The sequence below is a fragment of the Mustela erminea genome, chromosome 4 (genome assembly GCF_009829155.1).
Source record: "Mustela erminea isolate mMusErm1 chromosome 4, mMusErm1.Pri, whole genome shotgun sequence".
NCBI lineage: Eukaryota > Metazoa > Chordata > Mammalia > Carnivora > Mustelidae > Mustela > Mustela erminea.
The window spans coordinates 150,450,954-150,523,042 of NC_045617.1; the positions used below are offsets into that span (position 1 = coordinate 150,450,954).

The 72,089-nt window shown below is 38.4% G+C and overlaps 4 protein-coding genes and 1 pseudogene across 4 annotated transcripts in view; 1 reads left to right on the forward strand and 4 right to left on the reverse strand.

Annotated features, from left to right (window-relative positions):
• LOC116589468 (olfactory receptor 2W1) overlaps positions 1-643 on the forward strand; it is a 990-nt gene extending 347 nt beyond the window's left edge. The window contains exon 1 of the mRNA XM_032341403.1: positions 1-643. This exon is cut by the window's left edge and continues 347 nt beyond it. Coding sequence (XP_032197294.1) covers positions 1-643 — 643 coding nt within the window.
• A 14,422-nt stretch (positions 644-15,065) lies between these two features.
• On the reverse strand, positions 15,066-16,014 carry LOC116589469 (olfactory receptor 2J3-like). Its single transcript, XM_032341404.1, is given in 2 exon segments — positions 15,066-15,996; positions 15,998-16,014. Coding segments are annotated over 2 exon segments (948 nt in total).
• A 4,466-nt stretch (positions 16,015-20,480) lies between these two features.
• Positions 20,481-22,462, reverse strand: LOC116587871 (annotated as a pseudogene).
• Positions 22,463-38,059: 15,597 nt separating this feature from the next.
• LOC116587872 (olfactory receptor 2J3-like) lies at positions 38,060-39,002 on the reverse strand. The gene is given in 2 exon segments (XM_032338387.1): positions 38,060-38,984; positions 38,986-39,002. Coding segments are annotated over 2 exon segments (942 nt in total).
• Positions 39,003-56,118: 17,116 nt separating this feature from the next.
• On the reverse strand, positions 56,119-57,048 carry LOC116587873 (olfactory receptor 2B6-like). Its single transcript, XM_032338389.1, has one exon. It carries the CDS (start codon positions 57,046-57,048, stop codon positions 56,119-56,121), a length of 930 nt encoding a protein of 309 aa, XP_032194280.1.
• Between the last annotated feature and the right edge of the window lie 15,041 nt (positions 57,049-72,089).

Sequence of the window (72,089 nt, forward strand, 5' to 3'; positions counted from 1 at the left end):
TGTTATGTCCTATGATCGTTTCATAGCTATATGTAAGCCCTTGCATTACTTGGTAATCATGAATCCACATTTCTGTCTCAAGATGGTAATCACAGTCTGGAGCATTAGTTTGGCCAACTCTGTAGTCTTATGTACACTCACCCTGAATTTACCTCGATGTGGAAACAATCTTCTGGATCATTTCTTGTGTGAGTTGCCAGCTATGGTCAAAATAGCTTGTATAGACACCACAGCAGTTGAAATGTCTGTTTTTGCTTTAGGCATTGTCATTGTCCTTACACCCCTCAGCCTTATTCTTATATCCTATGGCTACATTGCCAAAGCTGTGCTCAAAATAAAGTCAAAAGCAAGCCAACAAAAAGCAATTAACACCTGTGGATCTCATCTCACTGTTGTGTCCATCTTCTATGGAACTATTATCTACATGTACTTACAGCCAGGTAACAGTGCCTCCCAAGACCAGGGCAAGTTCCTCACCCTCTTTTACACAATTATCACTCCAAGTCTCAACCCTCTTGTTTATACCCTGCGGAATAAGGACATGAAGAATGCACTGAGGAAACTCGTGAGAGTTGACCATGAATCTACAAAATTGAAGAGGAACCAGATTCATGGCAAAATATTACCCTGGATAAGGCAATGAAATATATTTTCTAATTGTCTTTATTTTTTTTCATTGAAGTGTAATTGACACAGAGTGTTACAGTAGTTTTGGGTGTACACTATAATGATTCAACAATTCTGTACATTTATCAGTGTTCAACATGATAAGGGTACTCTATATCCCCTTTATCTGTATCACCCATCAATGACCCTCCTCCTCTGTGGCAAGGACTTGTTTGTTCTCCATGTTTAAGTGTCTATTTTTTTGTTTGTCTCTTTTTTTGTTTGTTCATTTGTTTTGTTTCCTAAATTCCACATATGAGTAAACTCATATGGTATTTGTCTTTCCTGCCTGACTTAGTTCACTTAGCATTGTTCCTTCTGGATACATCCATGTTGTTGCCAATGGCAAGGTTTTGTTCTTTTTATGGCTAAGTACTTTTCCACTGTGTGTATGCATACACTGTTTTATCTATTTACGTATGAGTGGTAACCGGGTTGTTTCCTTATCATGCCTATTATAAGTAAGGCTGCAATAAATATAAGGGTTCATATGGTTTCACTTACTTGTGGAGCATAAGGAATAATGTGGGGGACATTAGGAGAAGGAAAGGAAAAGTGAATTGGGGGAAAATCAGAGGGAGAGATGAAGCATGAGAGACTGTGGACTCTAGGAAACAAATTGAGGATTTTGGAGGAAAGGGGGTAGGAGGATGGGTGAACCTGATGGTGGATATTAAGGAGGGCATGTATTGCATGGAGCACTGGGTGTGGTGCATAAACAATGAATCTTGGAACACTGAAAAAATAAAATTAAATGAAAAATAAAAACAAAGAAACAAAAGTTAGTGTTTTGTTTTTGTTTTGTTTTGTTTTGTTTTGCTTCTTTGATTTCTTTGGGTAACTCAGCAGTGGAATTACTGAATCATATGGTAATTATATATTTAATCTTTTAAGGAATCTCCATACTCTTTTCATAGTGGTGCACCAATTTGTATCTCAACCAATAGTGCAAAAAATAGTAGTTTTTTTGACATCAGCCATAGATACATTTCTCTAAATATATTTTCTCTGACAAGGGAAACAAAGGAAAAATTAAACTATTAGGACTACACCAAAATAAAAATGTTTTGCACAGCAAGGAAACCATCCACAAAACAAAACTCAACCTACTTAATGGGAAAAGATGTTTTCAAATGATATATCCAATAAGGGACTCATATCCAAAGATGTAGTGAACTTGTACAACTCAACAACAACAAAAAAACCCCCCAAAAATCCAATTTTAAAAATGGGCCAAGGATCTCAATAGACATTTTTCCAAAGAAGATACAGATGGTCAATGAGTACGTGAAAGGATGCTCACAGTCACTAATCATCAGGGAAATGCAAATTAAAAGACCAATAAGATACCACTTTTCACCTGTCAGAACGGCTAAAATCAAAAACAGAAGTAACAGGTGTTGGCAAGGATGTGGAGGAAAAGAAATCCCTCTGCACTATTGGTGTGAATCTGTCTTTATTTTCTACTGAAGCAACCAATTGTGAGACCACCAACACAACTAATAGAAAAGTTCCTGTATATGAACATTCTGTGGATGCAACAATACTGTAACCATCTTACTTAGCTCTATTATGACTCTCATCATTAGCATACCTTCAGAGAAAATAGCTCACTAGGAATTTGTAATTTTGTTTGTACTATTACACAAAGAGGATGTAAACGTAAACCTGAATACATTTAATTCATTCTAAAGACCCACAGAAACTGTTTTGATGACCTATTTTTGTATTTTCTGTGCTAATGCTTGGATCTTCAGAAATATAGACTTGAGTGAATGGATACATATACAGTATGGTTTGCATATTAAGTAATAATATACAAATCATGATCTTGTATATTAAATCTCTTGTGATGCCATACAAACTTTTATCAATATCTTGAGTAAATGTCCTTTGTTATTTATTTCTTCATTAATGTGATACAAGGAAGTGAGAAGACACAAATTAGAGGGATTAAAATGTGATCAGACCATCTTACTCATTATGTATTCATTCATGAAACATTTATTCCATGACTGTCTCAACCTCATTGGAAAAAAAAACAGTATGATTCCTTGGATATTAGTTAGGATTTGGCTTTGATCTATCTATAGATCTTAGAGTTTTATTTATTTATTTTTATTTTATTTATTTTTTTTGCTGGGGACAAGCATATATTTTTTTATTTTTTTAAATTTCTTTTCAGTGTAACAGTATTCATTGTTTTTGCAAGAATTTATGGAAATATTGAGAAATGTAGATTTGTACATTTTTATGTAGTGTAATTTCTTAAAATGAATAAATGTTTTCATTTCCATTTATCATGCCATAATACCAAGTTTTTTATGGGGAAATTTGATGACTTTTGAATTAAACTTTGACATTTTCTGTGTTGGGATACCTCTCTAAAAAACCCATTACTTAATAATTGTAATCAATCAGACGTAAAATACTGTCTCCTCTGTGGACTCTGAGAAACAAACTGAGTGTTTTGGAGGGGAAGGGAGTTGGGGGTTGGGAGAGGCTGGTGGTAGGTATTAAGGAGGGCACATATTGCATGGAGCACTGGGTGTAGTGCATAAACAATGAGTCTTGGAACACTGAAAACATAAATAAAATTTAAAAAAAATTGTCTCCTCTGTCACTTCATAATTCTCGAGACATGAAGAGGGTGAGTCACTGGATAATTTTTACTTTCCCACTCAGAACGACACAGAAATGCCTCACATAATATGTATTGAATGTGATGTAGAGTATTGCCAGTGTTCTTTCATCCACACAATACCTCCTTCACAGTTGCCTTAAACAGGAAGAGGTAGAACATCTGAACAGACAAATAACCAGGAAGGAAATTGAAGCAGTAATCAAAACCTCCCCAAAGAACAAGAGTCCAAGCAAGATGGGAGAATTCTACCAAACATTTAAAGAAGAAATGATGCCTTTTCTATTGAAGATATTTCAAAAAATAGAAACAGGAAGAAATCTTCCAAACTCATCTTACCAGCATTACCCAGATCCCGAACTAAGCAGAGACCATATCACAAAGAAGAATTACAGACCAGTATCCCCGAGGAACATGGATGCCAAGATACTCAACAATGTCCTAGCCAATAGGATCCAACAGTACCTTAAAAGAATTATTAACCATGACCAGGTGGGATTTATACCTGGATGCAAGGGTGATTCAACTTTCACAAGTCAATCAACCTGATAGAGCACATTAATAAAAGAAGAGGCAGGAATCACATGATCATCTCAATTGACTCAGAGAAAGTGTTTGAAAAATACAACATCCTTTCCTGATCAAAACTCTTCAGAATGTAGAGATAGAGGGAACATTCCTGAATATCATAAAAGCCATCTATGAAAAGCCCACATGAATATCATTCTTAATGGGGAAAAGCTACAAGCCTTTCCCTTAAGTGCAGGAACATGACAGCGATGCCGACTCTCACCACTATCGTTCAGTATAATACTAGAAGTGCTAACCTCAGCAATCAGCCAATAGCAAGAAATAAAAGGCATTCAAATTGGCAAAGAAGAAGTCAAACTCTCTCTCTTGGCAGATGACTTTATGTGGAAAACCCAAAAGACTCCACCCCCCAATTACCAGAACTCATACAGCAATTCAGCAATGTGGCAGGATACAAAATCAATGGACAGAGTCAGTGGCATTTCTGTACCCTAACAACGTAACTGTAGGAAGAGAAATTAAGGAATCCGTTCCATTTACAGTAATACCAAGAACCATGAGATATCTTGGAATAAACCTAACCAACGTGGTAAAAAATCTATACTCTAGAAACTACAGAACACTTATGAAAGAAATTGTAGGGGTGCCTGGGTGGCTCAGTGGGTTGAGCCGCTGCCTTCAGCTCGGGTCGTGATCTCAGGGTCCTGGGATCGAGTCCCGCTTCGGGCTCTCTGCTCAGCAGGGAGCCTGCTTCCTCCTCTCTCTCTGCCTGCCTCTCTGCCTACTTGTGATCTCTCTCTGTCAAATAAATGGATAAAATCTGAAAAAAAAGAAAGAAATTGTAGAAGACACAAAGAGATGGAAAACAATTCCATACTCACAGTTTGGAAGAATAAAGATTGTGAAAATGTCTATGCTGCCTAGAGCAGTCTACACTTTCAAATGCCATCCCTATAAAAATACCAATGGAATTTTTCAAAGTGCTGGAACAAACAATCGTAAAATTTGTATGGAATGAGAAAAGACCCTGAATCACCAAGGTAATGTTGAAAAAGAAAAAGCTGGGGGTATCACGTTGCCTGATTTTGAGCTTTACTACAAAGCTGTGATCCCCAAGACAGCATGGTACTGGCACAAAAGCACACACATAAACCAATGGAACAGAATAGACCAGGAATGGACCCTCATCTCCATGGACAACTAATCTTTGACAAATCAAGAAAAAATATCCAATGGAAAACAGCAGTCTCTTCAATAAATGATGACGGAAAACTGGACAGCCACATGCAGAAGAATGAAACTTGACCATTCTCTTACACCATACACAAAGATAAACTCACAATTCATGAAAGATCTCAATGTGAGACAGGATTCTATCAAAATCCTAGAGGAGAACATAGGCAGTTACCACTTGGACATTAGTCCACAGCAACTTCTTTCAAGACACGGTCGCCAAACTGTGGAAAGAACCAAGATGCCCTTCAATGGATGAATGGATAAGGAAGATGTGGTCCATATACACGATGGAGTATTATGCCTCCATCAGAAAGGATGAATACCCAACTTTTGTAGCAACATGGACGGGACTGGAAGAGATTCTGCTGAGTGAAATAAGTCAAGCAGAGAGAGTCAATAATCATATTTGTGGAGCATAACAAAAAGCATGGAGGACATGGGGAGTTATAAGGGGGTTGGGGTAAATTGGAAGGGGAGGTGAACCATGAGAGACTATGGACTCTGAAAAACAATCTGAGGGGTTTGAAGTGGCAGGGGGGTGGGAGGTCACGGTACCAGGTGGTGGGTATTATAGAGGGCACGGATTGCATGGAGCACTGGGTGTGGTGAAAAAATAATGATACTATTATGCTGAAAATAAATTAAAAAAAATTAAAAAAAAAGACATGTCTCCAAAGACAAAGGAAACAAAAGCAAGAAGGAACTTTTCAGACTCCATCAAGACAAAAATCTTCTGTACAGCAAAGGATCAACAACAATCAACAAAACTAAGAGTCAACTCATGGAATGGGAGAAGATATTTATAAATGACATTGCAGACAAGGATTTGATATCCAAGATCTGTAAAGTACTTCTCAAAGGAACACCCAAAAATAAAGAATCCAGTCAAGAAATTGGAAGGGGAGGTGAACCATGAGAGACTATGGACTCTGAAAAACAACCTGAGGGTTTTGAAGGGGCGGGGGGTGGGGGGTTGGGGGAGCCAGGTGGTGGATATTAGGGAGGGCACTGGGTGTGGTGCAAAAACAATGAATACTGTTATGCTGAAAAGAAAAAAAAATGGGCAAAAGATATGAGCAGAAAATTCTCCAGAGAAGACATAGAAATAGCTAATAGACACATGAAACATTGTTCTACATTACTAGTCATCAGGGAAATAGAAATCAAAACCACATTGAGATACCACCTTACACCAGTTAGAATGGCAAAACTTAACAAGGCAGGAAACAACAGATGTTGACAAGGATGTGGAGAAAGGGGAACCCTCTTACACTGTTGGTGGGAATGCAACCTGGTGCAGCCATTCTGGAAAACAGTATGGAGGTTCCTCAAGATGTTAAGAATAGAGCTTCCCTACATCTCAGCGATTGTACTACTAGGTATTTGCCCCAAAGATACATGCACCCCATAGCTCATAGCAGCAATGTCCACAATAGCCAAACTGTGGAAAGAACCTAGATGTCCATCAACATATGAATGGATAGAGAAGATGTGATATATGGTGGAATACTATGTAGCCATCTGAAAAATAAAATTAAAGAAAAGAAATCTTGCCATTTGTAATGACGTGGATGGAAATAGAGGGTATTATGCTAAGCAAAATAAGTCAATTAGAGAAAGACAATTATCATATCTGATATGAGGAGTTTGAGAGGCAGGGAAGGGGGTCATGGGTGGTAGGGAGGGAAAAGATGAAACAAGATGGGACCGGGGACTCTTTTAAAAAAAAATTAAATTTAAATTTAAAAAAATTTGTATTTTTTTATTAACATATAATGTATTATTAGCCCCAAGATGTTTTTCAACATTCCTTTGGCTATTTGGGGGTCTTTTCTTGTGCTATATCAATTTTAGAATTTTTTTTCCAGCTCTGTGAAAGGTGATGATGATATTTTGATAGGGATTGCTTTGAATGTGTAGGTTGCTTTGAGCAGCAAAGGAAATAGTCAACAAAACTAAAAGGTAGCTTATGGAATAGGAGAAAATATTTGCAAATGACTTATCAGGTAAAAGGCTATGGAGGAGGCAAGATGGCAGAAGTATAGGGGACCTCATTTCATCTGGTCCCTTGAATTTAGTTAGATAACTATAAATCATTCTGAACAGCCATGAATTCAACCTGAGATGTAAGAAAAGAATACCCGCAGTGCTACAAGAAGAAAAGCGATCACTTTTTGTCAGGTAGAAGGTGCAGAGAAGTGATTCTGAGGGAATATATCAGAAGATAAAGATCGGTGGAAGGGAGTCTCAGTAAACACCACTACTGGAAAGCAATAGAGCCCTGGAAGGCGAAATTGGAACACTTAGAAATCTGCTCCAGTGAAAGCTATCCCTGCTTGAAAGGTGCTCAAGTGGTGAAACAGGGCAGAATTATAGCTGGGACAGTGTGATTTTAGGATCCCTAGACTCACAGAAATAATGGGGTGCCTGAGCTGGTAGAGTTCCCAAGCATTGGAGCAGGAAAACTTGTTATGGTCAGGGAACCCAGGAGGGGGCTCTCAGCTTGGTTCACCATAAACCGTGAGCTGTGGCACAATCAGGTGACCACTCTCCGTGTGGGAACCCTGCAAAGGACAGGAATGTGGGGACCCTCCGCCTTCCCCTGAGAGGGGTGAAGCAGGTGCACATACAACCTTCGGATATCTCTCAGTGTGTCCTGCAAAAGCCAGGAAAGCAGCAACCTTCCCCCAGGAGGGTTGGAGAGGGCACAGTTTTGGGCAACTGCTCTCCATGCCAGGGCCCTAAAACATGCAGAAGCCCAGGACCCTCTGCCTTCCCCTAGGAGCATAGGTGTGGGTGTTCACTGCAGGAATCTGAAGAGTTTAGCACACACAAAAGTGAAGACTTTTTTTTTTTTTAATCCCTGGAGGTTTACTGAAGAGAGGGGACTGCAATCTTTTGGCTCTGGGGAGGGAGATTGAGGTGTGGCCTTTTTTTTTTTTTTTTTTGGATCCTCTAAGGAAGGGTGGAAAGCCTTCAGGGAACAAGAGCCACACAGAGCAACCAAAAATTGTTTACACTGAGACTGGGCCCCCTTGCGAGGGGCGGTGCAACTCCACCCAGGCAGACACCTGAGAATCAGCACAGCAGACCCCTTCCCCAGAAGAACAACTGGAAGAACAGGTGAACAGCAAGTTTACCGACCACATAGGACTGTAAAACTCCAGGGTTACAGGGAAATAGTATCTAGAATTCAAGGTTTTTTCAGTTTTAAAATTTCCATTTCTTTTTTCCCTTTTCAAGTAGTTTCTTATTTTATCAGCTCTTTATTATTTTTTCTGCCCCACCCTCCTTGAGACATCCCCTGTTTTTTTTTAATTTAAATTAAATTAGCCAAGGTATAAGCTCTTTATTTTTAAGTCTTTTTTCAACTAATATCTTTTACATTTACATTTTATAGATATATTCTTCGTGTTTGGCTTCCTTTGACTCTATTCAATTTTACTTTATTTATTTTATTTTATTTTATTTAAAGATTTTATTTATTTATTTGAGAGAGAGAGACAGTGAAAGAGAGCATGAGCGAGGAGAAGGTCAGAGGGAGAAGCAGACTCCCCATGGAGCTGGGAGCCCGATGTGGGACTCGATCCCGGGACTCTGGGATATGACCTGTGTCCAACCAACTGAGCCACCCAGGCGTCCCTATTCAATTTTATTTTTGTACAAATATAACTTCTGCTTTCTTTACAATTTTGGGATTTAGTGTCTTCTAAAACACAGACCAAAAATACACTCAGCGCCAAGTGGATCACCCTGTTTTGTCCATCCTGTGAGATTATACTCTCTCTTCTCCTTGCCCCCCTCTTATTATTTCCCTTTTTTCTTTTTCTTCTTTTCTTTTCTAGTTTCTGACCTCTTTGACTTGTCTAGTGTGCATTTTGCTTGGGTTGTGGTTGATATTTTTGATAGTGCTCACTCATTCATCCACTCTTCTCTGGAAAAAATGACTAGAAGGAGGAATTCACAACAAAGGAAAGAACAAGAGGTAATAATCTCTGTCACAGATCTAATCTATATGAGTATAAGTAAAATTTCAGAGCTGGAATTTAGGATAACAATTACAAACATACTAGCTGGGCTTGAAAAAAGATAAAAGACACTGGAGAATCTCTTAGTGCAGGAATGAGATCTAATAAGGCCAAATTTAAAATGTTTTACCTGAGATGCAGGTTAAATTGGATGCTCTAAAGGCTAGGCTAAATGAGGCAGAGTAAGTGACACAGAACACAAGTTGATAAGAAAGAAGCTGAGGAAAAGAGACAAAAGCAACTTATGGACCATGAGGAGAGACTTTGAGAGATCATTGATGCCATGAAATGAAACAATATCAGAATTATTGGGGTCCCAGAGGTAGAGGAAAGAAGGTATATTTTAATAAATCGTAGCTGAGTATGTCCCTAATCTAGGAAAGAAAACAGGCATTCATGTCCAAGAGAGGACCCCTCCCAAAATCAATAAAAATAGATCAACACCCTGATGTATAGTCATGAACTTGCAAATTTCAGAGTTAAAGAGAAAATCCTGAGCAGCCTAAGACAAAAACTCCCTAACCTACATGAGCAAGAACATTAGACGGGTATTAGGCTTATGCACAGAGGCCTGACAAGCCAGGATGTGCTGGCATGATATGTTCATGACACTAAATGAGAAAAAAATGTAGCCAAGAATACTTTATTTATCAAGGCTGTGATTCTGAATGAAGGAGAGATAAGGACCTTGCAGGACAGACAAAAACTGAAAATATGTGACCACCAAGCCAGACCTGCAAAAAATATTAAGGGGGATTCTGTAAGTGAAGAGAGACCCCTAGAGAAATATAGAGCAGAAATGAGCAGAAACAATCTAAAGAAACAGGGACACTTTAATGGCATTAAATTCATATCTTTCAATAGTTACTCTGAATGGAAATGGGCCAAATGCTCCAATCAAAAGACATAGGGTATCAGATTGGCTAAAAAGCAAGACCCATCCATATTCTTTCTACAGGAGACTCACTTTACACCTAAAGATATATCCAGACTGAAAGTGAGGTGGTGGAGAACAATTATCAGGCAAATGGGCCTCAAAAGAGAGCTGGGGGAGCAATGCTCATATCAGACAAATTAGATTTTAAATCAAAGACTGTAGTAAGTGATGAAGAGGGATGCTATATCATACTTAAAGTGCCTACCCAACAAGAAGATCTAATAATTATAAATATGCTCCTAGTTTGGGAGCATCCAACTATATCAAATGATTAGTAACCAAAATGAAGAAATACATTGATAATAATACATTAATAGTAGGAGACTTCAACACTCACTCACAGCAGTGTACGGATCATCTAAGCAGAAGATCAACAAAGAAACAAGGTTTTTAATGACACACTGGACCAGATGGACTTCATCTCTTATATACAAAGCATTCCATCCTAAAGCAACAAAATACACATTCTTCTCTAGTGCATATGGAACATTCTCTGGAATAGATCATGTACTGTGTCACAAATCAGGTTTCAACCAATACCAAAAGATCGAGATTATTGCCTATGTATTTTCAGACCACAGTACTTTGAAACTTGAATTGAATCATAAGAGGAAATTTGGAAGGAACTCACACTTGGAGATTAAAGAGCATCCTACTAAAGAATGAATGGGTAAACCAGGAAATTAAAAAAGAATTTAAAAAATTCATGGAAACAAATGAAAATGAAAATACAACTGTGCAAAACCTTTGGGATCCAGCAAAGGCATTCCTAAGAGGGAAGTACATTGCAATACAATCCCTCAAAAAATTAGAAAAATCACAAGTACACAAGCTAATCTTACACCTAAAGGAGCTGGAGAAAGAACAGCAAATAAAGCCTAAGCAATAGGAGTGAGGAAATAAAGGAGCAGAAATAAACGAAATAGAAACCAAAGGAACAGTAGAAGAGATCAATGAAGCTATGAGCTGGTTTGTCTCCCCATCTGATTTCTCCCCCTTCGTTTCTCCCTTCCTTCTCCTAATGTCCTCCATGCTATTCCTTATGTTCACAAGTAAGTGAAATATGATAATTGACATTCTCTGCCTGACTTATTTCACTCAGCATAATCTCTAGTCCTGACCATGTTGATACAAAAGTTGGTTATTCATCCTTTCTGATAGAGGCATAATATTCCATTGTATATATGGACCACATCTTCTTTATCCATTTTTCTGTTGAAGGGTATCTCAGCTCTTTTCACAGTTTGGCTATTGTGGACATTGCTGCTATGAACATTGGGGTGCATAGAGCCCTTCTTTTCACTACATCTGTATCTTTGTGGTAAATACCCAGTATTGCAATTGCTGTGTCATAGGATAGCTTTATTTTTAATTTTTTGAGGAACCTCCACACTGTTTTTCAAAGTAGTTGCACCAACTTGCATTCCCACCAACAGTGTAAGAGGGCTCCCCTTTCTCCACATCCTCTCCCACACTTGTTGTTTCCTGACTTGTTAATTTTGGCTATTCTAACAGGTGTAAGGTGGTATCTCAATGTGGTTTTGCTTATTGTTGCAAAGTTATAATTGGAATAGGATGGCTGTGAATTTGAAATTTTTATTCTTTATTCTTTATTATTTTTATTTATTTTTAAATTTAATTTAATTTTTTCAGTGTTCCTGGACTCATTGTTTATGCACCACACACAGTGCTCCATGCAATACATGCCCTTCCTTAATACCCACCACTATGCTGACCCAAGCCCCCACCCCCTTCCCTTCCAAAACCCTCAGTTTGTTTTTTGGTGTCCACAGTTTCACATGGTTTGTCTTCCCCACCCTGATTCCCCCCAATTGACTTTTCCTTTTCTTCTCCTAATATCCTCCATGTTATTCCTTATGCTCCATAAGTAAGTGAAACCACACAGTAATTGATTTTCTGTGCTTGACTTATTCCACTCAGCATAATCTCCTTCAGACCCAGCCATGTTGATACAAAAGTTGGGTATTCATCCTTTCTGAGTTTATTATTTTTTAAATCAGTTGTCATAACATAACCAGTGACCTTCAGCCATATATTTGTCAAACAGATACACGACATGTGACCCGGAAGCCAACAGAAGAACAGAGAATGAGTGAACCTGCTGGAAACCAGAGCTGGTTTCTGTGATGGCCTGGATGACATATCTGTGCTAGTAATCCTGTACTGCCGAGACACAACAGGGAGAAATAACTGGGCATGTGAATAGGGAATATTCTGACAGGAGCAAGTATAAGATGAAGTGGGAAAAGACTGAAAGACACCTGTCTGGCTGAGTGGGAGAGATTTCCTGGGGCCCAGCAGCAGCTGGGGGGGTCAGTGTATTTGGGCATGGCTGGCAGCTGGGAGAAGGCCAGCTCCACTGCTTGCTCTTCAGTAAGGTTGCCTGTGGCCCAGATCCATGTGTGCTGTGTAAATGCCAATTTAACGAAAGTTGGTTAGAAGTTGAGAGTGGGCAGTGGGAGGATTCTAGGGATTCTAGTCTACCTTGGGTGTTAGTGACTCTAAAAGGGAGCTTCAGGGCTAAAAATCTGTTGTTAAAACCCTGTTTTTGTCACATGCAAGTCTAGCCTAGGCAAGTCATGTATCTTCTTCCCTGCAGTATCTTCATCTACAAAGAGAGAAAAAATATACCTACCGTCATGCCTGTGATCACATTGCACAAGGTGCACATAAGTGGTTTGAAAAGTACAAAACAATAATATCTGTGTTGTTGGAAAAAGCTTTGGTAACTGATCTTTCTTTTAGATCACAAATTAATTGGAACAGCATCCTAATGCAGCTAGAAATCAACATCACATATGCCACAATTTTGGCATTCCAAAAACAAGAGTCTACACATGTACAAGAGTATATGTTTTGGAAGCACAAAAACAAAAAAGAATGGGAATCTTAAACTTTCTTTCTTTTTTTTTTTTTAATTAGATGGTGAGAGACTACAGTACTACATAAGGTGTCTCAAACAGCAAGATTTCCATAGTGCAAGATGATTTGAAGAACCAAAATATGTTGCTTGTTTTTTAAAGTGGTTTTTTTTTCCTGTGATGGTTCACTCTATGTGGTCCCAGTTATTTACTAAAAGTTCTCTTATATGCATGATTCTTTGTTTCTTGGAAGTTAGAATAGGGCAACTGAATCTGCACTGTATTGTTTATGTCTAGCTGGACATAAAGAAAAATCATAGATACACAAAGGAGAAGAGAAAAGTCAACAGTGTCAGTGTAGTTTCAGTCACACAGGAAATGGAGGGGACATTTGGGGATGTGTTTTTCATCTTAATAATTTTGGAAATGGGGATTTGAATCACCATATATAAGCTTTAAAGGCCTCAAAAACTACAGCTGATTCTCTGATTACCAAACAAAGCTCAGGTTGCCAAATATTTTACATTATAGAATTGTTCTTCACCTGCTATTTCACTTACCTGTATATAGATGCCAGTTAAGTGTTATTTGGATAGCACACATATTTTAGACGGAGATGGTTGGCAATAATATAGGCAATGAAACTACTACTTTTATTTAAACATTTCTTTATTTAGAAAATATGTAAGTTGGTTTTCATTATGTACTTACTGACCTCAAACATTCAAATTAGATCAAGCTTAAGAAGAAAAAAAGTAACATTTCCCATGCAGCTTTAATCACAAAATTATTCTGATATATTTTCAGGTAATTTTTTCAAACACTGATTGGTTTCATGCACTCATTTTCAGGGCCCAGAACTCTGTCTGCTTCATGTATTTTTGCTCCTCAGTCTATGCAGGTACCCCAAGCACTTACTTCTTTTTTTAAAGATTTTATTTTTTTATTTGAGAAACAGAGAGCATGCACACAAGTGAGGGGAGGAGCACAGGGAGAGAGAGGAGGGAGAATCTCAAACAGAGATTCCCCACTGAAGGCAGAGCCTGATGGGACTCCATCTCAGGACCCTGAGATCATGAACTGAGCCGAAACCAAAAGCCAGACACTCAACTGACTGAGCCACCAGGTAGCCCACCGAGCACTTACTTTTTAAAAAAAATTCTAATTAAATTTTATTCCTTGCTTTTGAATATCACAATATATATTACAGAATTCTATTTATGTACAGTAAAATTATTGTAGCATATTTATATGATATTTTAAATGATGTTTTAAAAGTCTAACAAATATGACTATATGATTTTAGTTTCAGAGTTTTTTTATTACCTTTTTCTCAATATCTTTTTATTTAATTTTTTTTAAATTTATTTTCAACGTAACAGTATTGATTGTTTTTGCACCTCACCCAGTGCTCCATGCAAGCACTTACTTTTAATGATACCTGGCCTATAATGACTTTTAGATTATTGGCCATATCTCAGACCTGTCTAAGTGATTTCTGACTTTTATATACTTTCCACTGCCTCAAGAAAGAGAAAAATACAAGATACTTTTTTTTTTTAAAAGATACTTATGTTTGTTTATTATTTCAGGGACTTTCTTTCTATAATTTGTTCAATTTATTTTCTTACTATTGATAATGGGGTCTTAAAGAATACGGACCAAAATTCCTCTCTATATGAACTACTATTCAAAAAGGACTAACAGTGTGACAGGAAAGATTTAAGGTATTTAACTACATCTTTAGCTAAACCAAAAATGGAAAATATTTAATGGCAAATTCTGCCTTGAAAGTGAGAAATTAAAAACCACAGTCTAGGTTTTTAAAATTAAGTATATCATCTTCCTATTGGAATTTCATTTCTTACTGTTCAAGAAAGAAAAGGATACCTTTGTTTTATTTATTGTGGCACTAAAAATATTTAGTATTGATGTTTAATCTTGATTTTACATAGCTGTTTTCTCTGTTGAAGTGTAATTGGTATGTGGGCAAACTGTTTAATTCATATTTGTGGGCAAGAGCTCTGTGGCCTTACAAAACACATGCTCCACTGGTGCGGACACAGTGAGTAGGCAGGAGACTGGCTGACAGAAGGAGGCATACGAGCCCCCTGCTGAAGAGGGGCTCCACTGTCTCGTGAAGATCACGAGGTCATGGGCCTCTCCCAGCCCAGTAGTCTCCTTACTGCCCCTCTTACATCTTTGTTTCTCAGAGTATAGATTAGAGGGTTGAGGCTAGGCGTGACTACAGTATAAAAGAGGGCAATGAACTTGCCTTGATCTTGAGACTTTCCTGATGGTGGCTGCAGATATATGCAGATGACAGGAATGAAAAAGAGGGACACAACCATAAGATGGGCTCCACATGTCCTAAAAGCTCTCTGAAGTCCGGTGGTTGACTGCATCCTCAGCACAGCCCGGGCAATGGCACTATATGAACTGAGAATGAGGATGAGTGGTGTGAGAACAAAAATGGAGCTTGTGATCAGGAGGGTCAGTTCATTTGCATGGGTATCAGCACATGATAATCGCAGCAGTGCTGGAACTTCACAGAAGAAATGGTCCACTTGGCGATGTCCACATAAGGGCACCCAGACGGTAAAGGAAGAATGAAGTGCTGAGTTGGTAAAGCCACTGACCCAGGAAGCCACAGCCAACAGGTGGCAGAAACGAGGATTCATGAGGACAGCGTAATGCAAGGGTCTACAGACAGCTGCATAACGGTTATAGGACATCACCACCAGGAGGACACACTCTGTGGTTCCCAGTGCAAGGACAAAGTAAAGTTGAATCATGCAACCAGTGTAAGAGATAGTCTTTTCTGGGCCCCAGAGGTTGACCAGCAACTGAGGGATGGAGCTGGTGGTGTAGCAGAGATCCAGAAAAGAGAGGTTTGAGAGGAAGAAGTACATGGGCGTGTGGAGATGAGCGTCCAGGTATGACAAGATAATGATAAACAGGTTGCCCACCAATGTCATTAAGTAGAATATCAAGATGACCACAAAGAGCGCTACCTCCAGATCAGGCCAGTTGGAAAAACCCAGTAGAACAAAGTAGCCTTCAGAACTTGTGTTTTTTCCCATCATTATTCATTTCTTATTACCTGAGTAAAGAAATACATACATTCCAAAAAAGTAAAGTAATGCTCCAAGAATCACAGGGACATGTGAAAAAGAAAGAGAAGCCAGTTTGAAAGGCCTGCCACTCTTCAACTCTGGGACAATTTGGATATTAAAAAGGAACTGTGATACTAATGAATTAAAAAAAAAAGAATCCACAAGCTCATAGTGATATATAAAATATGTATAAATAAAAAATTAATTACTGAGGAGAAAAATTATTCCTGTCAGTAGGATCTTTTTTTAAAAATTTTTTATTTTTTATAAACATATGTTTTTATCCCCAGGGGTACAGGTCTGTGAATCGCCAGGTTTACACACTTCACAGCACTCACCAAAGCACATACCCTCCCCAATGTCCATAACCCCACCCCCCCTTCTCCCAAACCCCCTCCCCCCAGCATCCCTCAGTTTGTTTTGTGAGATTAAGAGTCACTTATGGTTTGTCTCCCTCCCAATCCCATCTTGTTTCATTGATTCTTTTCCTACCCACTTAAGCCCCCATGTTGCGTCACCACTTCCTCATATCAGGGAGATCATATGATAGCTGTCTTTCTCTGCTTCTGTCAGTAGGATATTAATAATATGTATGAAAAGAATGGTAGAGTTAAAAAGATTAATAAGTGTTAAAAACTATGAATGAAAATGTCTTGAGAAACAGAATATTTTCACAGTCTATAACACTAATTACTTGTTAATTACAAAATGAAAAATAGTAAACTTCACGGTAGAAAATGGCATTGGACATCACCAGAGTCAAGACTACTCAATGTTAATATCACCAGTGTTGAGACAAGCCAATGTCATGTGCCTAGCGACATGATGCTCTGAGCAGGACATAATTTCACTTCAATGACATTCCTGCCAAAAATGCACATCTTGATTCTAATCACAAACATGCATAAGACAAACTCAAATTGAGTCAGGTTGGACAAAGTAGCTCCCCTGTACTCTTCAAAACATTAAGTTAAATGAATACAAATAAAGGCTGAGGAACTGGTTCAGATGAAAGGAAACCAAAGAGACATGTTACTAATGTGGACCTGGACTGGAAAAACAGGCATTAACAACATTATTGAGAGCAATGGAGAAAAAAGACTATGAACTGTGAATTAGATAATAATATTGTATCCACACTATATTTTCTGTTTTCTCAACTCTAAAGTGATTATGTAAAATAAAGTCCCTGTTCTTAGGAAATAAACACTGACTAAACAGGACATCTCTTACTTGTTCTCAAATGGTCCAGAAAAAGCGATTATGATAGGTAGGTAGGTAGGTAGAAGGACAGAAAACATCTTTTTAGGTATAATACAGACTATTGTAGGAACTAGCTAACAGGTTAATGTTAGTTCTTTGTACCACTTTTGCAATTCTGCTGTAAATTTGAAATTTAACCATAATACAAAATTACAGAAAGCAAATATAAAGTAAAAATTTTCACTTTTATATTTTATCCAGATATTTACCATATTATGGAAAAATAACCTCTCAACTGTCAAATACTCATTCCCATCCCAGGGTGACATCTAAGTAAATAGTAACTTGAAAAATTCCTAACAGAGCAAACAGAAGGAAATTTCCATTGAACAAATAATCTATTTTTTTTATGAATAGCTTTAGTTTTCTTGTCAATATTTTCAGTCTATTTCTATTGATCTGATTATTAAAAAAACCAGAATAATTTTAATCCCAATAATTTCACATGGACAAAAAATCATGATAAATGATATCAGATTTATTACTGACTTCAAACTGTTTTCTGTAGACCCCCTTATCTGTAGGGGGTACATTACAAGGTTCCCAGTGGATTCCTAAAACCACAGATAATACCAAGACGTATATATACTACATTTTTCCCACATAAAGGAAATGATAAAGTTTAATTTTTAAATTAGGCACAATAGAGGTTAACAACGTCTAGTAATAGAACAATTATAACAAGGTACTGTTGAAAGAGTTTTGTGAGTGTGGGGTCTCTCTCTAATACCTTATGGTCCTCACCCTTCTTCTCCTTGTGATGTTAGGAGATGATGAAATGTCCACCTGAGCAGATGAAATGACATGACTGATGCATGTATGAGAAGTAGCTTTGGGCTGCTATTGACCTTCTGATGAAGCCTCATTAGGATCACCTGATTCTGTAGGCCATGGTTGATCACAGTATTACTGAAACTACAAAAAGTGAAGCCTCAGATGATGGGGCTACTGTACATAGGGTGAAAAGTCTAGAGCTTCAGTTAAATGTACTGGTAGAAAGAAACTTATCTTCTGATTGCTTGCTTGCACTAAGAGCTTACTTCTAAGCTGAAAACTAAGGTACCAATAGAGATACAAAGGAGACACATAGACACACATCAACTCATGATATTAACAAAGCTGGAATATTGAGTTCCTGTGAACAGATCTGTGACATGGAGTGGGGAGAAAGCTAGAATGCTTCACAGAGGACGTGTAAATGGAACTGAATTTGAAAAGGGATTTTTAGGAAAAGGAAGCTACAGAGTCTTTGAAAGAGCAAAGGAGGAAGAGCGTGAGGCTGGAGGGAAACAGGAAGTACCCTGACCATAGGGCTTAAAGCTGGATCTGTGTCTGTCACAGGCCTGAGGAAGGTGTCCACATTATTCCCTCCTGTCCAGGACAATAGCTGAGGCAGGATTTGAATTATGGCCATAATTTATAATTTCTACATATAATTTTATTCTCCAACTTCAAGAAGCACTCTGCACCACTCTGGAAAACAGCATGGAGGTTCCTCAAAATGTTGAAAATAGAACTGCCCTATGACCCAGCAATTGCACTATTGGGTATTTACCCTAAAGATACAAACGTAGTGATCCAAAGGGGCACATGCACCCGAATGTTTATAGCAGCAATGTCCACAATAGCCAAACTATGGAAAGAACCTAGATGTCCATCAACAGATGAATGGATCAAGAAGATGTGGTATATATACACAATGCAATACTATGCAGCCATCAAAAGAAATGAAATCTTGCCATTTGCGACAACATGGATGGAACTAGAGCGTATCATGCTTAGTGAAATAAGTCAAGCAGAGAAAGACAACTATCATATGATCTCCCTGATATGAGGAAGTGGTGATGCAACATGGGGGCTTAAGTGGGTAGGAGAAGAATAAATGAAACAAGATGGGATTGGGAGGGAGACAAACCATAAGTGACTCTTAATCTCACAAAACAAACTGAGGGATGCTGGGGGGAGGGGGTTTGGGAGAAGGGGGTGGGATTATGGACATTGGGGAGGGTATGTACTTTGGTGAGTGCTGTGAAGTGTGTAAACCTGGTGATTCACAGACCTGTACCCCTTGGGATAAAAATATATGTTTATAAAAAATTTAAAAAATTTAAAAAAAAAAAGAATTGCCACCATTATTAACCCACTAAAAAAAACCCAGACTTTTTTTTAAAGCAAGAGTTCCAGCTGTGATTTTATTTGCTAGTTGCTGTCCTGAAATTCCTGAAGACCTGTCTCAAATTTCAGAATTTCATTCATCCATAAAACAGGGGTTCAGAATGACTTGTCTCCTGAAATCAGTTACTAAACTAATATACTTTATTGACTTTCCTGTTCAAATTCCTCTTCCAATATCAGCATGTCCTGCTTTAGGGATTATCTGTATCCTACCCTCTTTGTTTTTAGGGACTTCTTAGAGCCTATTCACTCTTCCCCCATCTATTTATTGGGCTTGAGTACCTACAGGTTAGAGTCTGGGTAATTTACCTTGGAAATTGTAAGAATTTCATTTTTAAAAACTTCCTGTGCATATATTTTTTAATGTTACAAGACATGGCACAAGATCTACATTTTCATTCAGTTATTTCCCAGCAGGGGTAGGGTCATATGAAGAAAAAGATCATGATGCTGGGGAATTGTTAAATGTATATGGATAAGGGGCACCTGGGTGGCTCAGTCATTAAGCTTCTGCCTTTGGCTCAGGTCATGATACCAGGGTCCTGGGATCAAGGCCCACATTTCGCTCCCTGCTCTGCAAGAAGCCTGCTTCTCCCTCTCCCACTTCCCCTGCTTCTGCTCCCTCTCTCACTGTGTGTCTCTCTGTCAAATAAATAAATAAAATCTTAAAAAAAAAAAGAAGCACTCTGCATATTTGTTGAAAAATTATTGAAATATATACTGTGCCTAGTGAATCTTTATGTTTCCTTTTTGTCAAAAAAAATTAAGTACATTTTATGAGCAGTTCTTTTTTTTGAGCTTTTATATTTTGAGTTCATTCTTCATTTAACTTTTAAAACACTACTATAGTTGAATATTAAAACAAAAACAATAGCAAGTAGTGAGCTATGATTATAGTCCTTCACTCATTCACTACTGCACATAAAATGCCAGCGGTGTTACTCACTGGCCCCATCAGAGGACTGACACTGTGCACCACCCCTGGGACATCCTCATATGCTTCCCCATTGTAATGGTGCCATCTTTCCTGATTTGGATCAAAGTCCACCAGTTCTACCTGGTCCATTTCATCAGTCTCTTCTACTTACTGCCTCTCAGGTAGGAGTTTTTCCAGCAAAGAGAGTTTATCAGGAGAGAGAAAGCCATTCTCAGGAAAGTTTACCTTAAATTCGATGATGAGGTGACCCTTCTCATATGGTCTACAATAAATTGGCATGCCTTCATTTAGCACACACTTGATATCTCCATGCTTGACAATTTGACCTGGATGAGAGGTGATGGCAATGGTTCAGTTGTCAAAAGTAGACTCTGGCTTTTGAAAACCGCACAGTGCTTCAACCAGCTGTATGTCCACACACATGAAAAGGTCTTCTCCTTGCTGAGTAAAAATAGCATTGTCCTTCTGATCTAAAACAATGATAATATCTCCTGGTTCCAGTCCTGGTTCTTGGTCTCCTTCACCATGGAATGTTATCTTTATTAGGGTACGGAGTCCACCCCTCAGAGAACACTCTCAATAATGCAAGTCACACAGCAAGGTTTATTTCCAGCTAGCTGGGGTCCAAGTATCTGCCCCGCACAGCGGGTTTCAACAAGGACCCCGAGCACTCAAAGCCAAGGGTTTATATAGCATTTTCAAGGCACTTTTTTATAGCTACACACATCTCTTGTGCCCCACTTTGACAGTTTAACTTTGTTTAACCTTTTGTCATCCTGGCGTCACCCTGGTGGTTAAGTGAGATTTAGGTTTAGAAGAAATTTAACTTTATTTACATTTCCTTCTGCCTCAGCCTCCCTCAGTTTTATGGTGGGGAGGGCGGCCTTAGGCCTTGAGGAACTGAGCAGTTTGTCTCTGGAAGTTGGGCCATTGAAGAGATGGCTTTTCTGTTGTAAATCACCAGGACATTTGCAAACCAAGGGAGACTCCTGTCTTGCAGGATTGTGTTCTCTGCAAGTTAACTATGTTTTCTTTAACATCTGGTCCCTGTGGCGCCATCGCCTGACCGCCCTGGTGGTATATGATTAAGTTGTTTCTTAGGTTTTAGCTACTTTCTCTTATCTCAAGTTACTAGCCTGTGTGGGCTGGTTAGGGATGCTCAGTGAAATGGCTTCCCGCCCTTCAGGATGGCCATGCTTATGCTAACCCACTCTTTCAGTGCAAGGTGCTGGCTTTTGCTTTGCCAAGATGGCTGTAGTTACGTCAGGGCTAGACTCGAGGTTGGTACAGCCTTGTTTTTCTTGGCCTCCACCCCTGGAGCTGGTTTCTGGGACTTGTTTTTAAGTCCCCTGGGAGAAGGGGAGCAGGAACAGAAAAATAGGTCCTTACATCTTCTGGCCATCTTTCATGCCTTTGTCAATATGAACTTCTAGAATCTTCTTCTCTCTAACTATCTTCCTTCCATTGCAGCTTTTACATCTATCTTTAGGTCTGATCCGATCCCCATGGCCCTGGCACTCCATGCACACAGATTGAATGTGCTGAACCATTCCAGGTCCTATCTGATGAATTCTTATTTGCATTTCAGTACCTCTGCAATTGGGACAACATTCGACTGCTCCTTTCTTACTACCTCAACTTTCACATTTATCTCATATCACGTTCATTTGCAGAGCCAGCTTTCTTGTTGCACCATTATATAAATCTTCTAAGGTTACTGAGGGCTGATACAGGACATTTTTACCTCTCCTTTCACTCTGCATTCTTCCTCCTCCAGAAAACATATCAAAGATGTCCATGGGGGAGCCAAAGTCACCACTGGGTCTACCTTCTTTAACTGCCTGTTCACCTCCTTTGTCATGTAATTCCCTTTTCTTTGCATCAGATAGTAATTCCTAAGCCTGAGACGTCTGTTTAAACTTCTCTCCTTCATTTGGTTTCTTATCAGGGTGGTACTTCAAGGTCAGTTTCCTGTGGGCCTTTTTCAATTCTTCTTGGGTGGCATTGGGTTTGACTCCAAAACATCATAGTAAGTGGTTTCTTTCACCATTTCCTACAGCCAGTGAGAGGGCTGATACTGTGGGGGAGCGGGAAGGAGCATGTTGCTGAGCGAGTTGCTGGGCACAGCTTGGGCAGCCACCACTCCTCTGCTCCACCGAGCATTCTGGAAAGTTCCCTTTATGAACAGTTCTATCTCTTAGGTGATTCTTTTTTTCTTGTGGGCTTTCAGTCCTTCTTAGGAGAGACTTGATGTTCCCTTTGTTCTGTAGTTAGGATGACAAGGCTCTGCCTTACTCAGCTTTGCTGCGTCCCTTCCCTCCTTCCACAGCTGATTATCCCTCACACTTACTAATAAGCTACAGCAAAACTAAAAAAGAGGAAAACAGAGGAAGACAAACCATAGGAGACTCTTAATTCTAGGAAGCCAACTGAGGGTTGCTGCGCGGGGGGGTGGGGTGGGGAGGGGGTAACTGGGTGATGGGCATTAAACAGGGCACTTGATGTAGTGAGCACTGGGTGCTACATGCAACTGATGCATCACTAAACTCTACCTCTGAAACTAACAATACACTATACGTTAATTAATTGAATTTAAATAAAAATAAAAAATAACCATATACAAAAAAAGAAAGAGAAAGAAACCAAGGAAGAAAGAATAAAGAAAGGAAGGAAGGCAGGGAGAAACCACAGCAGAGCCACTTGTGGTTACCTCTCAGTGGCTTACCTTCCACAAATGTAATTCTTGAAAAAGATATTAGAAATAGCTCCTTGATTGAGTTTGAGCAGGAAAGTTTTGGACAGTTTGGCCCAAGGCTACAGGACTTACTCATGCCTTATCACTCTTAATCAGTTACTAGTGGTTACATGGACCTAGGCCATGTTCTATAACTCAGAATCCATCAGGATGGTCACACCAGTGGAGTGCTTAAAAAGAAATTCTCTTGTAATTCAACAGAAGCTTAATACAAAGAATTATTAAACCATAGAAGGAGAGTAGAACGATGTAAATAGAGCTATAAAGGATATCTGGGACCAAGGGGCAGTACCCAAGAAAAGCCAAACTTGGAAGGGGGGCTCCCTCTCCATGGCTGAGGGTCAGACCTCACCGGAAGCAGGAGCGACTGCAGCCTGCTGGGTGAAGAAGTCTGCTGTGGCTGAACCAAACAACAGCAGTAGACAGGAAATCATGAAGATTATTTCACTTAGAGGTCACTTCCACTTGAGGAATGATGGAAAAATCCCGAGATTCTCTTTTGCTTTCCTGAGAATGGGAGACAAAACATCATGAGAAACACGATCCCAACTGGATCCCCATTGCTCCTCCCAATGCAGACATAATTTTCTTCTTCTTTGCACAGATACCTGAATAACTTGGCACGTTGACTGAAAGTGCAGCTGTGAGGTGTCTTTATCTATTGCATGGCTCACCCTTAGCTTTCTGCAGAAGTTAGAAAGGGGTAGGAGATATGGGACAAAAGGACACCAGGTATAACTAGAGAAAAGGTAGGTACGTTATAGTTTAATTTTCTTCCTACTGGTAAAGGGAGAAATAAAGGTTTTTATGACTAGTTGCTTTTGTAGGCTATGGCGTGAAACATCTCCTCTCTTTTTTCGAAGTAAGGCACAATGAAGGAAAAATGGTGGACACAAATCTTTCTACATCTGCAAATCACGGGCCAGCCTACTTTTTTCTTATGTTAGTCCTTTTATGCCCTTACCTGTGCTTAAATAGCTCTTGTCCTTCCTGTGACTGTTGACATTCCCCGCATCTGTCTTCATGATCTATGCCCTCCTTCCTTGTGGACCTGTCTAACCTCCAGTTTTCATCTCCTTGAACTTGCCAACATAAATGGCTGACCACACCACAAATTCTAATCCGCTATATCATATTAGGAAAACAGAGTCTGAAAATTACTGTGATTATCATTGCTATAAAAGTAAGAGTCCTGAGTTTACCATAAGGATTCAGGTTTAGCTGAAAGGAGAAATTAGAGCCTTCATGGTATCGGGGGATGGACCATTTTCCAAGAGCAGCTGGAGCCTTTATGGGAACAAAAAGAATATGATTTGCTTCTCTTGACTGGGGCCATTGGGAGGGTAAGTCCCAGAGAGGCAATTAATGTTCTTCCAGGAGTTGTCCTGGTTAGAACAGCTTCTGAGGAATATCTTTAACATGATACCACACTCCTGTACTTAAGGTAACAAGGAACCTACAAACCAACCATCACTAATACAAATGCTTTAAACTGTGTTTGCAGGGAAGGAAATGGGTTGTCCTGAATTACCTGAAATATCTTCCCCAACACCTCATTATGCTAAGGGCCAAGTCTGAGGGATAATTTGTCAGAGGTAATCTAATTTGTGGAGGGAAGGGAAAGTGGAAATATTTTTTCTTACTTTTTATTTATTTTTTGTGCCGGTACCATGCTGTCTTGGGGATCACGGCTTTGTAGTAAAGCTTGAAATCAGGCAATGTGATGCCCCCAGCTTTGTTTTTCTTTTTTAATATTCCCTTAGCTATTCAGGGTCTTTTCTGGTTCCATACAAATCTTAGGATTGTATGTTCCATCACTTTGAAAAATGCCAGTGGAATTTTGATCAGGACTGCATTGAAGTATAGATTGCTCTCGGCAGATTAGACATTTTAACAATGTTTAGTCTTCTGATACATGAGCATGGAATGCTTTTCCATCTCTTTGTGTCTTCTTCAATTTCTTTCATTAGTGTACTGTAGTTCCTCAAGTAGAGATCCTTTACCTCTTTGGTTAGGTTTATTCCAAAGTCTCTTATGGTTTTTGGTGTTACAGTAAATGGAATTGATTCTCTAATTTCCCTTTCTATATTTTCATTGTTAGTGTATAAGAAAGCAACTTAACTTACTTGTGGAGCATAAGGAATAACGTGGAGGACATTAGGAGAAGGAAAGGAAAAGTGAATTGGGGGAAATCAGAGGGGGAGATGAACCCTGAGAGACTATGGGCTATGAGAAACAAACTGAGGGTTTTGGAGGAGAGGGGATGGGAGGTTAGGTGAGCCTGGTAGTGGGTATTAAAGAGGGTACATATTGTAGGGAGCATTGGGTGTGATGCATAAAGAATGAATCTTTGGAACACCAAAATAATAAAATTAAATTTAAAAAAAAGAAAGCAACTGATATCTGTGCATTGAATTTGTATCCTGCCACATTACTGAATTCCTGTATGAGTTCTAGTAGTTTAGGGGTGGAGTCTTTTGTGTTTTCCATATAAAGTATCATGTCATCTGTGAGGAGAGAGAGTTTGATTCTTCTTTGCCAATTTGAATACCTTTTATTTTTTTTGTCTGATTGCTGTTGCTAGGACTTCTAGTATCACATTGAACAAGAGTGGTGAGAGTTGGCATCCTTGTTGTGTTCCTGATCTCAAAGGGAAGGCTGTCAGCTTTTCCCCACTGAGAATAATATTTGCTGTGGGTTTTTCATAGATAGATTTTGTAAAGTTGAGGAATGTTCCCTTTATCCCTATTTTTATTTAAATTCAATTAATAACATGTAGCGTATTATTAGTTTCAGAAGTAGAGTTCAGTGATGCATCAGTTGCATATAACATCCATTGCTTATTACATCATGTGCCCTCCTTAATGCAGATCACCCAGTTACCCCATCCAACCATCCACGTCCCCTCCAGCAACCTTCAGTCTCTTTCCTAGAGTTAAGAGTCTCTTATGGTTTTTCTGTCTCTGATTTCATCATATTTTATTTTTCCCTTCCTTCTCCTATGTTCCTCTGTCTTGTCTCTTAAATCCCACATTTGAGTGAAATTGTATGATAATTGTCTTTCTCTGATTGACTTATTTCACTTAGCATAATACCCTCTAGTTCCATCCACATCATTGCAAAAGGCAAGAGTTCATTTTAAAAATTATTATTATGTTCAGTTAGCCACTGTATAGTACATGATGTTTTTAAAAAATATTTTAAAATTTCTTTACAATGTTCCAGAATTCATTGTTTATGCACCATACCCAGTGCTCCATGCAGTATGTGCCCTCCATAATACCCACCACCAGGACTTCATTTTTGATGGCTGCAAAGTATTCCATGTGTGTGTGTGTGTGTGTGTGTGTGTGTGTGTGTGTGTGTAATCCTCTTTATCCATTCATGTCTTGATGGACATATAGGTTCTTTCCATAGTTTGGCTATTGTGGACATTCCCGCTATAAGCTATGGGGTGCATGTACCCCTTCTTTTCACTACATCTGTATCTTTTGGATAAATACTTAGTAGTACAATTGCTGAGCTGTAGGGAAACTCTATGCTTTTTTTTTTTTAAATTAATATATCATGTATTAGCCTCACCAGTACAGGTGTGAATCACACTTCACAGGACTCACCATAGCACATATCTTCCCCGATGTCCATAACCCAACCACTCTCTCTCTACACTCCTCCCCCTGGCAACCTTCAGTTTGTTTTGTGAGATTAAGAGTCTCTTATGGTTTGTCTCCCTCCCGATCCCATCCTGTTTCCTTCCCTACCCGCTTTGTCCCCCACTTTGCCTCTCAACTTCCTCATATCAGGGAGATCCATGATAATTGTCTTTCTCTGATTGACTTTTTTCACTCAGCATGATACCCTCTAGTTCCATCCACATCATCATAAATGGCAAGATTTCCATTTCTTTTGATGGCTGCATAGTATTCCATTGTATATATACACCACATCTTCTTTATGCATTCATCTGTTGATGGACATCTAGGTTCTTTCCAAAGTTTGGCTATTATGGACATTGCTGCTATAGAAATTAAGGGGCACGTGCCCCTTTGGATCACTACATTGGTATATTTAGGGTAAATACCCAGTAGTGCAATTGCTGGGTCATAGGGTAGCTCTATTTTCAACTTTTTGAGGTACCTCCATGCTGTTTTCCAGAATGGTTGCACCAGTTTGCATTCCCACCAACAGTATAGGAAAGTTTCCCTTTCTCTGCATCCTTGCCAGCATCTGTCATTTCCTGACTTGTTGATTTTCGCCATTCTGCCTGGCATGAAGTGGTATCTCATTGTGGTTTTGCTCTATTTCCCTGATGCCGAGTGATATGAAGCAGTTTTTCCTGTGTCTGTTGGCCATCTGGATGTCTTCTTTGCAGAAATGTCTGTTCATGTCCTCTGCCCATTTCTTGATTGGATTATTTGTTCTGTGGGTGTTGAGTTTGGTAAGCTATTTATAGATTTTGGAAACTAGCCCTTTATCTAATATGTCGTTTGCAAATATCTACTCCCATCCTTTCAGTTATCTTTTGGTTTTGTTAACTGTTTCCTTTGCTGTGCAAAAGCTTTTGATTTTGACGAAGTCCCAATAGTTCATTTTTGCCCTTGCTTCCCTTGCTTTTGGTGATGTTACTAGAAAGAAGTTGCTGTGGCTGAGGTCAAAGAGGTTGTTGCCTGTGTTCTCCTCAAGGATTTTGATGGATTCCTTTCTCACACTGAGGTACTTCATCTATTTTGAGTCTATTTTTGTGTGTGGTGTAACGAAATGGTCCATTTTAATTTTTCTGCACGTGGCTGTCCAATTTTCCCAATACCACTTGTTGAAGAGACTGTCTTTTTTCCATTGGACATACTTTCCTGCTTTGTTGAAGATTAGTTGACCATAGAGTTGAAGGTCTATTTATGGACTTTCTATTCTGTTCCATTGATCTCTGTGTCTGTTTTTGTGCCAGTACCATACTGTCTTGATGATGACAGCTTTGTAATAGAGCTTGAAGTCCGGAATTGTGATGCCACCAACTTTGGCTTTCTTTTTCAACATTCCTCTGGCTACTTGAGGTCTTTTATGGTTCCATATAAATTTTAGGATTATTTGTTCCTTTTCTTTGAAAAAAATTGATGGGATTTCAATAGGGATTGCATTAAATGTGTAGATTGCTTTAGGTAGCATAGACATTTTGACAATGTTTATTCTTCCGATCCATAAGCATGGAACATTTTTCCATTTCTTTGTGTCTTCCTCAGCTTCTTTCATGAGTACTTTATAGTTTTCTGAGTATAGATTCTTTGCCTCTTTGGTTAGGTTTATTCCTAGGTATCTTATGGTTTGGGTGCAATTGTAAATGGAACTGACTCCTTAATTTCTCTTTCTGTTGTCTTGGTGTAAAGAAATGAAACTGATTGCTGTGCGTTGATTTTTATATCTTGACACTTTACTGAATTCCTGTACAAGTTCTAGCAGATTTTGGGGTGGAGTCTTTTGGGTTTTCCACATATAGTATCATATCATCTGCAAAGAGTGATTAGTTTGATTTCTTCTTTGATGATTTGGATGCCTTTAATTTCTTTTTGTTGTCTGATTTCTGAGGCTAGGACTTCTAGTACTATGTTGAATAGCAGTGGTGATAATGGACATCCCTGCTGTGTTCCTGACTTTAGTGGGAGCTCTCAGTTTTTCTCCATTGAGAATGGTATTTGTAATGGGTTTTTCATAGATGGCTTTGATAATGTTGAGGTATGTGCCCTTTATCCCTACACTTTGAATAGTTTTGATCAGGAAGGGATGCTGTACTTTGTCAGATGCTTTTTCAGCATCTATTGAGAGTATGATAAGGTTCTTGTTCTTTCTTTAATTAATGTATTGTATCACATTGATTGATTTGCAGATGTTGAACCAACCTTGCAGCCCTTGAAAAAGTCCCATTTGGTCGTGGTGAATACTCCTTTTAATGTTCTTTTGGATCATATTGACTAGTATTTAGGTGAGAATTTTTGCATCTGTGTTCATCAAGGATTCTGGTCTATAATTCTCTCTTTTGATGGGGTCTTTGTCTGGTTTTGAGATCAAGGTAAGGCTGGCCTCATAAAATGAGTTTGGAAGTTTTCCTTCCATTTCTATTTTTTGGAACAGTTTCAGGAGAAGAGGAATTAATTCTTCTTTAAAGGTTTGGTAGAATTCCCCTGGGAAGCTGTCTGGCCCTGGGCTTTTGTTTGGAGATTTTTTTAAATTTATTTTTTATTTTCAGCATAACAGTATTAATTATTTTTGCACCACACCAACTGCTCTATGCAATCCGTGCCTTCTATAATACCCAACACCTGGTACCCCGACCTCCCACCCCTTGCCCCTTCAAAACCTCAGATTGTTTTTCAGAGTCCATAGTCTCTCATGGTTCACCTCCTCTTCCAATTTCCCTCAACTCCCTTCTCCTCTCCATCTCCCCTTTTCCTCCATGTTATTTGTTATGCTCCACAAATAAGTGAAACCATATGATAATTGACTCTCTCTGCTTGACTGATTTCACTCAGCATAATCTCTTGCAGTCCCGTCCATGTTGCTACAAAAGTTGGGTATTCGTCCTTTCTGATGGAGGCATAATACTCCATAGTGTATATGGACCACATCTTCCTTATCCATTCGTCCGTTGAAGGGCATCTTGGTTCTTTCCACAGTTTGGCGACTGTGGCCATTGCTGCTATAAACATTGGGATACAGATGGCCCTTCTTTTCACTACATCTGTATCTTTGGGTTAAATACCCAGGAGTTGTTTGGAGATTTTTGATGACTGTTTCAATCTCCTTACTGGTTATGGGTCTGTTCAGGTTTTCTATTTCTTCCTGGTTCAGTTGTGGTAGTTTATATGTTTCTAGAAATGTGTCCATTTCTTCCAGATTGTTGAATTTGTTGGCTTAGAGTTGCTCATAGTATGTTCTTTTTTTAAAAAAATTTTAAATTTTTTATTTCTTTTCAGCATAACAGTATTCATTGTTTTTGCACCGCACCCAGTGCTCCATGCAATCCGTGCCCTCTCTAATACCCACCACCTGGTTCCCCCAACCTCCCACCCACTGCCCCTTCAAAACCCTCAGATTGTTTTTCAGAGTCCATAGTCTCTCATGGTTCACCTCCCCTTCCAATTTCCCTCAACTCCCTTCTCCTCTCCATCTCCCCATGTCCTCCATGCTATTTGTTATGCTCCACAAATAAGTGAAACCATATGATAATTGTTTGTATTTCTTTGGTGTTGGTTGTGATCTCTCCTCTTTCATTCATGATTTTATTTATTTGGGTTTTTTCTCTTTTATTTTTGATAAGTCTGGCCAGGGGTTTAATCAATCTTATTAATTCTTTTGAAGAACAAGCTCCTAGTTTCATTGATTTGTTCTATTGTTTTTTTAGTTTCTATTTCATTTATTTCTGCTCTGATCTTTATGATTTCTCTTCTCCTGCTGGGTTTAGGCTTTCTTTGTTGTTCTTTCTCCAGCTCCTTTAGGTGTAGGGTTAGGTTGTGTACTTGAGACCTTTCTTGTTTTTTGAGAAAGGCTTGTATTGCTATATATTTTCCCCTCAGGACTGCCTTTGCTGTGTCCCACAGATTTTGAACAGTTGTGTTTTCATTATCATTTGTTCCCATGAATTTTTTCAATTCATCTTTAATTTCTTGGTTGGTCCATTCATTCTTTAGAAGGGTGCTGTTTAGTATCCATGTATTTGGGTACTTTCCAAATTTCCTCTTGTGCTTGAGTTCTAGCTTCAGAGCATTGTGGTCTGAAAATATGCAGGGAATGATGCCAATCTTTTGGTACCGGTTGAGACCTGCTTTGTGGCCCAGGATGTTATCTATTCTGGAAAATGTTCCATGTACACTAGAGAATAATGTGTATTCTGAAATGTTATGAATATATTTGTGATGTACATCTGGTCCAGTGTGTCATTTAAGGTCCTTATTTCTTTGTTGATCTTTTGCTTGGATGATCTGTCCATTTCAGTGAGGGGAGTGTTAAAGTCCCCTACTCTTACTGTATTATTGTCTATGTGTTTCTTTGATTTTGTTATTAATTGGTTTATGTAGTTGGCTGCTCCCATGTTAGGGGCATAGATATTTAAAACTGTTAGATCTTCTTGTTGGATAGACTCTTTGAGTATGATATAGTGTCCTTCCTCATATCTTATTATAGTGTTTGGCTTAAAATCTAATTGATCTGATATAAGGATTGCCACCCCAGCTTTATTTTGATATCCATTAGCATGGTAAATTGTTTTCCACCCCCTCACTTTAAGTCTGGAGGTATCTTTGGGTCTAAAATGAGTTTCTTATAGACAGCATATTGATGGGTTTTGGTTTTTTATCCATTCTGATACCCTGTGTCTTTTGATTGGGGCATTGAACACATTTACATTCCAAAGTGGCTGAACCAACTTGCATCCCCACCAACAGTGTAAGAGGGTTCCCCTTTCTCCACACCCTTGTCAACATCTGTTGTTTCCTGCCTTGTTAAGTTTTGCCATTCTAACTGGTGTAAGGTGGTATCTCAGTGTGGTTTTGATTTTTATTTCTCTGATGGCTAGTAATGTAGAACAATGTTTCATGTGTCTGTTAGCCATTTCTTTGTCTTCTCTAGAGAATTTTCTTTTCATATCTTTTGCCCATTTCTTGACTGGATTCTTTATTTTTGGGTGTTCGTTTGAGAAGTACTTTATAGATATTGGATATCAGATCCTTATCTTTAATGTCATTTATAAATATCTTCTCCCATTCCGTGAGTTGCCTCTTAGTTTTGTTGATTGTTTCCTTTGCTGTACAGAAAATTTTTATCTTGATGAAGTCTGAAAAGTTCCTTTTTGCTTTTGTTTCCCTTGTCTTTGGGAACATGTCTTGAAAGGAGTTGCTGTGGACTAATGTACAAGAGGTAACTGCCTATGTTCTCGTCTAGGATTTTGATGGATTCCTGTCTCACATTGAGATCTTTCATGCATTGTGAGTTTAACTTTGTGTATGATGTAAGGGAATGGTCCACTTTCATTCTATATGTAGCAGTCCAATTTTCCAAGCACCATTCATTGAAGAGTCTTTTTTTCCATTGGATGCTTTTTCCTGATTTGTCACAGATTAATTGACAAGAAAGTTGAGAGTCCATTTCTGAGGTCTCTGTTCTGTTCCATTGGTCTATGTGTCTGTTTTTGTGCTAGTACCATGGTTCCAAACTCCTCTTATGAGGCCAGCATTGCCCTGCTCCGAAACCAGGCAAAGACCTCATCAAAAAGAATTACAGACCAATATCTCTGATGAACACGGATGCCAAAATACTAAGTAATAAGATCCTAGTCAATAGGATCCAACATTAAAAGGATTATTTACCATGACCAAGTGGGTTTTATGCCTGGGATGCAAGGGTGGCTCAACATTCACAAATCAGTCAATATGATAGAGCATTTAAACAAAACAAAACTCTAGAATCATATGATCCTCTCAACTGATGCAGAAAAAGCATTTGACAAAATACAGCACCCTTTTTAAAAATTTTTTATTTTATTTTTTCAGTGTTCTGAGATTCATTGTTTATGTACCACACCCAGTGCTCCATGCAATACGTGCCCTCCTTAATAATACCCACCTCCAGGCATATCCATCCCCCCACTTTCCTCCCCTCCAAGACCCTGTTTGTTTCTCAGAGTCCACAGTCTCTCATGCTTCATCTCCCCTTCCAGTTTTCCCCAATTCACTTTTCCTTTCCTTCTCCTAATGTCCTCCATGTTATTCCCTATGCTGCAAAAGTAAGTGAAACTATATGATAATTGATTTTCTCTGCTTGACTTATTTCAGTCAGCATAATTTCCTCCAGTCCCATCCATATTGATACAAAAGTTGGGTATTCATCCTTTCTGATGTATAGCACCCTTTCTTGATTAAAACTCTTCATATTGTAGGGATGGAGGGAACTTTCCTTAATTTCATAAAAACCATCTATGAAAAGTTCACAGCAAAGGAAGAATGAAACTGGATCACTTTCTTTCTTTCTTTTCTTTTTTTTTTTAAATTTTCTTTTCAGTGTAACAGTATTCATTGTTTTTGCACCACACCCAGTGCTCCATGCAATCTGTGCCCTCCTTAATACCCACCACCTGGTTCCCCCAACCTCCCACTCCCTGCCCCTTCAAAACTCTCAGGTTGTTTTTCAGAGTCCATAGTCTCTCATGGTTCACCTCCCCTTCCAATTTCCTTTAACTCCCTTCTCCTCTCCATTTCCCCATGTCCTCCATGTTATTTGTTATGCTCCACAAATAAGTGAAACCATATGATACTTGACTCTCTCTGCTTGACTTATTTCACTCAGCATAATCTCTTGAAACTGGATCACTTTCTTAAACCATACCCAAAGATAAACTCAAAATGGATCAAAGACCTTAGTTAGAGGCAGGAGTCCATCAAAATCCTAGAGGAGAAAACAGGCAGCAACCTCTTTGACCTCAACTGTAGCAACTTCTTACTAGACATGTCACCACAGGCAAGGGAAACAAAAGCAAAAATAAACTATTGGGACTTCATCTAGATAAAAAGCCTCTGCATAGTGAAGGAAACAATCAACAAAACTAAATGGCAGCCTGGGAATAGGAGAAGATATTTGCAAACGACATGTCTGTTAAAGAGTTAGTATCCAAAATCTATAAAGAACTTACTAAACTCAACCCAAAACCCCCAAATAATCTGGTCAAGAATTGGGCTGATAACATGAATGGATACTTTTCTAAAGAAGGCATCCATATGGCTAACAGAAACATGAAAAGATGCTCAATGCCACTCATCATCAGGGAAATACAAATCAAAACCAGGATGATACCACCTCACACCTGTCAGAATGGCTAAAATTAACAACACAAGACACAACAGGTTTAACTATATATTTGTGAAAACTCATTGAAATGTACATTTTAAGTGGATGGATTTTATCATATGTAAATTATACTTTGCTAGACTTGAAAAAAAGAGGACCATTTATATATTGAAAGATTGGATAGTATTCCATTGTGTATATATACCACATCTTCTTGATCCATTCATCTGTTGATGGACATCTAAGTTCTTTCCATAGTTTGGCTATTGTGGACATTGCTGCTATAAACATTCGGGTGCACGTGCCCCTTTGGATCACTACGTTTGTATCTTTAGGGTAAATGCCCAATAGTGCAATTGCTGGTTCATAGGGCAGTTCTATTTTCAACATTTTGAGGAACATGGGGGCTTAAGTGGGTAGAAGAAGAATCAATGAAACAAGATGGGATTGGGAGGGAGACAAACCATAAGTGACTCTTAATCTCACAAAACAAACTGAGGGTTGCTGGGGGGAGGGGGTTTGGGAGAAGGGGGTGGGATTATGGACATTGGGGAGGGTATGTGCTTTGGTGAGTGCTGTGAAGTGTGTAAACCTGGTGATTCACAGACCTGTACCCCTGGGGATAAAAATATATGTTTATAAAAAATAAAAAATTAATTAAAAAAAATAAAAAATAAAAATAAAAAAATAAAAACTAGATGAGAGAATAAAGCAAAATCTGCAGAGAGGGAATCCAAGTACAGCAGACCACATAATGGTAATGCACTCAGGAACCTAGGGGAAATCCAGCACATCTATTTTCTTAATTTTATGATCTATTTAAAAAGATCTAGGTTAATTACATCTAGATCTTAAAAGAGGCAAAAAACCACAACTAATATCTGAATTACAGCTACAAATGTAATGAGTTTCTAAGATACTGCTTAAAAAAAAATTGTCTGCAAACAGTGAATCATGGAGCACTATGTCAAAAACGAATGAAGTACTGTTTGGTGACTAACATAACAAAATAAAACAAAACAGAATCTATACTCAGAAAACTATAAAGTACTAATGAAAGAAATTGAGGAAGACACAAAGAAATGGAAAAATGTTCCATGCTCCTGGATTGGAAGAATAAATATTGTGAAAATGTCTATGCTACCTAAAGCAATCTACACATTTAATGCAATTCCTATCAAAGTACCATCCATCTTTTTCAAAGAAATGGAACAAATAATGCTAAAATTTATATGGAACCAGAAAAGACCTCGAATAGCCAAAGGGATATTGAAAAAGAAAGCCAACGTTGGTGGCATCACAATTCCGGACTTCAAGCTCTATTACAAAGCTGTCGTCATCAAGACAGCATGGTACTGGCACAAAAACAGACACATAGATCAATGGAACAGAATAGAGAGCCCAGAAATAGACCCTCAACTCTATGGTCAACTAATCTTCGACAAAGCAGGAAAGAATGTCCAATGGAAAAGAGACAGCCTCTTCAATAAATGGTGCTGGGAAAATTGGACAGCCACATGCAGAAAAATGAAATTGGACCATTTCCTTACACCACACACAAAAATAGACTCAAAATGGATGAAGGACCTCAATTTGAGAAGGAATCCATCAAAATCCTTGAGGAGAACACAGGCAGCAACCTCTTTGACCTCTGCCGCAAAACAAAATAAAATAAAATAAATTGTCCCTAGACCACTGTTCCTATCTATAAGCTGACTAGCTTCAACTGAACATGTCTTCCACTCTGAAGTAGAATATGCAAAGTAGATTTATTTCAAGTGGTTATGGGGGAGAATGATGTGTGTAATAAATTGGCCAAGTGATTACAAGAAAAATATGACATATTCATATTATTAAGTAGTTAAAAAAATCACACAGAAGTGTGTGATTCATCAATGTTATTAACTACCACTAGGAGTGATAAATTAAAGGATATGAATCAATTTTCTTTTAACATTAAAAATGAATTCTGCCTAGCAAAGAGTAACAATGTTTAAAAGAAAAGTTTTACTGTCTCTTCAGTATGTCATTAACTAAGTCAAAGCAAATTAAACACATACTGTGGTTTGGGTTTCTTTAATATTGTCATCTTCCTATAGGAATTACCAAATGATATTGATTTTTCAAGATTTATGGCCAGAGTACTGGTTTTATTTTAAATTTTAAAAAGGCAAACAATGAGTCATGGAACACTATATCATAAACTAATGATATGCTGTATCATGACTAACATAATAAAAAATAAAAAATAGAAAGGTACCCTATTTTTAAAATTGTGTTCAATTAACTAATATACAGTGTATCCTTAGTTTTGAAAGTTAGAGAAAAGGAGGTGGATGTGGGGATGGGGTAGTTGGGTGATGGGCATTAAGGGGAGCAAGTGATATGATGAACACTTGCTGTTCTTTGAAACTAATGAATCATTTAACATTATACCAAAAACAAACGATGTACTCTACAAAGGCTAATTGAATTTAAATTTTTTTTTAAAGATTTTATTTATTTATTTGACAGAGAGAAATCACAAGTAGTCGGAGAGGCAGGCAGAGAGAGAGAGGGAAGCAGGCTCCCTGCTGAGCAGAGAGCCCGATGCGGGACTCGATCCCAGGACCCTGAGATCATGACCTGAGCCGAAGGCAGTGGCTTAACCCACTGAGCCACCCAGGCACCCCGAATTTAAATTTTTTAAAAAGGAAATAAAATATGATGTGGCCTACTGGATATAGTGCTGCTAATTTTTCTTGTGCCCAGTACTCCACAGTAATTGAACTGCCTTTCTGAGGACTAAAATTAAAAAAAAAAAAGTAGTTTAACACGTGTGAAAAAAAAATAAATAAAAAGCTACCCTATAGCTGGATGATGGGTGAAGGAGGGCACTGAGGTAATGAGCACTGGGTGTTATATGAAACTGAGGAATCACTACGTTAACTCTGAAACTAGTAATGTGGTATATGTTAATTAAATTAAATTTCAATTTTAAAAAAGTTACCTTAATTTTTTTAAGAAATCATATTTTTATTTTTATTTTTTTCAATGTTCCAAGATTCATTGTTTATGCACCACACCCACTGCTCCATGCAATATGTGCCCTCCTTAATACCCACCACCAAAACCCCTCCAAAGCCCTGTTTGTTTCTCAGAGTCCACAGTCTCTCATGGTTCATCTCCCACTCTGATTTCCCCTACCTCATTCTCCCCCTTAATTTTTAAATTTAAATTCACTTAGCAAAGGTACAGTACATCAGTTATTTTGATATAATTTTCAGTAATTCATTAGTTCAGTATATCACCCAGTGTTCATCATCAAAGCTACCTAATTTACTAGCACCATGCCCAGTGACTTAAATAATATGACTTAAATTAAGTCATATAAAGATACTTCATTTTTCACCTTACATTTTTGTTTCTTCCACCAGAAAATGAGTTATATTTACATTAAAAAGAGTGTCTACCATTTATCATAGTGTTTGTCTATGTTAGCAAAAATGTAAGATCTAGAAGACATTTAGCTAACAAGTAAATAAATGAATGAATGAGTAGATGAACACATGTATGGGTGTTTATCCATTTGAATAGATCTTTCTTTATACTCTTCACTGTTACCAGTGTATATACCTATAGAGTAAAACACTCATATAATTTAGTATCTTAAAATAGTATGCTTCAACCAAAGAACTGTCATACAGTTTGACCACTTAGCTAAATCAAATGCCTGTTAATGACCAAAGACTCCATTCATTTGTGCCTTTGCTATATTGTTCCCCTTTCCGTAGATATTAATTCTCAGTTCATAAATTAGCACATTATCCTTAAAACCCAGGCTCTAATTTCTATGGACACTAAATATGGAATTATTAAAGTTAAAGTGGTACAAACAAAAAAAGTTTTCTTTGGATAATATTTTTAGAATAAGCCAATAAAAAGAACCCAAAATTAGGGCTGAAATTTTCTTATATATTTCCTGGGGTGTAGAACAAAATGAGTATCAAAGAATCAGGGAAACCACCCTCCAAGATGGACAAGACTCTGAACAAAAATTGCAGGATAGAAATTGTGATCTCTCTGTCACATCTCCCTCTCCTGCCCCACGAGTCTCCTTACTGCCCCTCTTACATCTTTGTTTCTCAGAGTATAGATTAGAGGGTTGAGGCTAGGCGTGACTACGGTATAAAACAGGGCAATGAACTTGCCTTGATCTTGAGACTTTCCTGATGGTGGCTGCAGATATATGCAGATGACGGGAATGAAAAAGAGGGACACAACCATAAGATGGGCTCCACATGTCCTAAAAGCTCTCTGAAGTCCGGCGGTTGACTGCATCCTCAGCACAGCCCGGGCAATGGCACTATATGAGCTGAGAATGAGGATGAGTGGTATGAGAACAAAAATGGAGCTCATGATCAAGAGGGTCAGCTCATTCACACGGGTATCAGCACATAATAATCGCAGCAGTGCTGGAACTTCACAGAAGAAATGGTCCACTTGGCGATGTCCACATAAGGGTACCCAGAAGGTAAAGGAGGAATGAAGTGCTGAGGCGGTAAAGCCACTGACCCAGGAAGCCACAGCCAACAGGTGGCAGAAACGAGGATTCATGAGGACAGCGTAATGCAAGGGTCTACAGACAGCTGCATAACGGTCATAGGACATCACCACCAGGAGGACACACTCTGTGGTTCCCAGCGCAAGGACAAAGTAAAGTTGAATCATGCAACCGGTGTAAGAGATGGTCTTTTCTGGGCCCCAGAGGTTGACCAGCAACTGAGGGATGGAGCTGGTGGTGTAGCAGAGATCCAGAAAAGAGAGGTTTGAGAGGAAGAAGTACATGGGCGTGTGGAGATGAGCATCCAGGTACGACAAGATAATGATAAACAGGTTGCCCACCAATGTCATTAAGTAGAATATCAAGATGACCACAAAGAGAGCTACCTCCAGATGAGGCCAGTTGGAAAAACCAAGTGGAACAAAGTAACCTTCAGAATTTGTATTTTCTCCCGTCATCATTCATTTTTCTCTGTACCTGAAGGAAGAATCATAAACTCAAAAGCTGCCCACTCATTGACAGTCTCCTATGTGCAGACTGGCAAAAACCTATGACATTTCTAAGTACTGCTCTTATGAAAATAGCATTTTTATAGCTTTATTTTTATGTGTCATTCAGATATTTTTCTTGTTGTGGGTAAAAAATCAATAACTTTTCAAGAGAATGAGTTCTTTTCATGCATCCCTACGTTCATATTTGGGTAAATAAAAATTAAAGATCACATCCCACACAGCCAAAAGACAATTTTCATAAAAAATAATCTTGGGGCACCTGGGTGGCTCAGTGGGTTAAGCCGCTGCCTTCGGCTCAGGTCATGATCTCAGGGTCCTGGGATCGAGTCCCGCATCGGGCTCTCTGCTCGGCAGGGAGCCTGCTTCCCTCTCTCTCTCTCCCTCCCTTTTTAAAAAAAATAATCTTTTTGAGTTTTACAAAAAGATACGCTTTCACTTTATTTACCTTTTATGTATTTCAGGGTTACTTCCTGTTTTGTGGGACAGAGAAAGGGACATCTGTAGTTTAAATAATCTTACATATAAATGGGGGTTTACCATGAGATGAAAAATAACTTAGTAACAATTTTAAAATGTCAATGTTGGGTGAAAAAAAATAAGCTTCAATTGCATTATAAGATGAACAAAATATTCTTATTTATTTATGCTAATAGCTTATATCTAGACATAAAATTGCGTGCGACTGAACTATAAGCATGTGTGTAACACACATCCAAAAATGAGTATTCACACTATGAGCTAAAATAAAGATCTTAATCCTGATTGAAAAGTGTAATAGACTGGATGTTTCAATAATAGAATGCTTCCAATCACAAATGAGACTAGAACTAGCTTTGCATGACCAAAATGAAAATACAGAGTTGAAGGAAACTGCAGAGGGAACAAGAGGAAAGAGGAGGGTGTTTGGAGCAGGAAAGAGGGTAGGAACCAGTGGTGGTGCTTGGGATTGAAAGGGTGTGAATCGCAGGCTGTGAGGCCTGGACAACAGCATGGAAAGACAGTTTCCACAAAATTTCACGTGCTTTAGAACAGCAGCTAAGACATTTGAACTCTGAGTCATAATTTATAATTATTCCACATTTTTAGGTTTTCTACGATTTCAGTTAGTGCCTCTGAATAGAAAATTAATTGAGTTTTAATGGACAAAGATTGTGAGGATTGCATAAAATCCAATTAACAATTTATCTTGTGTTTGTTCTTTTGTAAAAAAATGAAGTTACGCAACTCAAATGTACATTAATAATTTGGTTTTCAGTTGGCTTTTTCTCTTGTGTTACTAATTTTTCATAGAAAAGACAAACACTTTAATATATAGTTGCTTTTAAAAGATATAATAGCTCACACTTACATGTTCCCAAACAGTTTTCCCAGCCACATCTGCCCCTCACTCTCTGATAGAAGATGGCAAAGACAAATTCAACCAGAACAGATCCACCTGCAGTCTTTTGAGGGACTTTTACTAGCTCAAATATTGTAACCTTGAAAAAGATAAGGGATGTCTAATTGGTTGAGTTACAGCTAGAAAAATAGGACCATTGAATGTGACCCAAGACCTTAAGACTAACTCTCAAAGATAACTATATGCTTTTTAATATTATTGATAAGGTAAGTGTCAACCTCATGAGGGATGGGGGGGGGTGTTCTAAGGGATTTCTTTCTTATTTCCCTAAAATAAATAGTAATAAAACACAAAATATTTTAATTCAGATGCTGTGGGTGTTTCCTTCCCTTACAAAGCAGCCTGAATTCCTTACATTAATTAAAAGAAAGTGGCAGTTATGTGTTGTTTCTTTAACTTCTGTATCAGCTGTTGTTCAGCATTCTCCTAGAAGTAAAAAGGGATAGGAGATAAGGGGCAAAAAATACAGAATTCATAATGAAAGAAGTTCGGAGATTCATGGCTTGATTTCCTCTTAGTGGAGAAGGGGGAATGAAGACCCCTAAAAATCTCTCTCTCTTCCTTGAAGACAAACATTGTAGGGAAAATGGATGGCTTAGCAGTGTCTTCTCACCCCAGCGTCACTAACAGACATTCTCTGAATTCCTGTCATATCTGTTCCTTCGACCTAAACTCTCTCAACCTTTCCATGTTGACTTTCCTGTATTTATCCACTCTCCCTGCTGTTCTTTTCCTGGCCTATGCCTTACTGTGTACTTAGCAACACAAACATTCAGGCTGCCATGCAATCTGAAAATATCACCCTGTCTTCCTGTATCATCTGTGCTAATGTTCAAAATATATCCTTGGGAAGCAGAGTCTAAAACAAACTGTGATTGTCAGTATCACAGAAGAGAAAGCCTGGTCTTGTCCAAAAGATGTACTTTGAACAGAATGCAGGAATTCTTTAGGGCATTTAAGGTATCAGGGGATGGAATTCTTATCCCAGAGCAAACAGAACCTTTGTGGAAACAAAAAGGACTTTCATTCCTTGACTGGGACCATGGGGAACACAAATATCAATATTGCAATTAATACCCTTCAAGGAGCTGTCCAGGTAAGAACAGTATAATGTTCACAAGATAAAACTCATTGTTTAATTATGCTCAGTTAAACAACATATAGTACATCATTAGTTTTTAATGTAGTGTTCAATGATTCATTAACTGTGTATAATACCCAGTTCTCATCACAACACATGCCCTCCTTAATACCTATCACCAGGCTACCCCATATCACCAACACCCTCCCTTCTGTAGCCCTCAGTTTGTTTCCTGGAGTCCACAGTCTCTCATGGTTTGTCTCCCTCCCTGATTTCTTCCCGTTTAGTTTTCCCTCACTTCTGCTAGGGTTCTATGTGTTATTCCTTCTTTCTACATATGAATGAAACCATATGATAATTGTCTTTCTCTGCTAGACTTATTTTACTTTGCATAATCCTCCAGTTCCATCCATGTCAATGCAAATGGTAGGTATTCATCCCTTCTGATGGCTGAGTAGTATTCCATTGTATATATGAACCACATATTCTTTATCCATTCATCTGTTGAAGAACATCTCACATCCTTTCACAGTTTGGCTATTGTGGACATTGTTTCTATGAGCATTGGGGAGCATGTGCCCCTTATTTTCACTACATCTGTATCTTTGGGATAACTACCTAGTTGAACAATTGCTGAGTTGTAGGGATAACTCTATTTTTAATGCCTTGAGGGACCTTCATATAGTTTTCCAGAGTGGCTGTACCAGGTTGCCTTCTTACACAATAGTGTAAGAGGGTTCCTCTTCCTCCGCATCCTTGCCAACATTTGTTGTTTCCTATTTTAAAAATTTTTGTCATTCTGACTGGTGTGAGGTGGTATCTCATTGTGGTTTTGTTTGGTATTTTCTTGATGATATTTAGTGATGTTGGACATTTTTTCTTGTGTCTGTTAGCCTTTTGCATATCTTTTTTGGAGAAGTGTCTGTTCATGCCTTCTACCCATTTCTTGACTGGTTTATTTGTCTTTGGGGTGTTGAGTTTGTCAAAATAATCCTCTTCACAGAAATACCTTCAACTTGATGTTGCATTTATACCAAGATGCCACAAAATTTATCACCAAAAGACAGGGGAAAAGTTGCTTTGAGTTGTATTGTCAATGAAGGGAATCGGTTCTGCAGAGTCACCTGATTTTTCCACTCCTTCCCATCAGGGTAGAATCCAAATTTACCAGATAACTGGTTAGAAGTAGGGGAGATTCAGGAGTCATGAAACAGGAAAGGTGGTATATATTAAAACTAAACTTTTCTTTATTAACCTAGTGGTCTTTGAGAGTCATCCTACACTGTTTATGCCTTCTTGGTTGTCTTTTAAATTCAATTGTACGTTTATGCCTACAAAATTGAGAGAACCTATTTAAAGAGTATTTAGAGCCACAAATACCCTCCTTCCCTCATCTCTCTCATCTCATCTTCCCTTATCTCCTTCCACAAGCATATCTATGCTCACCCCAACAGGACTCTGGTGTTTCATTCTATGGAAATGTCTCTAAACTACACATTGTTAGGCACATTCATTAACTAAACCCTAGCCCTAGCCCCAACTCTAATCCTTAACTCCTAATTCCTAACCCCTAATTCAAACCCTGACATAAACTTAACCCTCTTGAGAGTCTCTGAGCTGCAGGATACGAGGCACATACCATCACTCTGGCAGTAACACCAACCCGTCCCATAAACCTGGTCCTAAACCTAAACCTAACCCTAGATCTGAGAAAAAAAAGATGTCATAATATTCATATATTAATATATTACTTGGCCTTAAAAAAAGAATGAAGTTTTTCCATTTGCAATTACATGGATGGAGCTACAGAGTATAATGTTAAGTGAAATAGGTCAGTAAGAGAAAGACAAATACTGCATGATTTAGTATATATGTGGAATTTAAGAAATAAAACCAATGAGAGCAAAGGGTTGGGGGAGAGAGAGGCAAACCAAGATACAAACTCTTAACTACAGAGAACAATCTGGTGATTATCAGAGGGGAGATGTGGGGGGAGGTGAGTGGAGGGGATCACTTGTGATGAGAAATCCTGTTGTATGTAAGTGATGAGTCACTAAATTCTACACCTGAAACTAATACTACATTGTATGTTAACTAACTCTGGAATTTAAATAATAAAAAAAACTTCTGAAATTTTTGAAAATAATTCAAATATCACTCAAACCTTTTATACTGAATGTTATGATGATTATCAATTTTAATTTTTCAAAAATCTTCCATTAACAACTTCCCTTGACTTCCCATTTAAACCTCTGTCCATGAAGGGATTTTCATTTCCTAATAACAAATCACATGGCTAATGCTGTGGCCTGTTTTCTATATTGCATATCTGCTCGTCTACCAAGAGGCACAGATATTAATTAGAAAGTCTTAAGCTTGTATCTCCCTTATTTCCTCCAAACTCTAACAGTGCTTTGGTTCTACAATAGCCCAACTCATCTCACTTGCCTTTCACACTTGAACTCTGTCTGGATACCTTAGGCTTTACATAGTAGCTTCCGATTTTACACCGGTTCTGATGTGCCTTCCCTAGTAATAATAGCAAATACTTCTAATGCACTTAATAAGCATTAGAATATTTTAAACACTTGGCATAAGGTGGCCCTTTTAATCCCCACCAGTACCCTATACAGAAAGCTAGTGTAATTACCAACTTCTCTAAATGAGGAAACTGAGGTACAGAGAACTTAAGCCACTCATCTTTTGCCACAGTGTTAGTGGTGGCGGCAGGATGTGAAACCAAGTATGCTGGCTCCAAAGCCATATCTTTTTGTCACTCCAATATAAGTTCAGCCACACACATTTTGTGAATATATGTGAGAGACAAACCACTGCCACACAAAGCCATCTTCCATTAATGTAAGCCATTAAAGTCTCCTGTGATTTTATAGAGAAAGTGATGTAATATTCTGTTTGTACAAGGATAGAAAACTACTATTTCACCTTCTCAGCTCAACCACTTATGGCAGCTCCCTCCCCCTTCTGTTTATCTGCCCGTGGAATCATGGCTCCCTGCTTCATACTTTGAGACCAACGTCCTGAGAGATTCTGTTTGTAGAGATCCAGATGTATCTTCTTACATCTCAGGGTGGTTTCATGGATGTTCAGAATTGTCTGTTAGATACCCAGTGCAATTCAGGGGACATGTTGAAAGAAGTTCCCCTACTCCTCCACCATCTTTTTCCTCTGAATGGACATTTCTCCAAGGAAGACATACAAATGGCTAACAGACAGGGCATCTGGGCAATTAAAATCAAAACCATGATGAGAAACCACCTTACAACAGTTACAATGACAAAAGTTGACAAGACAAGAAACTACAAGTCTTGGCAAAGTGGTGGAGAAAGGGGGATCCTCTTACACTGTTGGTGGGAATGAGTACAGCCACTTTGGAAAATAGTATGGAGGTTACTCAAGATGGTAAAAATAGAGGTACCCCATGACCCAGCAATTGAACTATTGAGTATTTACTGCAAAGATACAGATATAGGGAAAAGAAGGGTCTTATGCATCCCAAATGTTCATAGCAGCAATGTCAAACTGTGGAAGGAGACAAGAAGCCCTTCAACAGATGAATGGATAAAGATGTGGTCCATATATACCAAGGAATATTGCTCAACCATCTGAAAAGATGAATACCCACTATTTGCATTGACATGGATGGGACTGGAGGACATTATGCTAAGTGAAATAAGTCAAACCGAGAAAGACAATTATATGGTTTCACTTATATGTGGAATGTAAGGAATAGCATGGAGTACATGAGAATAAGGACGGGAAAAATGGGCAGGAATCTGAGAGAGAGATGAACCATGAGAGACTATGGACTCTGGAAATCAAACTGAGGGTTTCAGAGGGGAGGTGAGTGGGGGGATGGGTGAGCACAGTAACAGTTATTTCATGGAGCACTGTGTATTATACACAAACAATGAATCATGGAACACTACATCAAAAATTAATGATGTAGAGAGCCCAGATAGGGACCCTCAACTCTATGGTCAATTAATCTTCGACAAAACAGGAAAAAATATACAGTGGAAAAAAGACAGTCTCTTCAATAAATGGTGCTGGGAAAACTGGACAGCTATATGTAGAAGAATGAAACTCGACCATTCTCTTACACTGTACACAAAGATAAACTCAAAATGGATAAAACACCTCAATGTGAGACAGGAATCCATCAGAATACTAGAGGAGAACATAGGCAGTAACCTCTTCGATATCAGCCACAGCAACTTCTTTCAAGATATGTCTCCAAAGGCAAAGGAAACAAAAACGAAGATGAATTTTTAGGACTTCATCAAGATCAAAATCTTCTGCGCAGCAAAGGAAACAGTCAACCAAGCAAAGAGGCAGGGTCATAGGGAAGATCTATTTTAAATTTCTTGAGGAATCTGCACGCTGTTCTCCAAAGTAGCTGCACCAACTTGCATTCCCACCAACAGTGGAATAGGGTTCCTCTTTCTCCACATCCCCTCCAACACATGTTGTTTCCTGTCTTGCTAATTTTGGCCATTCTAACTGGTGTAAGGTGATATCTCAATGTGGTTTTAATTTGAATCTCCCTGGAGGCTAGTGATGATGAACATTTTTTCATGTGTCTGATAGCCATTTGTATGAGCTCCCCTATGACCCTGCAATTGCACTACTGGGTATTTACCCCCAAAATACAGACGTAATGAAAAGAAGGGCCATCTGTACCCCAATGTTTATATCAGCAATGGCCACTGTTGCTATACTGTGGAAAGAACCAAGATGCCCTTCAATGGACGAATGGATAACGAAGATGTGGTCCATATACACGATGGAGTATTATGCCTCCATTCAGAAAGGATGAATACCCAACTTTGGCAGCAACATGGACGGGACTGGAAGACATTCTGCTGAGTGAAATAAGTCAAGCAGAGAGAGTCAATGATCATTTGGTTTCACTTATTTGTGGAGCATAACAAATAGCATGGAGGACATGGGGAGTTAGGAGAAGGGAGTTGAGGGAAATTGGAAGGGGAGGTGAATCATGAGAGACTATGGACTCTGAAAAAACAATCTGAGGGTTTTGAAGGGGTGAGGGGTGGGAGGTTGGGGGAACCAGGTGGTATTGGAGAGGGCATGGATTGCATGGAGCACTGGGTGTGGTGCAAAAACAATGAATACTGTTACGCTGAAAAGAAGTAAAAAACAAACAAAAAAACTAATGACGTACTGTATAGTGACTAACATAACAAATTATTTTTAAAAAGACAAATACCATATCATTTCACTTATATAGAGAATCTAAAAAATAAAGCAGATGAATAAAGAAACAATGCAGAATCAGACCTGTTAATACAGAGTACAAACTGACAGTTGCTGGGGTGGGGGCAAAATGGGTAAAGGGGATTGGGAGATTTAGCCTTCCATTTATGGAATGGATAAGTCACGGGAATAAAAGGTACAACACACTATGGTGACAGATAGTAGCCATACTTGTGGTAAGTATAGTAGAAGGTAGAGAGTTGTCCAATCACTATGCTGTATACCTGAAACAAATGCAATATTATGTCAACTATATGAATAAGTGAAATATAAATAAAACAAGAAATAAGAAAATAATTAAAAAAGGCTAGAAAAGTGTAAAACACTTTCTTTTTTTGTTTTATTTTATTTTTTTCAGTGTTCCAAGATTCATTGGTAAAACACTTTCTTATGTGTATTACATAAGACTATCCAATACTAATATTAAAATGTAATTTAATTTAGAATTTAATCAATTTTATAAATATTTTATGTAGTTTTGGGTGGCTCAGTGGGTTAAAGCCTCTGCCTTCGGCTCAGGTCATGATCCTAGGGTCCTGGGATCGAGCCCCGCATCGGGCTCTCTGCTCAGCAGGGAGCCTGCTTCCTCCTCTCTCTCTGCCTGCCTTTCTGCCTACTTGTGATCTCTGTCTGTCAAATAAATAAATAAATAAAATCTCAAAAAATATACATATTTTATGTAGTTTTATATACATATATAACATACATAATGTTACAGAAACATTATACAGAAATAAGCATTACATATAAATATTATGTACATTATATATGTATGTAAATGTATGTATGAACATATAATACTGTAAACAAATATATAACACGTGTGAACTTTATATAGCATGTAATATAAAGATTACATACATACAAAATGAACATTATATGATGAGTTCTTTTGATCACCTGTGAAGCAGTCACCTGATCCATCCTTCTCCATCCCTGACACCTTTCATAAATAAGCACCTACTTTGAAATAGTTTGGCTTTTCCTTTTGGCATTTAAGCCAAATAATACACTTAAGCTATTATTTTGTTGTTGTTGTTGTTGTTGTTGTTGTTTAGATAGTGTCTATTAAATCCAACCTGAACAGGCCTATCACCTTCTTCTCCTTTATAATACCCTGTAATTAACTAACAAGCACACTTAATCTCCTCAGTGACCCCACTCTCCTGCACAGGGGTGCCATCCTGACACCCCCCTCCAGTCATCCTATGAAATAATTTTCTACTTGTCCTCTGAGGGGTTCTCTTAGGGGGCTCCATGCCTTCTTTTTTCTTGTGAAACACATTCTCTGTTGATGATTTTCTTAGCTGTCCCAAATAAAATTTGTACTCCATGAATGTCAACTTGAGGGAAGTGTTTTTCATGTCTGTACTGATCCTGGCTTCCTGAACAACAGATATCAGCCAGAACAATATATTCTTGAGTTCAGTAAACCTGGTGGCAGCCTATCACTTCTGCTGGGAATAGTTGTCCCACTGTTCGGCTTTTTAGAGGAAGCCCAGCCGAGAGTTTTTCCTCTTCTCCCTCCATTGCCTTTGTAATAAATTAATTGTCTACATTATGTCCAATTTTGTCTAAGATGTCTCTGTATTTATGTACTGAACTCTGAATAAAATTTATATTTTCTAACAGAAATAATTATGAGGACGTGATCCTCAGGAATAGCAATTCAGGGAGAGTGACATCAACATCATGGTGGCATAAGATACCCACAGGGACCTCCAGTTCCCTGTGTGCCCCTCACACTGCCACCAGCTCCCTGTGCATGGTCCTGAGGATAGTAGCAAGAGCAAGCTCCAGTGGATGGCTAGAGAACATGCTCCAAAAGCAGGCCAAGGTCTTCTGACCAGTCAGAAATCACTTACTTAAGTTGTGGCATCACCTTCAGGAAAACAAAGGGAGGCCATCAGCATACAGCCTGGTGCATGTTAGGATCAAGATATGCAAGAGAAGAAAAGAGAAAAAGAAAAGAGAAGACATATGAGCTCAAGATATGTGCTTGCATGGAATTGGAGCATCAAGGCAAGGTCCTGGAAAGCCTCAGAATCTCTAGTAGGGTTGGTGAAAGTGGCTTCTCACATGAAGGCATTTATTAAAATTGGAGGAGGTGACTGCTACTTCAAAAGCAAAGAAAGTAACACAAAAATTTAAAAGAAGATGAAAAACCAAGAAGAAATGACATTACCAAAAAGTCACAGCAGTCTTCCAATAATGGAACCCACAGAAATGGAGATCCACAATTTACTTTATAAAGAATTCAAGGGATGGCTGGGTAGCTCAGTCAGTTAAGCATCTGCCTTTGACTCAGGTCATGATCCCAGGGTCCTGGGACTGAGGCCCACACAGGGCTCCTATTTCTCCCTCTCCCTCTGCCTGCCACTCCCCTGACTTGTGCTCTATCTGACAAATAAATGAAATCTTTTTTTTAAAGATTTTAAAAAATCTTTAAAAAAGATTTTTTTTTTCTGTCTGCCTGTGCTCGCTCTGCCTGAGCGAGCACAGGCAGACAGAATGGCAGACAGAGGCAGAGGGAGAAGCAGGCTCCCTGCTGAGCAAGGAGCCCAATGCGGGACTCGATCCCAGGACGCCGGGATCATGACCTGAGCCGAAGGCAGCTGCTTAACCAACTGAGCCACCCAGGCGTCCCTCAAATAAATAAAATCTTAAAAAAGAGAATTCGTGTAGCACATATTGCATGGAACACTGGGTGTTATATGTAAACAATGAGTCTTGGAATACTACATCAATAACTAATGATGTATTGTATGATGATTAACATAACACAATAAAAAAAGAGAATTCAAAGTACATATTTTAAGGAAATTAAGGGTGCTATAAGAAAACACAGAAAAAGAAGTCAACAGAATCAGGAAGACAATACATGAACAAAATAAGATTAGCAAACATATATATCTTTCTAAGAACCAAACAGAAATTCTGGAGCTGTAGAATACCATAAATGAAATAAGATATGCAATAGATAATTTTAGCATCAGATAGACCAAATAAAAGAAAGAATCTGTGATTTAGAAGATAAGAGGTTTGAAATTACCAAGTTAGAGAAGGATAAAGAAAAAAGAAGGAGAAAACAGTGAAGAATGCCAATGATCTATGTGATGCCATCAAAAGAAGCAATGTAGGATTAATGCAGTTCCAGAAAGACAGAAGAGGGAGAAGGGAGCAGAAAACTCATTTTGTAAAGATATCTCTGTATTTGTTTGTTTATTTATATTAGAAAGAGAGAAAGAGAGAGACAACATGAGCAGGGGAAGGAGAAAGGGAGAGGGAAAAGCAGACTCCATGTTGTGTGCAAAGCCCTATGTAGGGCTTGATCCCTCAACCTTTAGATCATGACCTTAGTTGAAATCAAGAGATGGATGCTTAAACAGCTGAGCCACCCAGGTGCTCTCAGTATGCTTATTTTTTAAAAATGGCTGAGAAATTTCTAAACCTGGAGAGAGATTTAAATATGCACATTTATCAGGTGAATAGGTCACCCCAAAATTTCAATCCAAAATTTTCTCCAAAACACATTATAATAAAACTGTCAAAAATCAACAAGGACAAATAGAGATTCCTAAAAGCAACAAGAGAAAATGAGAGATGGTAACCTACAACAGAACCCTCATTGTCCTATCAGCAAATTTCTCAGCAGGAAGCCTATCATCTAGGAGAGAACAGGGTAATATATTCAGAGTGCTGAAAGAAAAAAATACTCACAAAGAATTCTCCATCCACCATAGAAAAACAATCTGAGGGTTTTGAAGGGACGGGGGATGGGAGGTTGGGGTACCAGGTGGTGGGTATTATAGAGGGCATGGATTGCATGGAGCACGGGGTGTGGTGCAAAAATAATGAATACTGTTATGCTGGAAATAAAATTAAAAAAAAAAAAAAGAAGTAATGGAGAAATAAAGACTTCCAGACAAATAAAAGCTATGGGAAATTATTGCCATTAGCCCTGCCTCCAAGGAATGCTGAAAGTTCTTCAGACTGAAGTAAAACAACACTCTTTTCTCACATGAAAACATGTGAAAATATGTAGTACCCTGGCAAAGGTCCTTATACATACTAAAATTCAGAATACTCTAACAATTTAATACAATGGGGTGTTATTAACCACTTAACTATAGTATAAAGACTACAGAGTAAGAGTGTTAAAAATAACTATAGCTATTATAACTTGTTAATAAACAATATAAAAAGAAATAATTTGTGGCAGTAGAAACATAAAAGGGAAGGGAAAGTGTAAAGGCCTTTTTGAAATTGAAGTTATTATCAACATAAAATAGAATAGATTATATATATGTTAATCTATGTAAGCTGCCTAGTAACTGCAAATTAAAACCTCAATTAGGTTTTCAATAGAAAAAGAGAAGGGAACTAAAGCATTATCACTATGGAAAACCATCGTGTCACCAAGAAAGGCAGCAAGAGAGGAAGAAAGGAACAAGGTAAATGCAAAAAACCTGGAAAGCAATTAATAAGATGACATTAGTAAGATATTCCTGATCAATAATTATTTTAAATATAAATGGATTAAATTCTCCAATCCAAAGATATAGAATGACTGAATGGATTAAAAGACAAACAAAGAACACAAGACACAGCTATATGCTTCCCGAAGAGATTAACTTCAACTTTAAGAGCACACATAGATTTGTACTGAGAAGATGGAAAAAGCTATTTCAAGCAAAAGATAACCAAAAGAAAGCAGGGTATATAATCAGAACAAAACAAAACAGGCCTGGGGTGTCTGGGTGGATCAGACAGTTAAGCATCTGCCTTAGGCTCAGGTCCACATAAAAAAACACAAAATGAGGATTTGTTTTAAAAAGCAGGGCTTCTAATCTGCATTTTCTTGAGGATGTCATCCTGGTCAAAATGAGCACTGGGTATGGTGCATAAACAATGAATTCTGGAACACTGAAAAGAAATTTAAAATGATACAAATTAAAAATAAATAAATAAAACACCATTACATTAACCAAAGAGGCATTCTGCATTGTTAGTCTAATGATCCCAGTCTAAAATTACCCTCTCCCATTTCCCTATTTAAATAATATCTACTCATCTTTAAGACCTTATTCAAGTGCTCTATTTGAAGTGTTCAAATTCTGTTCTGCCTAAAATTAGTTGTTTTATTTGAGTTATTTCCCAGATTTCAGCGTAGAAGCCATGAAAACAGAATTAGGGAAATAAATGATGCCATGAAAGGTCAGAATGTCATTCCAATGTCAGAATTATTGAGAAGTTCTATTGGACATAGGAAGGCACATGTGGTGAGCACTGGCTGTTATACACAACTAATGAATCACTGAACACTACATCAAAAGCTAATAATGTACCATGCAGTGGCTAACTAACCATAATAATAAAAGAAGAGCTGTGTGATGGGGGATAAAGAATAAAAAGAGATGCTTGCACCAAAAAAAAAAAAATAATAATAATAAATAAATAAATATAATAGTTGACATAGGATTACAAAGTTCAGACTTAGTTAGAATTGAGACAGCCACAGAAGTGGACTGCTACTGAAGAATCTGAGGTTTGGCCCTACTAGCATTGTATTCTTCTTGAAAACACACCTACCTACACTGCTCAACTTAAGAAATAAAGCACAATATCATCAATACAGCATGGAAGCATCATGTTTACTCCTGTACAATTACAGTACCCCTTGTCAGAGGTGATCACTATTATGAATTTTGTTTTATTTTTATTGTTTACTTTTTATTACATAGTAATATAACCTGACATAATATGAAATAAGATGTAGGTACTTAAACTACTGTAGGTATATAGTAGTATATGTATTTTTCTGCAGCTGGTCTTTTCAAGGCTTGTTAAGAAGAATAATTATGCATTAAAGATCATTGTGATCATTATCTCTGGAATGTAGAAAAACATATTGCCCCTTTTAGGACCTATTCGCACAGTAGTCCCTATCAAATCCTTCACCTGATGCTGATTACTGACAATTCTGAGGACTGAGGTGGCAAGAGCATTGAGGCGGTGTCCCAGTGGCACCATCACTAAAGGCAGGGCCTTCAGGGAGGGGGATGGCCTCAGTCAGCCTTCAACAACAAACGGTCCTTACTTGTCTCCTTCTTCTCTGAAAGAGACAACCCCAGAGGTTACATTGCCATGTAATGAAATGAAATATTGGAAATTTCAATAGCTGTACTGAGTGGGGACAAAACATCTCATCACGTCTCCCTTCCAAGTATGACAAAGTCCTTGGGGACCTGGGGAAAATGAGTTCCTCGCTATCAGTCCCTGTTCTCAGCCAGCTCAATAATGAGGTCTCCAGGGTCTGCCTTCCTACTTAGGAAGAAGTGTGTACTTTGAGAATCTCTCTAACTATATTTCTAACTTTAAACAACAAACACTGCTCTTTAACCAGGTCCATAGAGATGTCTTCACCATTCTGGGAGAAAGGACAAGCAAGTGCCACAGGTCTCTGGCTTCTCAGAAAATAGTGGGGCCACCATCAGTAAATCAAACCAAAATGCTGTGGTCATTCCTCTCTGCCCTTCTAGACCATAACTACCCTTCTAGACCATAACTGTATTATGGGTAAACAAGGTACTTATTTAGGGATTAAGAGGAAAACCCTATTCTTCCCTTAGAGGACAGAGAAAAGGCAGGAAAAATACAAGTGACCAAATCCCTGGGACACGTTTTGCTTTTGTTTTTGAGTATAGTTGACACAGTGTTATATTAGTTTCTGGTGTTCAATATAATGATTCAACAATCATATACTTTATGAAATGCTCACCATGATAAACATAGTCACTGTCTATCACCATACAAAGTTATTACAATATTATTTACTATATTCCCTAAGCTATACTTTTCATTCCTGTGACCTATCTATTTTAGAACTGGAATTTTCTGCTTCTTAATCCCCTTCTCCCATTTCACCCATCCCCCTACCCTCTCCCATCCCCCTTTGGCAACCACCAGTTTGTTCTCTCTATTTATAAATCTGTTTCTGGTTTTCTTTGCTCCTTTTGTTTTTTAAGATTGAAATTTTGCCATTCACAACAATATTTGCTATTCACAACAATTTATTTATTTGGTCCTAGAGGGTAGTCTGCCAAATGAAGTAACTCAAACAGAGAAAGACGAATGTCACATAAGTTCAATTACATGCAGGATGCTGCTTTTATTGATTTGGATTTTTATCCATAAATCATATGTGAAACTTATGAATTATTGAACACTACTTCTGAAACTAGTGATGTGCTATATGTTGGCTTATTAAAATTTTTTAAAATTTAATTTAATTTTTTCAGTGTTCCAAGATTCATTGTTGATGCACCACACCCAGTGCTCCATGCAATACCTGCCCTCCCTAATACCCACCACAGGGATCAGCTAACCCCCCCATCCCCCTTCCCTCCCAAACCCTCAGTTTGTTTCTCAGAGTCCACAGTCTCTCTTGGATCCCCCTCTCCGATTTCCCCCAGGTCACTTCTCCTTTCCTTCTCCTAATGTTCTCCATGTTATACTTTATGCTCCACAAGTAAGCGAACCATGTAATAATTGACTTTCTCTGCTTGAGTTATTTCACTCAGCATAATCTCCTCCAGTCCCATCCATGTTGTTTTTTTGTTTTGTTTTGTTTTGTTAAAATTTTTTATTTTTTTTAAACATGTATTTTTATCCCCAGGGGTACAGGTCTGTGAATCGCCAGGTTTACACACTTCACAACACTCACCAAAGCACATACCCTCCCCAGTGTCCATAACCCCACCCCCCCTCCCAACCCCCCTCCGCCCAGCAACCCTCAGTTTGTTTTGTGAGATTAAGAGTCACTTATGGTTTGTCTCCCTCCCAATTCCATCTTGTTTCATTGATTCTTCTTCAGTCCCATCCATGTTGATGAGAAATTTGGGTACTCATCCTTTCTGATGGCTAAGTAATACTCCATTGTATGTATGGGCTATATCTTTATCCATTAGGGCATGAAGGGCATCTCAGCTCCTTCCACAGACTGGCTATTGTGGACATTGCTGCTATGTGAACATTGGGGTACAGATGGCCCTTCTTTTCACTACATCTGTGGAAAGAGCTAAGATGCCCTTCAACAGATGAATGGATAAAGAAGTATAAAGTATTACTCAGCCATGAGAAAGGATGAATACCCAACTTTTTTTTTTTTAAAGATTTTATTTATTTATTTGTCAGACAGAGAGTGAGCGAGAGCGAGCACAGGCAGACAGAGTGGAAGGCAGAGTCAGAGGGAGAAGCAGGCTCCCTGCGGAGCAAGGAGCCCGATGTGGGACTCGATCCCAGGATGCTGGGATCATGACCTGAGCCGAAGGCAGCTGCTTAACCAACTGAGCCACCCAGGCGTCCCATACCCAACTTTTGCATCAACATGGAATGGATGGGACTGGAGGCGATTATGCTGCTTGAAATAAGTCAGGCAGAGAAAGCCAATTATCATATGGTTTCACTTATTTGTGGAACATAAGGAATAGTATGGAGAACATTAGAAGGAAGGGAAAAGTGAAGGGGGGGAAATCAGAGAGGGAGATGAACCATGAGAGATTGTGGACTCTGAGAAGCAAACCAAGGGTTTTGGGGGTATGGAGGGATGGTTGGCCTGGTGATAGGTATTAAGGAGGGCACATATTGCATGGAACACTGAGTGTCATAGGTAAGTAATGAATCTTGGAACACTACATCAAAAACTAATAATGATGTACTGCATCATGACTAATATAACTTAAGAGAAAATAGTAATAAAGAATAAAGATCTTTTTGAACTGTTAAAAAAAAAGCAACATTGTCTCCATAATTGAATTGATAAACTTAGAAGGCTTGCAGTTGTTCTGAAGGGTGGGGTGCCCAACAGGGAATGCATAGCTTAGCCCAGCTGCCCACTGAGACATGAGCTACCGTGACAGAGACCAGTGAAAAATACTTCTCAAGTGACATAATGATACAAAGTGCACAGATGTGGGGTTGCAGTACTATTTTATAATGAATAGTTTGAACTAATGGGTTTATATTTTAATTTTTATTATTACATATTTTATTACTTAGTAAAATTAGTATTTTAGAGTACAGTGTAGAACTACTTTCACTACATTTTCACAAACATAGTGTGCTTAGTGGTGCATATAGCCAAGCATCATTGTTGCCTAACATGACTGTATCAAATGCAGCACATGAATATCGCATATAAAACTTGGGGAAATAGGACACAAGAGTGAATTATTAGAGAAAACCCTATAAACCTATTGTAGTTTTAAATACTTTCCATTTATTTCCTAGCCATCACTTGGAAGTGAATACGCCCCTCACTAGGTTGACTAATGCCCCCTTTACATCCTTATTCCTCAGGGTGTAGATAAAAGGGTTCAGTGCAGGTGTCACCACTCCATAGAAGAGTGCCATGAACTTGGGCTGGTCCTTTGAGATGGAAGAGGGGGGCTGAAGGTACATGCTAATGGCTGGACCATAAAACAAGAAAACTACAATGAGGTGGGAGGAACATGTCCCAAAGGCCTTCCTCCTTCCCTCAGAAGACTTAACTTTAAATACAGCATGTCCAATACAAGCATAGGAAGCAAGAATTAAGCACAGAGGAACAGCTAACATAAAAATACACACCACAGAGAGTGTGAGCTCATTAGCAGCCTTTTCTCCACAGGCAGCCTTTATCAGAACAGGAATCTCACACACCAAGTGATCCAATTTATTGAGGCCACACAGTGGTAACTGTAAGGTAGCAGTGGCCTCTGAGACAGCATAGGTGAGTCCAGTCAGCCACACAGTGGATATCAACAGGATACAGACACGTGGGTTCATGATGAGGGTGTAGTGCAAAGGCTTGCAGATAGCCACATAGCGATCAAAAGACATGATAGCCAAAATCAGACATTCTGTGCCCCCCATTAAGTGAAAGAAATAAAGCTGAGCCGCACAGCCAGTATAGCTGATTGTCTTCCTAGCACTTCCCAGGTTAAAAAGCATCTGAGGGACAATGCTTGTGATGTAGCACATGTCTAGGAAGGAGAGGTTTGTGAGGAAGAAATACATGGGGCTGTGCAGACGGGCATCTAACCTAGACACTAGAATAATGGCTACATTTCCAACCATGGCCATGGGGTATGTTATAAGAAGAACAGCAAAGAGAGGAGGCTCCATCCAAGGACGGTCTGAGAAACCTAGTAGAATAAACTCTCCAGGATGGCTGTTGTTCATTGCACCAGTCCTTACCTTGTTTCACCTACAGCAGAGAAGTGGCAGAAAAGATAGGAAGAGTTAGGAGATTTGTATGTGTCATCCACTGACAGAGGATGGGCTACAGAATCTTGTGAGGGAAATAATAAAAGGAATCTGACACCAGGTGACTTACTTTCCCTCCTGACACTACAAAACGGAGCTGGTGACTTTAGAAAAATAGCCTGACCATGCTGAAACTCAATGTATAAAAGCATGACAATCATGATCTCCTTGTGTTACAAAGAGGATTAAATGGAAAGTGGAAGCATCTTTTGTTTTAGAAACTCCCAAGTAATGATTTTCAAACTTTGCTTGCTTGCATAAAAATCATATGAGGAGATTGTTAAAATGCAATTTATCAATTTCTGTTTCTTGGTGTCTGATAGAGTGGATGTGAGATGGGGCCCCAGGGACACTGATGCAAGGTATTCCTGAAATATTATGAGCAGTGGAGTTCTTGAGGTAGCTGACTCACAAGAAGGAGAACACGAGCTGTAATACCATCGTGACAGCATGTCCAAACTCAAGTAGTCAGTTGAATAGTTTTATCATCTCTACAGAGAGTAAGAAGGTAGATTTTGTACAAGTCCATTTTGGTATTTTGGAAGTGAGCAAGAAATGTCAGGTTCCTGAAGTATGAACTGAGAGCTGAGCCATGACATATGTTTCCCATGCTGAAGAATTTATTTGGGGATGTGTATTTTCTTGTATAAGTATTTCCTTTAAATCGGGCACTTGATTTTTCCATTAAAACTTAATTTACTATCTGGTAGTGATTTTCCTTTATTAAGTGGACTTTTGATTTTATTTTTATAGGAGTTTGCACAGTTATTAGTGGTCCACTTGATTGTAAATAGCTACAAATACAGCTTTTAACTCCAGAGAACTGGTGTCCGGAGGAAAGCTGATATTCCAATTCAGTCAGGACCAGAGACTCACACATTTTCACAAACTATTTTACATATTCCTTTTGTTTTTCTTTCTTTTCACAGTAATATTTTTTTGTGTGTGTTAGTCACCATACAGTATATCATTAGCTTTTGGAGTAGTGTTCCCTTTTTTTTTTTTTTTTAAAGATAAGAAGCACATTGTAACAAGAAAATCAACTAGCTGAGTAAAGTAGTGTTTTGGAAAGATTAACTAGAGAACCATTTTTTAAAAAATTTATACTGTTCTTTCCTTTAGTGGCAAATTGTGTTTCGTTATATCTATAATTCTTTTTGCAAGATAAGATAGATCATGATTATGGTTATGATGCATCCAGTGACAAATTCTGACTTATGTCACTAGTGAGTTTGTGGTTTAAGAGTAACAAACATTATGTTTGTATGGTTACAAAGTACAGTTTTCACATTCTATATTTCATTAAATCCTCAAAGCCATCTTGTGAGGTGTTACACAGTTTTTGTTTGGGGGTTCTAGTCGGGGAAGTGAGCTACTCATATAGCTTTGACCAAAGAACGGTCCTGTTCTTTTGGGGAAGGTCATTCTCTGAGTGCACAGTTTTGGGAGGGACACACATGGAGTAGTGAGGGAGGAAGGGGCCACCTGCCTAGCTAGCCAGATCATCCTAATCGACCCTGGCAATCAAGAGGGTGACAGATGTCACAGACAGGTACTCATCACATGTCCTCCTTAATCCCCATCACACACTTATCCCATTCCTTTGTCCAACTCCCCTCTAATAACGATAAGTTTGTTCTCTACAGTTGAGTCTATTTCTTGGGGGATAGGAGGCATGCATTTGTGATGAGCACCAGATGTTGGATGGGAGCTTTGAATCACTCTATGGTACACCTGAAACTAGTATCACATTGTATGTTAACTAACTGGAATTAGAATAAAAACTAAAAGCAAAAGAAAACAAATTACTCATGACTAAAATGTGAATGTTGCTCTTTGATTACACATCCCTAGGTCAGAAGTGCACAAATAACAATAAAATAGTAATAGTTCTAACTAATCCTTAATAAGCCCTGTGTGCTGAAAACTCCAAGAAGGATTTTGCACACGTTACATCATTTAGGACTCCTCCCTAGAACTTATGAGAAAGGAAATTTTGGTATCCATATTTTAGGATATTGCTAATCATTCATTTAGGATGTAATTGATCATTCCGTGAATGATTGCCTTCTAATAATTAGGGAGGTTCTAAAGATCAAAAAGCAATTAATTACTCAAATGTGGTAGTGAGATAATAAAACGATTTCAGAGTCTCAAAATTCCAAAGAAAACATCTGTAGTCTGGAGATGTTTCCTGAATGAATGTGTCTACTACACCTTATTTGACCTTGACATTACTCAAGATGTGGTATGAGTGCACTATGTTAGGAACACAAGTTTGTCTAAGTTCTTTTTCAGGTAAAGAGTATGTTTTAGATGGGATCTGAAGTAAAAGCATGATATGAGTTAATTAGTTAAAATGAGTAATCTAAAATTATGATCTACTCACATTATTAAATAGTTGTCCACCAAAATCCTTCATGTCTAGTCATTTAATATGATTATACTCACCTTTTAGATTTTTCTGTCATGGAACATAACTCCATTTTTTAAGGAGTAACTTCAGATTTGAGCCTCCATGAATTCTTCCACAGTTAATTTTATCTAACCTTAATGATTCAAGTATACTTTCAACAATTTTATTAAATTTGTATTATTTGGAATTTTGTTCATATTACTCACCTCATAGACTAGTTTTGTTTGTGATGGTGACCAGTGCAGCTCCTCCTTAAGCTCTTTAAATAGTTCCCTAGAGATACCACAGCAGTGTCTTAATCAATAAAATACACACATGGTGCATATTTGAGCTTTACAATTCTTTCCTAGATTTGTAAGCTTCACCATGTCATTTTCACAGGACTTCAGTCCTGTTAGTTCTTGGATCCATGACTTTGCATCTTCTACTTCCAATGACTTTTTCATCGCTGTTTTACCGCACAGGGGTCCGTTTATCCCTGGATGCTTAAAGTGCGTTTAATGAAGTGCCAGCCTTTATTCCTTTTGACACCTCCTTTATATCTCCAATCACATGTTCATTCCAGCTTATTTGAACCATAGATCATCTTCATCACACACTGTTGGTTTAAGTGAAAGCCTGAGAGAGATTAATTACCAAGAGTAATCTGCTTGCATTCTATTGCCACCAAACTAGTATTTTCAAAGTCTAGAAAAGTGTTCCTGAAATGAAATGCTTTCTGATATTCTTATATATATTAAGTACTGTGATGTACACACATTCCCACCCTCCCAAGAATGGGCACTTTAAAACAAGTGTCCTTTTACTCACCTTATTTTGATAAGTATCACTCAATCAAAAGGAATTTTGGAAGAAGACATGAATTTCCAAACTTTCAGAGAATGATAGAGAAACTGTAGTTCATAGCTGAGTACCTAAGAATTAGCTTCATAAAAAAAAAAAAAGAAATATGTTTTCATTTCTAACAATGCTGACGATAAGAAAAGAAAAAAACCCCTGGATTAGAAAGACAATAGTAGAGAATATCAAGAATGCATTCTGGGTGTGCTATTTGTAGAATGTTGTTCAGACCCTTGGGCATTGTTTTCTAACAGGCCATTTATGTGTATCCCAGAGGAGCTAGAAGAGAAAGTTCCTTGGGAAACTTCACCATGGAAATGCTTCTTATTAATTACCTACTGAACTGAGAGTGGTAGAAAAGTTTCTTCTGCTACTAGATTTGTTTTAAAATCAACTCATTTTATTTCCCAACATACTGGACACTAATTTTAAATAGGATGGGCATTAAGGAGGGCATGTGACCTCATGAGCATTGGGTATTATACACAATTAATGAATCATTGATCACTACATGAATAAGACATAATTGGAGTAGATCTAGTTTGAACAAGTGATTTTGGGGAATTTGAGTGTGAGTTCCTTTAATATCTTTGTTCATTTATAGAATACCTCTCAGATTTTTTTGAGACATGTTTGTCCACATTTTTATTTAAATTCCAGTTACTTAAAATACAGTGTAATATTGGTTTCTGGTCTAGAATTTAGGGATTCTGCACTTATATACAAAACAAGGTACTCATCACGTGTCCTCCTTAATCCCCATCACACATTTATTTATCCCATTCCCTTGTCCAACTTCCCTCTAATAACCAGGAGTTTGTTCTTTATAGTTGAGTCTGTTTCTTGGGGGATAGGAGGCATGGGGTGACTGGGTGATGGACATTGGGGAGGGTATGTTCTATGTTGAGTGCTGTGAATTGTATAAGAGATGATTCACAGACCTGTACCGCCCAAAGCAAATAATACATTATATGTTCATAAAAAATGGAAAAAATAGGTCATTTAATAGAAATTTAAATTATTTTTTTATTTCAATCTGGCTAGATTTTAGTTCTTTTATTTTTTCCAGAAAGGGATTCTCTAGTATCTTCCACACTTTTTTCGAGTCCAGCTAACACCTTCATAATCGCCATTCTGAACTCCAGATATGACATCTTACTAATGTCTGTATTCATTGGGTCCCTAGCCATTGGTATTGCCTCTTGTTTTGTTTTTGTTTTTTTTTTTTTTTTTTGAGGTCAGTTTTTCCACCTTGTCATTTTATCCAGATAAGAATAGATGAATGGGGGTGCCCGGTGGCTCAGTTGGTTGAGTGACTGCCTTCGACTCAGGTCATGATCCCAGAGTCCTGAGATCGAGTCCCACATCAGGCTCCCATCTCCATGGGGAGTCTGCTTCTCCCTCTGACCTCCCCTCTCGTGCTCTCTCATTCTGTCTGTCTCTCTCTCTCAAATACATAAATAAAATCTTTTAAAAAATAAAAAATAGATAAATGAGAGAACAAAATACTAAAGGGTCGCAATGACCCAGAAAAATATACACTGACCAAATTGGAAGAGACCCGAAACTGGGGGTGGGGGGGAGAAGAAAGGAGGGGAAAATATATATGTATATGCATACATTTATATATTTTTATATACACAAGTGTGTATATAAATATATATGTATATATACATATACATACACTTACATATATGTATATATTATATATACACACATATACACACATATATATTATACACAAGTACGTGTATATAATATATATGTATATACACATATATATACATATACATACATATATATGTGTGTGCCTGTGTATGTACTTGTGTTCTTTCCTAGTCTGACTATTGCTCCTGTAATCATTGGGGTTATATATATATATTGGACTGGTGACTAGAACTGAGCCACACACTTGGTTTTGGGTGTATTTTGGTCTGTTAGAACAAATAGTCTCACAAAATTTTAAAGAAAGAAAAACATATGTATACAAAAATAAGGGTATATATGATGAAGGGATAGAATATGACTGTAATGTTGAAAATTTAAAAAGATCCTAAAAAAGAATTGATAAGAAGTTGGTTGAAAAAATAAAAAAGTGGGGTGCCTGGGTGACTCAGTGGGTTAAGCCTCTGTGTTTGGCTCAGGTCACAATCCCAGGATCCTGGGATCCAGCCCTGCATCAGGCTCTTTGTTCAGTGGGGAGCCTGCTTCCCACCCCCCTACCTGCCTCTCTGCCTACTTGTGATCTCTCTCTCTGTCAAATAATAAATAAAATCTTTTTAAAAAAGAAGAAAGGAAAGACTGTGATCACGCTGGAGACTAGAACAAAGCCATGTGCTAGATTTAGTGTTTATTTTGATCTGTTAGAAGAAACTGTATCTCAAAATTTTAAAGAAAGAAAAACCTATATGTTTACACAAACTAAGGCTAAATACAATGAAAGGATAGAAATATGACTATAACAATAAAAATTTTAAAAGACTTTTAAAAAGGTATTGATAAGATAAAATAGTTTAAAAATGTTAAAATAAGAAAGAGAAGGCATGCATTGCATGGAGCAATGGGTGTGGTGCAAAAACAATGAATTCTGTTACGCTGAAAAGAAATTAAAAAAAAAAGAAAATAGAATAAGGAAAAAAAAATTTAAAAATTTAACTTTCAGGACACCTGGGTGGCTCAGTGGTTTAAGCCTCTGCTTTCAGCCCAGGTCATGATCTCAGGGTCCTGGGATTAAGCCCCACACTGGGCTCTCTGCTCTGCGGAAAGCCTGCTTCTCCCCTCTCTCTGTCTGCCTGTCTCTCTGTCTACTTGTGATCTCTCTCTGTCAAATAAAAAAAATCTTAAAAAAAATTTACCTTTGAAAGACTAAAGGATCATGGGAAAAAAACCCATGACTTCTGTGTGTTGCATTCCTGCATCTCTGGAATTCCGCAGTTCTCATTGATCTGTGAACTTGGTCTTGGCTGGATGGTCTTGCTGATCTTCTGGGAGGGGCCTGTTGCCCTGATTCTCAAATGTCTTTGCCTGAGGTGGAATTGCACCGCCCTTGCCAGGGGCCAGCCTAAGCAATCTGCGTGGTTTGGGTCTTGGGAAGTTTTGTTTCCTGACTGCTTTCCGTACTGCTTTGGAGGGTGGGAATGAAGAAGGCGGCTTCCCAGTCTCCGGCCCAGAGGAGCCAAGAGCTCGGGCCACTGCTCAGTGCGCCTTCAGAGAAAAGCAGTCAATCCCTCCTGTCTCCCTGGTCTCCAACCACGCTCTGAGTTCACCTGGCCTGTGACTGAGCATTTCTCTGGCTGGTGCATGGCCCCGTTTGGAGTCTCTAAACCCAGCAGATCCTTGCTGCATGTTCCCATGCCATTCTTTTCAGAGGAGGAAGAAGGGGGTCTCCCTGGATCTGCTGCTTGTGGGGTCCCTGCTTGAAAAGCAGTGGCCAACTGTGCCTTGATCACAGTTTAAGGTGAGACTGAGCTGAGAGCCCACTGCTTGGCTCCATCTCTACAGCCAGCTTTCCCGCTCTGATGCCTGGGGGCTCTGCCACACTCAGGCACCCCTGGTCTTTCTGTGACCCTAAGGGTCTTGAGACCACAATGTCCCTACGAGGGCTGCACCCCCGGCTTAGCCTCTGGAGCGACGTCCTTCCATGGAGCAGACTTACAAAAGGCCTGATTTTGTGCTCCACTGCTCTATCTCTTGCCAGGAGCCTGTCCCTGTCCCCGCGGTCTATCTTTCCATTGCTTTGGATTCACTTTGCACGTCCTACCTTCCATAAAGTGGTCGCTTTTCTGTTTCTAGAACTGCTGCTCTTCTTCTAGCTCCTGTTGAGTTTGTAGGTGTTCAGAATGGTTTGGTAACTATCTCGCTGAACTCCTGGGACCCAAAGGTATTAGGTGTCCTACTCCTCCACCATCTTGCTCCTCCCTCAATACATTGTATGTTTTAAAAAAGAGTCTGTTTCTTGGTTGCCTACTCCCCACCCCATGTTCATTTGTTTTGTTTCTTAACTACCACATATAATTGAGATCAAGCATTTGTCTTTGTCTGACTTATTTCACTTAGCAGAATACTCTCTAGTTCTATCCATGTTGTTCCATGTGGTAAGATTTCATTCTTTTGTTGACTGAGTGAATTCCATACACACAAGATTTCATTGTTTTGTTGACTGAGTGATATTCCATACACACACACACACACACACAGACACACACACACACACACATCTTCTTTATGCATCCCTCAGCTGATGAACACTTGTGTTCTTTCCGTAGTCTGGCTATTGTTGATAATGCTGCTATAATCATTGGGGTGCATGTACCCCTTCAAATTAGTATTTTTGTATCCTTTGGTTAAATATTTAGTAGTGAAGTTGCTGGATCATAGGATAATTCTATTTTTAACTTTTTGAAGAACACACGTACTGTTTCCACAGTGGCTACACCAGTTTGCATTCCCACCAACAGTGCAAGAAAGATATCCTTTCTCTGCATCTTTGCCAACATAGTTGTTTCCTGTGCTGATAATTTTAGCCATTCTGACAGGTGTGAGATGATATCTCATTGGGTTCTTGTTTGTATATCCTTGATGATGAGTGATGCTGAGTATCTTTTCATGTGTCTCTATCCACTCCTATGTCTTTGGAAAAATGTGTATTCCTCTGTTCTGCCCATTTTTAATCTGGATTATTTATTTCTGGGTGTTGAATTTGGTAAGTTCTTTATAGATTTTGGATACTAATGCTCTATCAGATATGTCATTTGCAAGGAACTTCTCCTGTTCCATAGGTTACCATTTAGGTTTGTTGATCATTTCCTTCACTGTGTAGAGGTTTTTATTTTGATGAAGTCTCAAGAGCTTATATTTGCTTGTGTTTCCCTTGTTCCAGGAGACTATAGAGGGAAGTTGCTAGGATTGATGTCAAAGGGGTTACTGCCTTTTTTCTCCTCTAGAATTTTGTATGTTTCCTGTCTCACGTTTTTCACCAATTTAGATTTTATTTTTGTGTATGTTATTAAAAAAAGTGATTCAGTTTCATTTTCTTCCATGTTGCTGTCCAGTTTCCCCAACACCATTTAATGACTGTCTTTTTTTACCTTTGGACATTCTTTCCTGCTTTGTCAAATTTTAGTTGGTCATGTAGTTGTGGGTTCTTTTCCAGGTGTTCTATTCTGTTCTGTTGATCTACATGTCTGTTTTTATGCCAGCACCATGTTGTTTTAATTAGTGCATCTTTGTAATACAACTTGAAGTCCAGAACCATGATGCCTCTAGCTTTGCTTTTCAAGATTGCGTTGTTATTTGGGGTCTTTTGTGGTTCCATACAAATTTTAGGATAGTTCTAGCTCTGTGAAAAGTGCTGGTGGTATTTAAAAATTTTTTTAAATTTAAATTCAGTTTAGTTAACAGGGTAGTTCAGGGGTAGAATTTAGTGATTCATCAGTTGCAAAGGACAAGGACCATATTATCCTCTCAATAGATGAAGAAAAAGCAGTTGACAAAATACAACTTTAAAAACCTCCACTGTGTAGGGATAGAGGTATTAATTCATATTAATTAATACCTCAACATAGAGGTAGTAATTCATACCTCAACATCATACAAGCCATATACAAAAGACCCACAGCTAATAACATCCTCAATGGGGGAAAAACTGAGAACTTTTACCCTAAGGTCAGGAACATACCAGGAATGTCCACTCTCAACTTAACATAGTACTGGAAGTCCTAGCCTCAGCAATCAGACTACAAAAAGAAATAAAAGGCATCAAAGTCAGCAAAGAAGAAGTCAAACTATTCACTATTTAACAGGTCAAATTTTCACTATTTACAAACATTCATTATGACATCATACTCTATGTAGAAAACCTGAAAGACTCCACCAAAAAACTGCTACAACTGATACATGAATTCAGCTGGTATTTTGATAGGGATTGCATTACATATGTAGGTTGCTTTGGTAGTATAGACATTTTAACAGTGTTTGTTCTGATCCATGAGCATGGGATGTTTTTCCATTTCTTTGTGTCCTCTTCAATTTCTTTCATAACTGTTTTATAGTTTTCAGAGTACAGATCTTTTACCACTTTGATTAGGTTTATTCCAATGTATTTTATGGGTTTTGTGCAATATAAATGGAAGATTCCTTGACTTGTCTTTCTGTTGCTTCATTATTGGTGTGTAGAAATGAAAAAAATTTCCGTACATTGATTTTGTATCCTATGACTTTACTGAATCAGTGTATCAGTTTCAACAAACTTTTGGTGGAATCTTTTGGGTTTTCTGTATAGAGTATCATGTCATCTCCAAATAGGGAAAGCTTGACCTCTTCCTTGCTGATTAGAATGTTGATTTCTTTTTGTTGTCTGATGGCTAGGAGTTGTAGTACTATGTGAAATAACAATGGTGAGTGTGGATATCCCTGACTTGCTCCATAGAGAAAAATCTCTGTTTTCCCCCATCAAGGGTGACATTAGCTGTGGGTCTTCTATTTATGGCCTTTAGTATGTTGAAGTATGTTTCTGTAACCCTACTTTGTTGAGGGTTTTTATTATGAATGGATGCTGTGCTTCATCAAATGCTTTTTCTGCATCTACTGAAATGATCATATGGTTCTTATTCTTTTTTTTTATTAATGTGGTGTATCACATTGATTGACTTGTGAATATTGAATCACCTTTGCAACCCAGGAATAAATCCCAGGAATAAATCACCTTTGCAACCCAGGAATAAATCCCACTTTTATTGTATTATTGTATTTGATTTACTCGTGTTTTATTGAGAGTTTTGGCATCCATGTTCATCAGGGATATTGGCTTATAGTTCTGTTTTTTAGTGGAGTCTTTTACTGCTTTTATAATCAGGGTAATTCTGGTCTCATAGAGTTAATTTGGAAGTTTTCCTTCCATTTCTATTTTTTTAGAATAGTTTGAGAAGAATATCTATTAACTGTTCTTTAAATATTCGGTGGTGGGGCGCCTGGGTGGCTCAGTGGATTAAGCCGCTGCCTTCGGCTCGGGTCATGGTCTCAGGGTCCTGGGATTGAGTCCCGCATCAGGCTCTATGCTCAGCGGGGAGCCTGCTTCCCTCTCTCTCTCTCTCTGCCTGCCTCTCTGTCTACTGTGATCTCTCTCTGTCAAATAAATAAAATCTTAAAAAAAAATTTCTACACTAAATATTTGGTAGAATTTCCTTCTGCAGCCATCAGACCTTGGACATGTGTTTGTTAGGAGTTGTTGTTTTTTTTTTTTTAAAGATTTTATTTATTTATTTGACAGAGAGAGATCACAAGTAGGCAGTGAGGCAGGCAGAGAGGGAGAGGGGGAAGCAGACTCCCTGCCAAGCAGAGAACCCAATGTGGGGCTCGATCCCAGGACCCTGACATCATGACCTGAGCCGAAGGCAGAGGCTTTTTTTTTAAATAAATTTTTAAAATTTTATTTATTTTCAGTATAACAGTATCATTATTTTTTCACCACACCCAGTGCTCCATGCAATCCGTGCCCTCTATAATACCCACCACCTGGTACCCCGACCTCCCACCCCCCCGCCACTTCAAACCCCTCAGATTGTTTTTCAGAGTCCATAGTCTCTCATGGTTCACCTCCCCTTCCCATTTACCCCAACCTCCTTCTCTCTAACTCCCCATGTCCTCCATGCTTTAGCCCACTGAGCCATCCAGGTGCACCCTTTGGGATTTTTAAAAATTATGGATGCAGTTTTTTGCAGTTATTTGTCTATTCCAGTTTTTTATTTCTTCCTGTTTCAGTTTTGGTAGTTTATGTTTCTAGGAATTTATCCATTTCTTTGATTGTCCTGTTTGTTGACATAATTTTTCATAATATTGTCTTATAATTATACTTCTGTGGTGTTGGTTGTAATCTCTCCTCTCTCATTTGTGATTTTATTTATTTCAGTCCTTTCTCTTTTCTTTTCGATAAGTCTGGATAGGGGTTTTTCAATTTTATTAATTTTTTTTCAAGGGACCAGCCCCTGGATTCATTGATATGTTATATATTTTTTAGTTTCTATATCATTTATTTCTGCTCTAATCTTTATTATTTACCTTCTTCAGCAGGCTTTAGACTTTATTTGTTGTTCTTTTTCTAGCTCCTTTAGGTGTAAAGTTACTTTGTTCATTTGAGATTTTTCTTGCTTCTCAAGGTAGGCCTGTATTGCTATACATGACTGCTTTTGCTGCATCCCAAAGATTTTGGACAATTATGTTTTCATTATCATTTGTTTTCATGTATTTTTTAATTTATTTATTTTCAGCATAACAGTATTCATTATTTTTGCACCACATCCAGTGCTCCATGCAATCCGTGCCCTCTATAATATCCACCACCTGGTACCCCAACCTCCCACCCCCCCGCCCCTTCAAACCCCTCAGATTGTTTTTCAGAGTCCACAGTCTCTCATGATTCACCTCCCCTTCCAATTTCCCCCAACTCCCTTCTCTCTAACACCCCTTGTCCTCCATGATATTTGTGAAACCATATGATAATTGAAACCATATATGTGAATAAGTGAAACCATATGATAATTGACTCTCTCTGCTTGACTTATTTCACTCAGCATAATCATGTATTTTTTTAAAATTTCTTCTTTGATTTCCAGATTGGCCCATTTGTTTTAGCATGTTGTTTAACCTCCATGTATTTGTGATCTTTCCAAATTTTTTCTTGTGGTTGAGTTGAAGTTTTGTAGCATTTTAGTCAGAAAAGATACATGGTATGATCTCAGTCTTTTTATACTTGCTGACCTATTTATGACCTAATATGTGATCTATTCTGGAGAATATACCTGTGTACTTGAGAACAATGTGTATTGTGCTGCTTTAGGATGAAATGTTCTGAATGTATCTGTTAAGTCCATCTGATCCAGTATGTCATTCAAAGTCATGGTTTCCTTGTGGATTTTCTGCTTAGATGCTCTGTCTTTTACTGTAGTTGGGGTATTAAAATCTCCTGCAGTTTTTGTGTCATTAACAATGGGTTACTTTATGTATATTATTAATTGCTTTATATATTTGGATTCTCCCAAGTTAGGGGCATAAATATTTACCATTGTTAGATCCGCCTGTTGGAGAGTTCCCCTTATTATGACATGGTGCCCTTCTTCATCTCTCGTTGCATTCTTTGGTTTGAAATCTAGCTTGTCTGATATAAGTATTGCTCCTCCAGCTTTCTTTTAACTTCCATTTTCATGATAAATGGTTCTCCACCCCCTCACTCAACCTGTAGATGTCTTTAGGTCTAATATGAGTCTCTTCTAGGTGTCATACAGATTTGACACCTTATGTCTTCTTCTTTTTAAAGAGTTTATTATTTATTTGACAGAGAGAGAGATCACAAGCAGGCAGAGAGGCAAGCAGAGAGAGTGAGAAAGGGAAGCAGGCTCCCCGCTGAGCAGAGAGCCCAATGCGGGGCTTGATCCCAGGACTCTGAGATCATAACCTGAGCCGAAGGCAGAGAGGGGGTTGAAGGCTCAACCCCCTGAGCCACCCAGGCGCCCTCCCCTTATGTCTTTTGATTAGAGCATTTAGTTCATTACATTTAGAGCAACTATTGATAGATTTGTACTTATTGTTATTTTATTACTTGTTTTGTCATTGTTTCTGAAGAGTTTCTCTGTTCTTTTGTGGTCTTTGTTGCTTTTGGTCTTTCCTTTCCACTCAAAACATCTCTTTTAATATTTCTTGCAGGGCTGATTTAGTGGTCACAAACTCGTTTACTTTTTGTTAGTCTGGGAAACTCTTTATCTCTCCTTTTCTTCCAAATGATATCCTTGCTGGATAGAATATTCTTGGCTACAGATTTTTCCCATTTGGTACATTGAATTTATCATGCCACTTCCATCCAGCTTGCCAAGTTTTGTGGAGAGATCTGCAGCTGGTCTTATAGGTCTTACCCTTGTAAGTTAGGGACTTCTTTTGCTTTGCTGCTTTAGGATTTTTTTTATTTCTATATTTTGCAAATTTAACTACAATATGTAGTTGGCGCACTTTTGTGGATTTTATGGGAATTTTCCATCCCTCTTGGATCTGGATATCTGTTTCCTTCTCTAGATTAAGGAAGTTTTTATTTATGATTTCTTCAGATAAACCTTCTAACCCCTATTCTCTCTTCTGGGACTCCTGTGATAAGAATGTTATGTTTGATGGAGTCATTGTGTTCCCCCATTGTGTTTCTATTCTTGTGATTCGTAATTCTTTCTGTCTTTTGTTCACTTTCATTATGTTCCATTATTCCATCTTCTATATCACTTATTTGTTCCTCCACTTCTTCCGTCACTGTGGTCAGTACCTCCAGTCAGTTTCAAATCTCTGTTATTGCATTTTTTCTTCTCTGCCTGATTAGTTTTTAGCTCTTTTATCTATGTGGTAAGGGTCTCCCTGATGTCTTTTATGCTTTTCTCAATCCCAGTAAGTATCATTATGATTGTTGGCTTAAATTCTCCACCAGGCATATTACTTATATCTGTTTTGATCAGATATCTGGACATGACTTTTCTTGTTTTGTTTGTTTTTTTTTTTTGGTATAAATTCCTCTGTCTTCACATTTTAAGTCTGTATTTTGTGTATTAGAAAAGCTGGTTATGTTCCTGCTCCTGGTGGTAATGGCTTTACGAAGAAGAGCTCATATAATGTCCTGGGCCTGGCCCTTCAGCAGTTGTCTCTGGTGTGTGGGATATGCACTCTGCTGCTGTGTTTTATCTGCTCTATCCTTCAGACAATTGTCTGTAGAGATTCTCCTTGCCTTCAGTGGACAGTGTTTTGACTTTGGCCAGAATGCAGTGGGTTTTAACTAGGCGTGCTCTAGTCTGCTTCTTAAATGAGACTTGATGCTACTTCAATTAGAACTGAAGACTCTGTGTTCAGGAAATAAGGCTTATATGGGGTTTTCTGCTGATCTTCTGGGTAAGGGCCCTGCTGTGCTTGGCCCTAAGGTACATTTGCCTGAGAAAAGCAGTACCAACAGAGCAGAAGGGGCAGTACTTGGTCCTAACAGTTTAGGTTGGCCAAGCAGTGTAGGCTCTGTGCTGGTTACTTCAGGTGGTTTTGTACTTACTGAGGGGGAAGGGAGGGAAATGGTACCATCCAGCTCCTTTAAAGCTGGGAGTCTGTGCTTGCTACTCAGAGGGAAGCACTCGCAGGACAGTGAATAATTTCTCCTTGTGCATCCCAGGCATTTTTCAGATCACTGTTTTCACAGTTTCCTGTTGGCTTGTCTGCACAGTGCACTTTGGGCTCTAGACCAGTCAAGCCTGCTGACTTTTATTGATTTATTGATTTATTTTTATTTTATCTTTTAAATATTTATTCATGTTTAGAGAGAGAAAGAGTGTACAAGAAGGGCAGGGCAGCAAGAAAGGGAGAGAGAAACTTAAGAAGACTCCATGCCCAGCACAGAGCCCAGTGTAAGGCTTGACTCATGATATCGAGATCTGAGCCAAAAACAAAACTCAAATGCTTAACCTACTGAGCCACCCAGGTACTCCCAAGCCTGCTGATTTTTTAAATACCAAACTTTAGGGACCTGTTGTGGCTGGAACCTATACTGGTCTTCTGGGGGAAGGTCTCACCAAATCAGGATGATGTAGGTTTGTCCAAGGAGGGCAGTTGTGTCAGACTGCAGGGGCACAGGAATTGGAGCAAGCAGGCTAAACAGCCAGTGTCTAGGTTAGCTGCCCTTGGCAGGTGTCTCTGC

Excerpts from the sequence above, each read along its gene's own strand:
- LOC116587873 (XM_032338389.1), bottom strand. The coding sequence starts at position 57,048 with ATGAACAACAGCCATCCTGGAGAGTTTATTCTACTAGGTTTCTCAGAC.